This window comes from Neltuma alba, unplaced genomic scaffold, assembly GCF_004799145.2.
Source record: "Neltuma alba isolate B1F8T4 unplaced genomic scaffold, ASM479914v2 tig00003697_pilon, whole genome shotgun sequence".
Lineage (NCBI taxonomy): Eukaryota > Viridiplantae > Streptophyta > Magnoliopsida > Fabales > Fabaceae > Neltuma > Neltuma alba.
The window spans coordinates 187,385-259,473 of NW_021633393.1; the positions used below are offsets into that span (position 1 = coordinate 187,385).

The 72,089-nt window shown below is 31.7% G+C and overlaps 2 protein-coding genes and 1 long non-coding RNA gene across 4 annotated transcripts in view; 2 read left to right on the top strand and 1 right to left on the bottom strand.

Annotated features, from left to right (window-relative positions):
• Positions 1–35,715: 35,715 nt before the first annotated feature.
• LOC114742263 (disease resistance protein RPS2-like) lies at positions 35,716–39,588 on the top strand. The gene is made up of 3 exons (XM_028930537.1): positions 35,716–37,689; positions 37,949–38,195; positions 39,113–39,588. The coding sequence occupies exons 1-3, from the start codon at positions 35,716–35,718 to the stop codon at positions 39,586–39,588; spliced, it is 2,697 nt and encodes an 898-aa protein (XP_028786370.1).
• Positions 39,589–44,474: 4,886 nt separating this feature from the next.
• Positions 44,475–50,488, top strand: LOC114742249 (uncharacterized). Of its 2 annotated transcripts, none has more exons than XR_003739846.1 (4): positions 44,475–44,497; positions 49,272–49,364; positions 49,878–49,967; positions 50,452–50,488. It is a non-coding gene; the product is annotated as an uncharacterized LOC114742249 (long non-coding RNA). The 2 variants fall into 2 exon arrangements; XR_003739845.1 differs by lacking the exon at positions 44,475–44,497 and adding an exon at positions 47,154–47,177.
• A 17,038-nt stretch (positions 50,489–67,526) lies between these two features.
• LOC114742252 (chlorophyll synthase, chloroplastic) overlaps positions 67,527–72,089 on the bottom strand; it is a 5,579-nt gene continuing 1,016 nt past the window's right edge. Inside the window, exons 4-15 of the mRNA XM_028930527.1 lie at positions 71,238–71,325; positions 71,010–71,095; positions 70,830–70,916; positions 70,684–70,749; positions 70,508–70,591; positions 70,250–70,311; positions 69,780–69,855; positions 69,617–69,679; positions 69,433–69,514; positions 68,892–68,968; positions 68,528–68,575; positions 67,527–67,781 (exon numbers count right to left, since the gene is read on the bottom strand). Of these exons, the coding sequence (XP_028786360.1) occupies positions 67,719–67,781; positions 68,528–68,575; positions 68,892–68,968; positions 69,433–69,514; positions 69,617–69,679; positions 69,780–69,855; positions 70,250–70,311; positions 70,508–70,591; positions 70,684–70,749; positions 70,830–70,916; positions 71,010–71,095; positions 71,238–71,325 (882 nt within the window). The 3' untranslated portion in view covers positions 67,527–67,718. The remainder of the gene's footprint in view (positions 67,782–68,527; positions 68,576–68,891; positions 68,969–69,432; positions 69,515–69,616; positions 69,680–69,779; positions 69,856–70,249; positions 70,312–70,507; positions 70,592–70,683; positions 70,750–70,829; positions 70,917–71,009; positions 71,096–71,237; positions 71,326–72,089) is intronic.

A 72,089-nucleotide genomic window follows, 5' to 3' on the forward strand; every position in this document is an offset into this window, starting at 1 on the left:
CCAAAGTGATCCTCTCTTCTCTGATGATCCAAGCCGGAGACACCAGCAAAACACAGCAATAGCAGAAGATTTTAATTTGTATAATGCCGCGGAGAATTAAGAAAATAAACCAAACAGGGTTGATTGAAGAACAGAGAAGAACAGAGGAGTACTTAGGGAATGAGAAAATTGATATATTTGATTGATTTGGCGTGGAAGTTGAAGGAAAAGGAAGCAGTGAAGAAGATGAAAGAAGAGCAGCACACAAAGCCAAAACAATCTGATCAGGTCTGAAACACGCAATCCTAGCTATCTCATGACGCAAAGAAGGCCAATATATGTGTCTGTATGCATGCACAGAGTAATTAAAGGAAGCAGAATTGGTCTTTTCTTCTAAACATTAAACATTTATTTTGAGTTTTGTGGAGATTATAACAATCATATTTTTATAGTAAAAAAATATATTTTCAAAAAAAATTTATACTATTTTTATAAGGCTAGTTGTCTCAGCAGCTATGCCACTAGCCACCCTTAGATGAAATCCCAAGTTTAAAACAGTGGATTAAAACTCCCGGCCGGGTTAGCTTGGAACTCGGTGACCCAGTGATATGGCTGGTCCGGTCAAGCTTCTAACTCAGGATTTTTGTGACCCGGTGTGAATCGCCCTAGCTCGGGACAAATCGGGATTAATCCGCGTAGCCTTGTGGGTTGGGTGGCTTACCAGTTTACCTCCTTGCTGAAAAAAATTATCAGTCACCATGGCTGAAGCTTGAAGTCCAATACTTTCCTAGTGTCAAGTGTGGTAAAGAAGAGGGTTTGTTTTGCTAATAGAGGACAAGAGGGATGAGGGTGGTTATGTTAGCCTACCCTTGACAGCTCCGACGGCGACTGCCGTGAGATCTTTGGAGAGGGTGAGACGCGGGTGCATTCGGTCTTATCTTCTCTGAAGACGCAATCAGCACTATTATGGCTATGGATGAGCTGGTACTTAGCACGATAGCAGTCACAGACTCACAATAGTGATTGGAGAGCAAAATGGCAATACGCATACAAACTACGGAGCAAAATGGTCGCCATTGAAAATGCAGATCTGAATGCATACAATGCTACTCATGGAGTAAGTAAGAGTAGAAGCTACTAGCAAGTCTTGTCATCTGATCACTTATGCATGTTGAAGCGGGCTAAAGAGAGCATTCATGGGTTGGAGAGAGACATAAACAGAAGAGAGTAGGGATGGGAAAAGGTAAAAAAATAGAAACAGAGAATCCAGTGACGTGAGGAGAGAGGATTAAAAAAAAGAAAGAATAAAAAATAAAAGAAAGAAAAATTTCACATGGTATTTCAATAAAAATTAAATATTATTTTTGTTGCTAAAATATAAATATTTATACATTTTAGTTAAATTAAATTTATTTTAATTATTATCGGTCTGACTCCGAGTTAACCTCGGTCTAACTAAAGCTGGGAAAATGAGCTGACTCGACCTTTCAAGGCTAACGGGTTTAAAAAGGCCAGCCTTACAAAGTCAAAATTTCATAAATACTCCAATTTGCTAAACCTAGCCCTTAAGCAACTGAGTTTAGGGTGAGCCCGCGGGCTTTCAACCAGCTTAAAAAAATTATTTTTCATATTTTTATATTTTTTAAAAAATAAAAATAAATCAATGAAATGAATTATTAGTAAAAGATATAAATATGAATAAAACTAAGTTACAAATAAAAAATCATCATATCTAAATGACCATCAATATACAAAAAATCTAAAACATCCATTAGACATAACAAGTTAGTGATATTAACATCCAAAAATTCTATTAAAAGTAGACAAACATTTTCACTCAAAAAAAATGGACAAATACTCTCATCACTATCATTAATTGTAAAAATATTTGATTGTCCTTCACTAGTAATAAGCTCTTTTTAACTTCTAAAAATATCAATAATTTCTCATGTTTTAATTGTGAAAATCACTTTGCTACATAATTTCATAGGAAGTCTAAAATATCTTAATATTTTGGATTGATCCGTAATATACTTTTAATGAGCTAACTACATCATCTTCTTTTTTCTTTTGTTTAGGATGGTCTTCTTTGATTTTGTCTAGCTCACTTATCTAACTCTATTTAAATATACAATAAAAATTATGACATAGTCACTATAGAAAAAGTATTAACTTATTTATTGAAATTTTATAACATATATACAAATTGATATGTATCTATTGGTTCAATCATTAAAATTTTTGTTTTAATATGGAGAATACATTTTGTTTATTTTAATTTATAACTATTGGTTCAAATAAATACAAATTTAAAATTTGATTTAGGATATGGAGAATATATTTTTATTTATTTTAATATCATTAGAGATTAAGGTATGAGTTGAGAGTGAGTGAAAAATTGAAAATGAAACTTAGAGAGAGGGGTGTGTAAAATGTTAGAGACTTAGATTGAGGTCAAGAAAAAAAATATAAATTTAAAAAAAAAAACTATTGTTGCTAGGCTTAAACGGGTCAGTCGTTTTATTTTCCAACCTATAAGGCTAGCCCTTTTAAATCCAAATTTCATTTGAAGACCCCAAATTACAAGCCTAACCTTTAACTTAAATGGGTTTAAATGGGTTGACCCCACAGGCTCGACCCGTTTTTTTGACTCTAAATCTAACCTACTGACCCTAGATCCACTATTTCAATTAATTCATCAACCGGTTCAATTTTCAATATATTGGTTTAAACTTGACATTAATATGTTCGTGTGTGTGCATCTTTATAGATTGTATTGAACTAAAAAAAAATAATGACCATATTATCTTTTTTTTTTATCATCACAATATTACATATGTATAAGATGTGTGGTTTTATTTGAGTACTATCAGATCTAATCAAAGTTTATAGTATCTTCTTTATTGAAAAAATCCAAATTATATCTGTGAAACTCTTAATTCATTATTACTTTGCTAAAGTTCATTCAGTGTTACCTTGTGATTTTAGAGATGCAGTAGTAATTAGGAAATGATATACTTTGAGTGAGCATTATACATGCAAAAAAGTATTTTAGTTTTATCACTAATTTTACTTAAAATTTCATTTTGATCTCACAATAATTTTCAATTCAACCTATAATTAACAATTTTAAATATCTTTTAATTAATTCATTAAGAATACTATATGGTAAATAAATATCAGTGTGCAGCAAGACTATGCACGAATCAAACTTAACTCAACAATATATGTTTGCCCCCTTAATTAAATCCAAACTTTCACCAAATTATTGTCTTAATTTCTCTTCTTCTTTTTTTAATAAAATTTTCTCCTTTTCTGAGCCAGTATAACCTCCCCCTTTAGTACTAGCAGATTTATAGGGAAGAAAGAATCTCATAATAACTAAAAAATGTACAGAAGAAGAGGCCCCTGTTTACAAAAAAGGAATTCGATCTCTTTCAACTTGAACTTTGAATGATGAGCCTTCAGTAAGACTGCAAGAGAATTCTTGCTTGCTTAGCCTGTAGAGATTTCAAAGCAAAAATACCAAATTTCATTGCCAAGCAAACTAACGATGCTTTACTATTGCTTGGCACCAATTTTGCCCTCTCTCTTTTTTTTTCTTTCCCCTCTTTAACTTTAATTTCACTTTATTCTTAAACAACAGCTTTAATTTACTCTTCAGCCAAATCACTTCCCTTTTTTTTGTCTTACGCTCTGAACATGTCTATGCCCACAAATCCAACCACAGACATGCAAGAAGTGCTGCATCAACTCGAGATGTTTAGGAAGACGTTCGACGAAACCTTTGAAGATGTTTCATCAATCAAAAATGTCATCAAGACAGTGATCGACCGCACGATGAGTCAATTCCCACTTTCTAAACACGGGGAACTCAAACTGGGCAACCAATTCTCGAAGTTAGCTGATCGCGGCGCCAAAATTGAACCCTCTGGTTTCTGTTCTATCCTTGGCGAGCTTGCTCAATTAAACGAAAAACTGCACCAACTTGCCGCTTATGACGAGGCCGCTGAGCACTATTCCGCCCAAGCTTTATCTGAAGCGGAACTGGCAATTATAAACAGAGCAGACGAGGATCCACCCATTAAATGTCTTTGTGAGAGTTATGAATTCTTCCTCCGTCTTGATGAGTTTAAGCATAACCGGGGAATTTGCTTGTCTCTGGCAGTTTTCCTAATAATGCTGTTCTCAGGAAAAGGCTTCTTATTTATTGGTGGATTGGGAGGGGTTGGTCTGGTGGGAGGAAGAAGGCGAAAGAGTATTCCAAGAGCTTTTGGATTTAGAATTACTTATACCCCATGACAAGTGCCCAAGAGTGAGTAGATGTCAAATTTTCCCTTGGTTTCGTTACATGTTGATCTCAGTTGCCCTGAAAGAGAAACTTTTGAAATTAAAGCACGGGATATGAGATGTGGGCAAGATACCACGATTTGATCCTACCCAGTCTCAGCGTACTTGTTTGATCGATGATCACTTCAATTCGGAAATTGAAACAGAATCCACACCGTAGACTTTGAGGACCATTTTTAATGTAAACGAGAGAGATCTTCATTTTCAACACCAGTGGCTTGCTACACTGAAGACATTGGCGATGCTTCAACTGGGTCGTTGGCAGGTTTCTCCCACCTATCACATTCAAGTTCGAGATGAATCGTTCCTAAAAGGTTTGAAGACCCAGAAACTGCTCAAGTATCTCAGCTTGCGTGGGATTTCAAGAATAACTTCACTTCCTGATTCCATTAGAGAACTGGCCAGCCTCGAAATCCTAGACCTCAAGGCCTATCACGATCTAGAAACCTTGCCTGCTGCCATTGCATCACTGAAAAAGCTCACAAATTTAGATGTATCAGAATGTTACCTGCTGGAGAGCTTGCCAAAGGGTCTCGACAAGCTCACTTCGCTAAAAGTACCCAAGGGATTCATAATAGGCAGTTCACAGAAGACTCCCATCAGAATATGGCGTCTTCAGCCTGAAGAATCTCAAGTGATTGAGTATACCTATAAGGAGTGAGGCTACCATCCAGGGAGAGGAATTTGAGAAGTTGAAGGACTTAGAAAAGGTAAAGTGCCTGAAAATATCTTGGGGTAAAACAGATGTTAAAGAGTCTGTGTCTTCTCCACCAGGGCTACAAAAGCTGGATCTTGAAAGCATTCCTCACGACAGGAAGCTAGAATGGCTAAAGTCCAGCAAACTGATGATTCTGGAGACGCTACACATTAAGGGAGGAAGGCTCATGAATTTATTAGATGAGGAAGGGTGGTAGGAAGATGTGAAATATTTGGTGTTCGAGTATACTAACATGCCCCTAGTTAATCGGGAAACTCTAAGGTCAAAGTTTCCTTCACTCCAATACGTGAAGAAGGTTGAAGGGGGAGAGAATGTCGTGCAAGAAGTTGTTGAGCATGAATGGAACAAGGTTGGGGCTGTGACAGATTGAGTTTCAAATCAATTTCCACTTCCCAATTGTGAAATAAAAGAATATTTGTTGCAAATAATTGTTTCAAAACTTGAATATCATTTTCTCAGTAAGGATCCTTGGAGTGAATCCGGAAATAACATGCAAGACAAGGCTCCGCTCCTTTGTTTCTGGTTCATTTTGCTGTTTGCCTTTGCATTCTGTTGGGTGTTGCTGAAATGTTCTTCTGTTCACGAAATTTAATGAATTTCCCCTGCACACAATTCAGAAGGCTAATGGAAGAAAGTCAAGTCGCACATTTACATGAAAGCATGAAAGATGATTGCATAACCAAAAGAATTTATAAACTTGATGTCGTACAACTTTGGGTAAAAAAAAAAAATGTATCAAATATTATGGTTCTTAAAAAAATGTACTATCTTTTTTTTACAGGTACAGGTGGAGACAATCATGTTCAATACACTGTTAGATACTAAATATGACACTCATCCTAAAGAGGATTTAAACATTGGTTGATCATGTTGTCTACTAAACCAACCTCTATTCGTGATGTACTATTGAAGGGCCTAATTCTAAAATCTTGTATTGTTGCGCTTCATGATACAATGTTGTGAATGGGCTATATATCCACACCAGTGCTTTCTTAATTTTTGGGTGCATTAAGAAGGACCATGATAATTAGAGCACTCAGAAAAAGAAAAAAAAGAAACAAAAGAGACTTGGAAATGTATAAAAATATGATAGATAACGAGTAAGAATTAAAAATATAACAAGAAGAAGACTCTAGTTAAAATTCAATTTTGTTCCACTTACTTGGTTATTGCTACTCTACTCTCTATAGCCTGTGTCCTTTTTTTATTCTTGCGTCTAAAATAACTTGTGAGTTGATGGGCAATCATTTTAACATAGTGACTGACTAATTAATACTCCTCCGGTCCTTATTATAAGACTCCATTTGACTTTTTATTTGATCCTAATTATAAGACCTAATCCATTTTGTCTCTTATATTTATGCATTTTTTTAAGATAATCCTTCTAATAATGATGGTTTTAGCCAATATACTTAATTAGTAAGGATATTTTAGGAATGACAACACTTATTTATTATAAATAACCAACTTAACTTACTTCCTTAATCTCCTCAAATAAGTCGGAGGAGTAATTAATTGTCGCCGTCACTTAAGACTTTATATAGCATCTTAAAATTTGTGTCCGACTATATTTGTTATTGTAGCTTTTCTGTATATTCTGGCCTAATTAAACAAATATATCTAAATTTTGAAGATACTCGTAATTAATTCATTCATATTCAATTGTGGCAACTCGATCAAAAACCGTTTTTTCCCCCCACAACCTCAAAGGCAAAATTAAATGAACAAACTTCGGAGTTTATAAATATTACAGATGATGAAAGAAGCATTAAATTTCTGGAGTCTGTTCTCTTTGTATCACTTATTCTTAATGGATTCCAGGTTTTAATTGGAAAAAAAAATCATGCGTGGTGTAAAACATTTTAGAAAATGGAAAAAAGAGAGTGTAACTATCGAAGACATTGACTTTTCGAAATATGCGTCCAAATACATCTGTCATTTTAACTTCTTTTTTTCGGTTGCTATCAAGATTAATATAAATTTGATTATTTACAATTCATTCACTCATTGTAGCAAATCAAATACAATTTTTTTTTGTTGCAAAACCTCAGAGACAAAATTAAATTCAAGACCAAATTAGACAAAAGCAACTTGAAAATTCATAAAGATTCCACCCAACATATCAATCCCCATCAATGTATGTATTAAAAAAAAATTATAAAGATAGTAACGATAACGTGAAAAAAAAAATGGAACCAGAAGAAGACTTTAGTTACCATTCATTTTTTTTCCAGTCTAAATTAAGAATTGGTCATAAAATGGACTCTCAAAATCTGGCCAATGGACTCTCAAAATCTGGCCTTCCCCCCTCACAAAGAGCCATGATAAAAAGAAGATGATGATGATGATGAACGAAGGGAACACTGTCAATAAACAAGAGACTTCAGTTAATTTTATTTTTCTTTCCTCTCTAAACACCCCAGATTAATTAAATAAAAAATATTAAAAACTGTTAGACATGAATCATAACCTTAAACAGCCAAAATTTTGGAGTGGGGAAAGAGTGGTTTAAATTTTAAAACACTAAAAAAATATCACACTCACGCCCATTGTCTTAAGACTTTTGACATGATAGTACTTTGCGGCTCGCCACTAGTGCTGCTAGGGGTGTTCATGGGCAGGGCTGGGTAGGGCATGCCCCCAGCCCGATGCCCAGCCCGAAAAATGAGTGGGCTGCATTTTGCGGCCCGCTACCCTGCCCTGCCCATAGAAGCCCTAACCATTTTCAGGCTGGGCAATAACGGGCTGGGCAGGGCGGGCTTCCAAGCCCAAATAGTGATACCTTGGTGAAAATTTTTTTAGTTAAAGTAAAGGTATCTTATAACAACTATAAAGAAATAAATACTTGAATAAACAATAAATTCAACAAATCAATAACTTTGCTTTGTTTTAAATTGATATATCTTTTAATATAACACTAAAGTGAGCTTGCTTTTGCATTTTTGCAAGACAACCAACAATAAAAACAAACTAAAAGATACTAAACCAAATTAAAAAAAATTAAAAAGATATTAAGAAGGAAGAATTACGCATACCACTAAATATATCTATGGCAAATGAAAGAGGGGAGAATAATATATATTATTATATATATTATATATCATTTTAAGTATTTTTGGCAAAAAAAAGGAATTATAAATATATATATATCACGGGCAGGGCTAAATGGGCAGGGTAGCATACCATGCCCACAGCCCTGCCCTGCCCATAATATGCCCAGCTCAAAAATGCCCATTTTTCTTTGGGCTATTTTTTTTCCGGGCTGGGCAGGGCCATTTTCTTGCGGGTTTAGGCGGGCATACCGGGCTAACGGGTTTGATGAACACCCCTAAGTGCTGCTGTCAATCATGTGCGATTTGATGGCCAGTTAATTTAATATTATAATTAATTAATAATAAATTGTGGCACCCACTTAAGATTTTAACTTTTTAAAATGTGCGTCCAAACGTACTTGTCATTTCGTCTGTATTTTTAAAGAAGACCTCAGCACCTCACATTATTTTTTTTTCCCATGTTTAAATCATGGAGTGGATTATAAATTGGCTCTTAGATCCGGCATTTTCTTCCTAATTGGGCCACCATAATCTAGGAAGATGATGAAAGAACAGGGACACAGATGAAAGAACGGCGATGTAGACTCTGCACATTTTATAATAAGTCATATTTTAGAACTATCACATGCTCCCTGCCGTCCTGTGTGCAAACCTTACTTTGAGAGAGAAGTTTAGTCTAAAATATAAATTTTATTTTTCAGTTTATTTAAGTATTTATTATTTTTTTCTTATTTTGTTCTTAGTTGACTATATTTAGTGTTCTTTCTCATATTAATATTACCCTTATATATTCTTTTCCATCACTTTTTCATTTACTGTCTTTTTTATTTACTCTCTTAATAAATAAGGACAAATTTTAAAAATTTATATTTTTGACCTATTTATTATTTTTAACTAATTTTAATTATTAGTTTGTTAGATATGGTTTAGTTATTTGAAACTTGTATACAAGGCCTAAGTGAGTATCAATTATTACAAGCTTGCAACTCCATTGGTGAACTTGACGGCGTAAAAATCAACATGATAATTAGTTTAAGTACCTGTCCTGAGATAAAGAAATTAAGCGAAAGCAACTAGACAAAATTAATTAATTAATTAATTGTGGCTCCCAAAAAACGAAAATAGAGATACTTCGAGGGATCGCACCCACCGACCCTTTGACTTTTCTGAAAGGGTTTATTTGTATTTAAAATGATTGATTTTTTGAAAATAAGTTAGCCCACGTCAGACTTTAATTAAATAGGCTTCAGCTAGCAATGAGAGCCTAAATCCTAAACCTAAGCTAAGCTTTCTTACAAGCTTTTTTAAGTTCATGGGTATGAAATTTTTTTAAAGACGTACGTACAACATAGGTCAGTAATATGCAAAGTTTGATTCATATGATTACTGATTATGGCATATCAAAGGGGAGGGGGAATGAAAGCAACCTGCTAAAAACACATATATTAGGCGAGACATTTTAAAAAGGACACGTCAGTTAGCTTACATGTTTTTCCACCGCCTTAATTATAAATTGACTTTGAGAATCCGGACTTATCCTCTCAATCGGGCCACCATCGCCATATAAGGAGTGTTTAACAATCCCAAAAATACTTATAAAACGAAACAAACTTCTCCATATATTTATTTTGTAAACCATAAAAGTACTTTTAAAATTATGATTTGATTTCTATCCAAGCCGTAAAAATATTTTTAAAACCATAGTAAAAGAAGAAGACGAGCTAATAAGAGTTGTTGGCAAATAATCAGTTTATAACTCACGAGGTTATAAATTCTTATATCACTATTGATGTAAAAAATATTATTGATGAATAATTTGTAAATACCTTTGTAAATGTTTTATAAGTCCGGAGGTATATCATACTTCTAGTGGACTCTAATGACCTAATTTATCTAAACTTTTTTGGATTGAAAAAGAAGACGACTACAAAATTATGAATTATCATATATAAGAAATATGTAATGACTACTCTTAATTTAATTTTGGCCCCTTATGATCACATCTTACTAAGTCATGTTATTCTATTGCAAGTTTGTATCGTACACTCAGTAAGTTAATCTTGCATCATAGAGATTAACATGATGATCAATCGCTGGTAAAAAAATGATAATTAATTGTAGCGCCTGAAATTAAGACATTGAAGGAAAGAAACTTTACAATTAAAATTAATTAATCAATGAAGTATACTCCCTCCATCTCTTATTATAAGATCTTTTTTTTGAATAGGTTTGTTTCTTTTTATAAGATCCTTTTTGAGTTTGTCGGAATATTTAATGCATTATTACTTATTTTCCCCTTAGTTTAATGCATTTAATACATTCACTTCCTTTATTTATCTCACCATTACTCTCTCACATCTACCCATTTATATATAGGGATGTATTTAAAAAAAATTATATTTGCTACATATTAATTGCTTTTAACTAATTTTAACTATTTTCTTAAAATGTGCAATTTAATTAAAAGAATCTTATAATAAGAGGACAGAATAGTAGCTCCTAAAACACAAAATTAGAAAAAATGGACAAACCATCTTGCCTAATGAATTTTGACTTCCCAAAACATGTGTATTTATATATATCATGATACCACTCTATTCCTTATTATAAGTCACTCATATTCCAAGCGTGCAAATCGTGAATTTCATTAATTTGATAATTTTTTTTTACATTTGCCCTTATTAAATAAAGGCATTAAAAATATTTTTTATGTTTTCTCTCACTTGCTAATTAATTTTTTATTAAGCCAACAAAGATAAAATTAAAAATATATTATTAATTGCTCAATAAATAACTTATAGTTAAAAACAAACTTTTGAAGTATAAAGAACTCATAACAAAGAACAGAGTGCCAGCTTTTTTGGTTGGCCGCACAGGGCATCACGAGGAAGATATAAAGCTAGATTATCATGACAATTGATTGTGTCACCTCAAGAAAAAATTAAACAAAACCAAATTGACAATTGATAAATAAAACATGTATATAACGTGAGACATTAAAAAAAGATGACTTCAGTTGCATGTTTAATGTTTTCTGCGGACAAACTCATGAAATTGACCCTAAAAAAGTCCAGTGTTCCCCCTTAATTTGGGCTACCATATGATGAAAGAAGATGAAGAAGAAATGAGGGGACAGAGATGCATTATTATAATAAGTCGCTTTATAATACTCTCCCTTCTATTTTTCCAACTCGTCGGCCAGAAAATAAAAAAATTTATATTTTTCCAACTCTCGTGAAATTATTCTGACCGTTAACATTAGTAGAGCAGTACCCAAGAAAAAGGAGTTTTTTTTAATCAGGAACGGGAGAAAAATAAATTAATTAAATGAAAGCAACTTCATCTTCGTTTTTGAGCAACGTGCATCATGCTAATTGTTTAGAAAACGAGACACTGAAACTTGACCTTTCGAACGTCACTTCGCACCCTTCAGTCCTCAGTGCAGAACGTGTCCATATGTTTTACAATTATTTTAGAAAAAATTACTAACAGGTCTCACAGAAGGTAATTTATTCAGAAATTTTTTTTAAAAATCCTGAAACTCTTTCTGGGTTTTTAAAGACTTGCGGGTAATAAATTTTAAATGTGATATTACCTACTTATCCCGAATAATTTGAGTCTATATTTTCCTCGCTTCAAACCCTCAGCCGTTCTCTTTGCTTATTAGGATCATCTTCGTCTCCGCAACTGCCCCAAATCACTTTCAGTGTCATCAATGCCAAATCTCAATCCAATCCTCATGACCTTTATCTTATGTATGGATATGGTCTCTTGGGTGAAGCAAAGAACAATAACATAAAGAGAATAGTAGCGTTTCAAGAAAGGTATTATCTTTTGTTTCCTTTGAAATCTCCCAGACTACTTCTTTTTCGGTGATTGATGCTCTATTTTTCAATAATTGATGCTGTGCTTTTGATGAAAATGATACTGTAATACAATGGGTAAATGTATTGTTAATGGGTGCATCGAAAGTTGTTAATATAACTGTACGACTTGTTACTAACAAGTGATTGTGAGGGAGATAACTTTTTTTTGGGGTAAAGAAATGTAATATACTAATATTAGTTCATAAATTATAATATATATAATCCAGGCAGGACCAAATGGGCAGGACATGCGATGCCCAGCCTTGCCCATAAAATGTCAAGCCCAGAGATGCCCATTCTTTTTGGAGCTCTTTTTTTTTTGGGTTGGGTTGGACAATTTTTCTTCAGGTTCGGGCAGGCTCAAGAGGCATTTGGGCTTTATGCACACCCTTACTTATAATAAGAAACAGAGTAGTAGTCTCTAAAAGTATGATGATGCTAAAATCTTCTAAAATATCATAAATAATGTTAAAGTGTGATATGAACTCACTACATATAAACAACGTTAAAGTAATGATGTGAACTCAGAAAATGTATTATAGTTTTGAATCTTGTATAAATAACAAAAAATTAAAGTACTCAAAATATACTAGTAGTTGTTTAGTTCCTATTTTTCTTCCTCACTATTTATTGAGGAATTGTTTATTTTCTGAGAACTCATCTCTTTCCGTATAATCGTTTTATTATGCACACAAAATCTAATTATATGCCGTCCAATGAGTTTATATTACGACTTTGATAGTTTACGATATTTCAATTTCCTCGTCAGACGCCGAATTATGGCTGAAAGATTCACACGTTACGTTCGGTGGGATTCGAGGCTTATGATACTAACTGAGGTGGGAACAGTCAGGTTTGCGGGTCCCTCGTCTTCGTCCTCTTTTTGTTTTTTTGACCAACCTCGTCTTCGTCCTGAAGTTCTGATTAAAGTCTTGAAGATGTTTTGAACTTTTCAAAAAAGAAAGCGGCAATTAATGAGGGGCATCTCTGATAAAAATACATTCTGAAAAGTCGGTCATCGATTTTTCTTTTATTTTTTAACTTTTCATTTCATATTTGGAAAAGTATAACAAAATCTCAACAAAAAACTCAATTATTATTGAGACTCTTTAAATAGTTACTCCCTCCGTCTCGTATTATAAGTAATATTAAAACCCATCATGTAAATCAAAATATTAATTAAAATTAGTTAAAGATAATAAATATATAAAAATTAGAAACTCTTTCACTAAAATGCCTTTATTTATAAAAAAAAAAGAATATAAGAGAAAATAAGAAAATTATTATAATAAAAAGAATTATAAAAAAGAGAATGAGTGATGGAGAGATAATAGTTTGAAAAATGAGATAATAAATATATTGAGTATTAAAATAAGTAATTAATAAGAGTAAAATAAAAAATTTGCTTTGAAAATTTAAGACAACTTGTAAATATTGATTATATTTAGAATAAAAAAATAAAAGTTGTTGCTTATAAAATGAAGCAAACAGAGTATTTTTTTAGGATATTATTGTAATTTTTTCTTTGATATTTAACCTAATTAGCAATTGTTTTTGGAGGCTACAAATCCGACCATCGGGAATACTGCAGCACACACCGTTACTTGATACTACTCCATTTTTTATTATAAGATTTTTTTAATTAAATTATATGATTTAAAATAATTAATATGTAACAAATGTAGTTTTTTAAATATACCTTTATACATATATAGGTAAATATGAGAAAATAATAGTGAGATAAATAAAGACAAAAAATATATTAAATACATTAAATTAACAGTAAAATAAGTAATAATGTATTAAATATTCAGATAAATTCGAAAAACACCCTATAAAAAGAGACAGACTCACTCAAAAAATTAAATTAAAAAAAGCAGGAACACTGTTTATATGTATGTGTGAAGTTTATATTACCACTTTGATAGTGTACGATACTTCAATTTCCTCGTCAGCCGCTGAATTATGGCTGACAGATTCACGTGTTATGTTCGGCGGGGTTGGGAGCTTACGATAACAACTGAGGTGGAAAGAGTCAGGTTTGTGGGTCCCTCGTCTTCGTCCTGAAGTTCTGATTAAAGCCTTCAAGATGTTTTGAACTTTTTAAAAAAGAAAGCGGCAATTAATGAGGGGCATCTTGATACAAATACATTCTGAAAAGTCGGTCATCGTTTTTTTCTTTTATTTTTTTTACTTTTCATCTCATATTTAGAAAATTATGACAAAATCTCAACAAGAAAAAAATCTCAATTATTATGGAGACACTTTAATAGTTAAGTTTTTAGGATATTCTAGTTTTTTTTTATGTTTAACATAATTAACCATTTGGTGGTAAAAAAAAAAACCATAATTAACAATTTTTTTGGAGGCCACAAATCTGATCATCGGGAATATTGCAGCACACACCCTGACTGATAGTGTCTGTGTGTGTGTGTCGGGGGAAGTAATTTTGGTTTATAATAAATTTTCCCAAAAATATTTTGTTCTGCTTGTGAATTGTGATAATACGAGGAAAAGGATGACTAACTACTCATAGTTAATGGAAGTATTAAATACAATTAACTAGGAACAAAATAGGTAAAAAAATTAATAAATCCTTAAACTTAAAAATAAAATTTTTATTTTGGATCAGATTTTTTTTAAAATAAAGCTTGTATATAGAATTGGAGGGAGTATATTTGTACAAGTGCATATGCTAATTGTATAATATTTAAAAAAACATAGTAAAATAAAATAAATTGATATTTTTCCCATCGATCACGTTGATCAAAAAGTAATTGGCGGTGTGGATGCCACGTGAAATTTGGGGTAATATCTATTTCCATTTAATTTTTTTTTTTTACCAGGGGTCTATTTTCATTTAATTGAATCAATACCAGCTCTATTGAAGTCCGTGCAAGCCTCTTTCTTTGGATTGCTTTTGTGCAGAAGAGTCACGATCACGCGCCAAAATTTTTCCCTTCGTTTCCCTTTTTTGAAATATTTAAGTAGAAACTAAATCATAATTTTAATAGTTTATGATACTTGGCAAATTTTAATACTATTATATTTATAAAGACTAATATTTTAAAATAGAATAAACTTTAAGATCTAAAATCAGCTGTTTAAAATTTTAGAGATTAAATTAAAATCAGCTTAAATTTAAAAAGAAAATAAGTTATATTAACGCAGAAAACAACAAAATCCTTCCTCGTCAGACGCCGAATGATGACTAACAGATTCACATGTCATGTTCAGTGGGGTCGGAAGCTTACGATAACTACTGATGTGGAAAGGAAAGAATCAGGTTTGTGGGTCCCTTGTCTTTGTCCTGAAATTCTGATTAACGTCTTCAAGTTGCTGGTCAAGAAAAACAAAAAGATTAAAGGCTTCAAGTTGCTTTTAACTTTTCCAGAATTCCAGGGGTGTCAGAAAAGAAAGCGGCAATTAATGAGGGGCATCTCTGATAAAGATACATCTTGCAAAGTCGGTCACCGTTTTTTTTTTTTAAATTTTTTTAACTTTTTCATTTCATATTTAGAAAATTATAACAAATCTCAAAAAAAAAAACTCAATTATTATGGCGACTCTTTAATAGTTATTTTTTTTAGGATTTATAGTAATTTTGGTTTATAATAAATTTTCCCAAAAATATGTTGTACTGCTGGTGAATTGTGATGATACGAGGAAAAGTATGACTAACAACTCACAGTTAATGGTAAATTTAACGACAGGAAGATGTGATGTTGTTTGTCAGGGCATTGAGTTTTGTTGGGACGCCCTGCAGCAACACCACCCCCATATTTAATTTAAGGGGTGTTTGGATTGAAACCAAACTATGGTTTCAGAAGTGCTTTTACGGATTATAAAGTAAATATGTGGCGGATATTACCTCGTTTTGCGGAAAAGTGATTCTGAAACTTAGGTTTTGGTTTTGCCAAACACCCCCTTAGATGATAAGATAAAGTCCCAGATTTGATCCCGCGTTAATACTCGTGCAGTTATATATATAAGCTTTAAATAATTTAAAATTAATTAAAAATCATAAATAAATTAGAAATATTTTTTTAAAATCTGCCGTTATTTATTAAGGAAGTAAGTAAAAAACAATAAAAAATATAAGAATAATAATGACTAAAAGGAGTGAGTACTAAATACAATTGACTAGGAATAAAATAAAAATAATAACAAATATTTAAACTCAAAAATAGAATTTATATTTAAGATCAGGTTCTTTTTAAAAAAAATAAAGTTTATATATAGAATAGGAGGGAGTATATTCGTATAAGTCCATATGTTTATTTATTGTATAATATTAAAAATAATAATAGACAATAAGTTGACATATCAAAAGGTAATTGGCGGTTTTTCGGTAAAAAAAAAAAAAAAGATGATTGGGGGTTTCGATGCCACGTGAAAATTCGTGTAATGTCCATTTTCATTTAATTGAATCAATACTAATTTTATTGAAGTGCGTGCAAGCCTCTTGCCTGGATTCTTTTTTGACAGAAGAGTCACCACTCACGCGCCAAAATTGTTTAGTCCGGTATGGAGTATTAAAATTTTTTTTATATATAAATATATAATTTTGTCTATATAAAGTATAATATATATTGAATAGAGATACTCCTATGGTCCTATTTATAGGACAGAAAGAAGGTATTTTTTTGTTCTATTTATAAGACACTGAGAGAAATTTTTTACATGGATGTACAATTTTACCCTTCATTTATTATTGTGTTGATTTTGTTTATATGAGGTACAATATATATTAAATAGGGAAAAAGTTAGAAAGTCATTAAATTTTAAATGAGAGTTAATGAAGTTTAAGGTTTTTCTTAGTTTGTGTGAAATATGTCAGACGTGCCTTATAAATAGGATTAGAGGAGTAAATTAAAAATCTATTGAAACATAAATGTGAGTTAACAAAATTTATATTTTTTTATCTGCGTAAAATATGTTAAAAGTGATTTATAAATAAGTTAAGAAAAGTAATACTAAAAAACATAATAAAAAACAATAAATTGATAATTTTCGGGTTGATCGCACTGATCAAAAAGTAATGGGGGCTTGGATGGCGCGTCAAGTTTGTTGTGATGTCTATTTCTATTTAATTCAATCAATATCAACTTTATTCAAGTGCGGGCAAGCCTCTTGCTTGGATTCTTTTTTGGCAGAAGAGTCACGACTCGCGCCAAAATTGTTTAGTCCCCGCATGGAGTATTAAGAAATTTTTTTTATATACATATATAATTTTCTCTAATTTTGTTTATATAAAGTATAATGTATATTGAGGAGAGATAAATTAAAAATGTATTGAAACTTAAATGAGACTTAATAAAATTTGATATTTTTTTATATGTGTAAAATATATTAAAAGTGATTTATAAATAAGATCAGAAAAGTAATATTTAAAAAACATGATAAAAAACAATAAATTGATAATTTTCGCGTTGATGGCACTGATCAAAAAGTAATGGGGGTTTTAGATGGCGCGTGAACTTTGGTGTGATGTCTATTTCTACTAAATTAAATCAATACCAACTTTATTGCAGTGCGTGCAAGCCTCTTTCTTCTTGGATTCTTTTTTGACAAAAGAGTCACCACTCATGCGCCAAAATTTTTTAGTCCCGTATGGAGTGTTAAGAAATTTTTTTTTGTATAAATAATTAAATATAATTTTATCTAATTTTTTTATACAAAGTATAATGTATATTGAACAGAGATAAATTAAAAATGTATTGAGACTTAAATGAGAGTTAACAAAATTCGATATCTTTTTATCTATATAAAATATGTTGAAAGTGATTTATAAATAAGATAAGAAAAGTAATATTAAAAAAATGATAAAAAACAATAAATTGATAATTTTCGCGTTGATGGCACTGATCAAAAAGTAATGGGGGTTTGGATGGCGCGTGAAGTTTGGTGTGATGTCTATTTCCAGTTAATTGAATCAATAACAATTTTATTAAAGTGCGTGCAAGCCTCTTTCTTGGATTCCTTTTTGGCAGCAGAGTCACGACTCACGCGCCAAAATTGTTTACTCCCGCATGGAGTATTAAGAAATTTTTTTTTATATAAATATATAATTTTATCTAATTTTATTTATATAAAGTATAATGTATATTGAAGAGAGATAAATTAAAAATGTATTCAAACTTAAATGAGAGTTAACAAAATTTAATATATTTTTATCTGTGTAAAATATGTTGAAAGTGATTTATAAATAAGATCAGAAAAATAATAGTATAAAACATAATACAAAACGATAAATTGATAATTTTCGCGTTGATCACACGGATCAAAAGGTAATGTGGGTTTGGATGGCGCGTGAAGTTTGGTGTGATGTCTTGTTCTCTTTAATTAAATCAATACCAACTGTATTGAAGTGTGTGCAAGCCTCTTTCTTGGATTCTTTTTTGGCAGAAGAGTCACGACTCACGCGTCAAAATTGTTTAGTCCCGTATGGAGTATTAAGAAATTTTTTTTATATAAATATATAATTTTGTCTAATTTTGTTTATGTAAAGTATAATGTATATTGAATAGAGATACGAGTAAATTAAAAATCTTTTGAAACTTAAATGAGAGTGAACAAAATTTCATATTTTTTTATCTGTGTAAAATATGTTGAAAGTGATTTATAAATAAGATTAGAAAAGTAATACTAAAAAACATAATAAAAAACAATAAATTGATAATTTTCGGGTTGATCGCACTGATCAAAAAGTAATGGGGGCTTGGATGGCGCGTCAAGTTTCTTGTGATGTCTATTTCTATTTAATTCAATCAATATCAACTTTATTCAAGTGCGGGCAAGCCTCTTGCTTGGATTCTTTTTTGGTAGAAGAGTCACGACTCACGCGCCAAAATTGTTTAGTCCCGTATGGAGTATTAAGAAATTTTTTTTATATAAATATATAATTTTGTCTAATTTTGTTTATGTAAAGTATAATGTATATTGAATAGAGATACGAGTAAATTAAAAATCTTTTGAAACTTAAATGAGAGTGAACAAAATTTCATATTTTTTTATCTGTGTAAAATATGTTGAAAGTGATTTATAAATAAGATCAGAAAAGTAATACTAAAAAACATAATAAAAAACAATAAATTGATAATTTTCGGGTTGATCGCACTGATCAAAAAGTAATGGGGGCTTGGATGGCGCGTCAAGTTTGTTGTGATGTCTATTTCTATTTAATTCAATCAATATCAACTTTATTCAAGTGCGGGCAAGCCTCTTGCTTGGATTCTTTTTTGGCAGAAGAGTCACGACTCACGCGCCAAAATTGTTTTATATAATATATAATTTTGTCTAATTTTGTTTATGTAAAGTATAATGTATATTGAATAGAGATACGAGTAAATTAAAAATCTTTTGAAACTTAAATGAGAGTGAACAAAATTTCATATTTTTTTATCTGTGTAAAATATGTTGAAAGTGATTTATAAATAAGATCAGAAAAGTAATACTAAAAAACATAATAAAAAACAATAAATTGATAATTTTCGGGTTGATCGCACTGATCAAAAAGTAATGGGGGCTTGGATGGCGCGTCAAGTTTGTTGTGATGTCTATTTCTATTTAATTCAATCAATATCAACTTTATTCAAGTGCGGGCAAGCCTCTTGCTTGGATTCTTTTTTGGCAGAAGAGTCACGACTCACGCGCCAAAATTGTTTTATATAAATATATAATTTTGTCTAATTTTGTTTATGTAAAGTATAATGTATATTGAATAGAGATACGAGTAAATTAAAAATCTTTTGAAACTTAAATGAGAGTGAACAAAATTTCATATTTTTTTATCTGTGTAAAATATGTTGAAAGTGATTTATAAATAAGATCAGAAAAGTAATACTAAAAACATAATAAAAACAATAAATTGATAATTTTCGGGTTGATCGCACTGATCAAAAAGTAATGGGGGCTTGGATGGCGCGTCAAGTTTGTTGTGATGTCTATTTCTATTTAATTCAATCAATATCAACTTTATTCAAGTGCGGGCAAGCCTCTTGCTTGGATTCTTTTTTGGCAGAAGAGTCACGACTCACGCGCCAAAATTGTTTTATATAAATATATAATTTTGTCTAATTTTGTTTATGTAAAGTATAATGTATATTGAATAGAGATACGAGTAAATTAAAAATCTTTTGAAACTTAAATGAGAGTGAACAAAATTTCATATTTTTTTATCTGTGTAAAATATGTTGAAAGTGATTTATAAATAAGATCAGAAAAGTAATACTAAAAAACATAATAAAAAACAATAAATTGATAATTTTCGGGTTGATCGCACTGATCAAAAAGTAATGGGGGCTTGGATGGCGCGTCAAGTTTGTTGTGATGTCTATTTCTATTTAATTCAATCAATATCAACTTTATTCAAGTGCGGGCAAGCCTCTTGCTTGGATTCTTTTTTGGCAGAAGAGTCACGACTCACGCGCCAAAATTGTTTTATATAAATATATAATTTTGTCTAATTTTGTTTATGTAAAGTATAATGTATATTGAATAGAGATACGAGTAAATTAAAAATCTTTTGAAACTTAAATGAGAGTGAACAAAATTTCATATTTTTTTATCTGTGTAAAATATGTTGAAAGTGATTTATAAATAAGATCAGAAAAGTAATACTAAAAAACATAATAAAAAACAATAAATTGATAATTTTCGGGTTGATCGCACTGATCAAAAAGTAATGGGGGCTTGGATGGCGCGTCAAGTTTGTTGTGATGTCTATTTCTATTTAATTCAATCAATATCAACTTTATTCAAGTGCGGGCAAGCCTCTTGCTTGGATTCTTTTTTGGCAGAAGAGTCACGACTCACGCGCCAAAATTGTTTTATATAAATATATAATTTTGTCTAATTTGTTTATGTAAAGTATAATGTATATTGAATAGAGATACGAGTAAATTAAAAATCTTTTGAAACTTAAATGAGAGTGAACAAAATTTCATATTTTTTTATCTGTGTAAATATGTTGAAAGTGATTTATAAATAAGATCAGAAAAGTAATACTAAAAAACATAATAAAAAACAATAAATTGATAATTTTCGGGTTGATCGCACTGATCAAAAAGTAATGGGGGCTTGGATGGCGCGTCAAGTTTGTTGTGATGTCTATTTCTATTTAATTCAATCAATATCAACTTTATTCAAGTGCGGGCAAGCCTCTTGCTTGGATTCTTTTTTGGCAGAAGAGTCACGACTCACGCGCCAAAATTGTTTTATATAAATATATAATTTTGTCTAATTTTGTTTATGTAAAGTATAATGTATATTGAATAGAGATACGAGTAAATTAAAAATCTTTTGAAACTTAAATGAGAGTGAACAAAATTTCATATTTTTTTATCTGTGTAAAATATGTTGAAAGTGATTTATAAATAAGATCAGAAAAGTAATACTAAAAAACATAATAAAAAACAATAAATTGATAATTTTCGGGTTGATCGCACTGATCAAAAAGTAATGGGGGCTTGGATGGCGCGTCAAGTTTGTTGTGATGTCTATTTCTATTTAATTCAATCAATATCAACTTTATTCAAGTGCGGGCAAGCCTCTTGCTTGGATTCTTTTTTGGCAGAAGAGTCACGACTCACGCGCCAAAATTGTTTTATATAAATATATAATTTTGTCTAATTTTGTTTATGTAAGTATAATGTATATTGAATAGAGATACGAGTAAATTAAAAATCTTTTGAAACTTAAATGAGAGTGAACAAAATTTCATATTTTTTTATCTGTGTAAAATATGTTGAAAGTGATTTATAATAAGATCAGAAAAGTAATACTAAAAAACATAATAAAAAACAATAAATTGATAATTTTCGGGTTGATCGCACTGATCAAAAAGTAATGGGGGCTTGGATGGCGCGTCAAGTTTGTTGTGATGTCTATTTCTATTTAATTCAATCAATATCAACTTTATTCAAGTGCGGGCAAGCCTCTTGCTTGGATTCTTTTTTGGCAGAAGAGTCACGACTCACGCGCCAAAATTGTTTAGTCCCCGCATGGAGTATTAAGAAAATTTTTTTATATACATATATAATTTTCTCTAATTTTGTTTATATAAAGTATAATGTATATTGAGGAGAAATAAATTAAAAATGTATTGAAACTTAAATGAGACTTAATAAAATTTGATATTTTTTTATATGTGTAAAATATATTGAAAGTGATTTATAAATAAGATGAGAAAAGTAATGTTAAAAAAACATGATAAAAAACAATAAATTGATAATTTTCGCGTTGTTGGCACTGATGAAAAAGTAATGGGGGTTTGGATGCCACGTGAAGATTGGGGTAATGTCCATTTTCATTTAATTGAATCAATATTCAATACTAACTTTATTGAAGTGCGTGCAAGGCTCTTTCTTGGATTCTCTTTTTGCAGAAGAGTTACGACTCGCGCCAAAACTTTTTTTATCCTGTATAGAGTATTAAGAAGAATTTTTTATATAAATATATAATTTTATTTATATAAAGCATAGTATATAGAATAGAGATAAATTAAAAACTTATTAAGATTTAAATGAGTGTTAACAAAATTTAATATTATTTTATCTGTATAAAATATGTTGAAAATAATTTATAAATAGGATCAGAAGAATAATATTAAAAAAATAATAAAAAACAATAAATTGATTATTTTCCCGTTCATAGCACTGATCAAAAAGTAACGGGGGTTTGGATGCCACGTGAAGATTGGTGTGATGTCTATTTCCAGTTAATTGAATCAATAACAATTTTATTGAAGTGCGTGCAAGCCTCTTTCTTGGAATCTTCTTTTTGCAGAAGAGTCACGACTCGTGGGCCAAAATTGTTTACTCCCCTATGGAGCTTTCAGAAATTTTTTTTTATAAACATATAATTTTATCTAATTTTTTTATATAAAGTATAATGTATAGTGAACAGAGATAAATTAAAAATGTATTGAGACTTAAATGAGAGTTAGCAAAATTTGATATTTTTTTATTTATGTAAAATATGTTGAAAGTAATTTATAAATAAGATGAGAAAAGTAATGTTAAAAAAACATGATAAAAAACAATAAATTGATAATTTTCGCATTGATGGCACTGATCAAAAAGTAATGGGGGTTTTGGATGGCGCGTGAAGTTTGGTGTGATGTCTATTTCTAGTTAATTGAATCAAGACCAATTTTATTGAAGTGCGTGCAAGCCTCTTTCTTGGATTCCTTTTTGGCAACAGAGTCACGACTCACGCGCCAAAATTGTTTACTCCCGTATGGAGTATTAAGAAATTTTTTTTATATAAATATATAATTTTATCTAATTTTATTTATATAAAGTATAATGTATATTGAAGAGAGATAAATTTAAAATTTATTCAAACTTAAATGAGAGTTAACAAAATTTAATATGTTTTTATCTGTGTAAAATATGTTGAAAGTTATTTATAAATAAGATCAAAAAAATAATAGTAAAAAACATAATACAAAACGATAAATTGATAATTTTCGCGTTGATCGCACGGATCAAAAAGTAATATGGGTTTGGATGGCGCGTGAAGTTTGGTGTGATGTCTAGTTCTCTTTAACTGAATCAATACCAACTTTATTGAAGTGTGTGCAAGCCTCTTTCTTGGATTCTTTTTTGGCAGAAGAGTCACCACTCACGCGCCAAAATTGTTTAGTCCCGTATGGAGTATTAAGAAATTTTTTTTATATAAATATATAATTTTGTCTAATTTTGTTTATGTAAAGTATAATATATATTGAATAGAGATACTCCTCTGGTCCTATTTATAGGGCAGAGAGAGAATGTATTTTTTGATTCTATTTATAAGCCACTAAGAGAAATTTTTTACATGGATGTATAATTTTACCTTTCATTTATTATTGTGTTGACTTTGTTTATATGAAGTATAATATATATTAAATAGGGATAAAGTTGGAAAGTTATTAAATTTTAAATGAGAGTTAATAAAATTTAAGGTTTTTCTTGGTCCGTGTGGAACATGTTGGAAGTGCCTTATAAATAGGACCAGAGGAGTAAATTAAAAATCTTTTGAAAGTTAAATGAGAGTGAACAAAATTTCATATTTTTTTATCTGTGTAAAATATGTTGAAAGTGATTTATAAATAAGATCAGAAAAGCAATACTAAAAAACATAATAAAAAACAATAAATTGATAATTTTCACGTTGATCGCACTGATCAAAAAGTAACGGAGGCTTGGATGACGCGTGAAGTTTGGTGTGATGTCTATTTCTTTTTAATTGAATCAATACCAACTTTATTGAAGTCCGTGCAAGCCTCTTTCTTGGAATCTTCTTTTTGCAGAAGAGTCACGACTCGCGGGCCAAAATTTTTAGACTTGGATTCTCTCCACTATCTTTTCCATTCTCTTCCCCTCCACTATCCTTCTTTTCTCTTTACAACCATCGGATCAAAATTCCAATAGTCCAAATTTAATATCTTATAAAAATAAAGTTATTAAAAAAAATAAATTTAAATTGTTAAAATCTAATTTGAATAGTTTACAATTGTAATTAAAAAAATTTGCTCTATAATAATAGTCTGTAGTTATAAACTGTTCAGATTATATTTTAACAGTTTAAATTTATTTATCTATTTTTTTATCATAATATTTATTTTTATAAAATGTTATAACATATTAAATCTGGACCATTGGAGTTTTGATCAAAAGGTTGTGAAGAGAAAAGGAGGGTAGTGAAGGGGAAGAGGATGGGAAGATAGTGGAGAGAATCCAATTCCAAAATTTTTCCCTTCATTTCCCTCCTCTTAATTTCGCCCGTACGAAACAGAACTTTAAGGCACCGTGAAGCTTGCAGCCTTATTACAAAAGAACTGAAGAAAGGGCCCATCCCTTGATGAGTCTTCGAGGAAAACGAATTCAGGCATCACCGATCAGCTCTGCCACTCATTCATGCACGCTGCCATAAATGCCGGCCAGCAACTTTCAAGGGTTCCAACTGCCATTCCAAGGAAGGAAGAATTGTTCGGGACATCTCTTCCAATGCGTTGAGTGTTAGATGCAGGAAAAAACTTTTGCTCAAAACAAACAAAACAAAGATGCAGGAAAAAAAACCGTAGGCGGACAAAAAGATCAGAAGTTTCCATAATAATTATATTTCTAATTTTTTTAATTATGTAATTCTACTTATATTTTTTTTTGGGTACAATTTTACCGTGATCTTTAAAGGTAATTTTATTTTTGAGACGCAATTTTTCTTTTGAAAGATAAAATTGAAAAAATGAGACAAATATGATACTTAAACTTAGAAATGTTAAAATAGTCACTTGAATCTGTAAAATCTTAATTTAGTTAATAGTGACCGATTTAACATTTATAAATTTACTGAAATAATCATATTGACTTTCATTTTATTTAGTATTTTTTAAAAAATTCAAAAAACAGTATTTTTATAATTTTAATAGTACCGTTAACAATTTCAAAAACCTTTTCTTACTAGATTTAGAATCCCTAGATGTGAACTAAATTTCAAGGAGAAAAAAAAAGCTGGTTTGAAGATTTCTTTTCTCGCTACTATTCTTCTGCATCCACTGCTGCTTTTGTTGTGGGCGGAAAAAGTCGAAGAAGAAGTGTGCAATTTAGAACAAATTTTGGTGGCATCTTCATCCGTGGTTTATCAGGGACGCAAGAAAGTGGTGCTCATCATAGAGTGATACATTTAAGATATTTTGGACTTGAATTGTTCTGAACAAAATAATATGTTTCTTTTTTACTTACTTTTTCTCTCTCTGGTTTATGCAGAACTTCACTTATTTTCTATTTTCCTTCTACAAACTAGTTTTTAAACCTCCTAATGTGTTTAATTTTTCGTGTGTATATCTCTCTTGTTCATTTTCTTCTGCATCAACTGGTGGCATTCAATCATAAAAATATTTAAAAATTAGGGGGAAAAGTTAAAAAAATTTCTTGTGCTGTAAATCTTGCCAAAAAAAGTCTTTTTTTTTTTGGAAAGGTTTTGTACTGCCTGCATAAGTCTTTAGATCTGAACTAAATTTAAAAAAGAAACAAAAAGATGGTTTGAATATTCCTCCTCTAGCTACTATTCTTCTGCATGTACCGTTACTTTTGTGGAGAACAATCACATACGAAAATCTAAGAAGTGTGCACTTAAAAGTTTCAGATATATAACCAGTTTTTTTTTTTACACAAGCGATTTTCGTTATTCTCACTAATTTTATTTTCAATTTGTTCACGATAAGCAGGCACAAGGTTGACTTTTTATGGCGGAGAAAAAGGATGATTTTTTTGGGCAAAAGTCCATTAGGACACTAATTGTTCTGAATTTTTTTTTTGGGTATTGTCTCACGGCTTTTATCTGTTACATTGAAGGGAAGTTTTTCATGCTGACAATTTGTTCCAGCTTATTCTTTTTTTTTCGGTTACAGGGGAGGGGATCGAACCCCTACACACACACCCCACGCACACCCACCTACACCACTAAACCAAACGGTTCGGTTTGTTCCAGCTTATTCTGCTTCTTCACTCTAACTGTTTAAAATTTTTCTGCAACAATGAAAGATCCTTTTGTTTTCTGTTTACGTCCCTGAACTGTACCTATTTTGTTTAAATAAATAAACCTTTCCACTAAAAAAAAGATATTTTAATTTAAAAGTTCGTTCAAACAGAAAATAATAATCTTAATCTCAATCATACATAATATAAAAACATAGTATTAGGAAAAAAGATAATTTTACAATGCATTTTCGGTTTGGTGAGACAATACACGTGTATTATTTATAATTATAATTCTAAAATTTTAAAAGGTTATATGATATCCTACACATTGTATGAGTGTAAATGGACATAGGTGTTGGTGCCGTACCAATTGTTGTTCTTTATATTATCAGTTGATCTTATACTTTTGGATGAAACCAAACCGTGGTTTGGAAAAGTGATTCTGGAGAATAGATTCTGAGAAGAATAGATTCTGAAAAGAATAAATGTTATGAAAAAGTGATTTTGAGAAGTGAGAGTGTTTGGATAGTTGTTATCAGAAGCACTTTTTATATATACAAATTACTAAAAAAAAGACATAAGTTGATATGATAATTACAGAAAAAATAGATTTTATGATATATTTTAATTTGAAGGAATAAAATTGTTAATAATATTTTTTTATTAACATAATTAATAATACATAAGATAATATAATTAATAAATAATTAATATGTATATATATTTATAAAATATATGATTAAATATGTTTATAAAAAAAATAACAAGATACATATCATATAGGGTCTCACACTCTCCCTTTTTTCTCCAAAAACAAAATTTTTTTGCTTTTTCCAAAATCATGATTTTGACTCAAAACCACGGTTTGTGCAAATTGGGTGAGTGTTTGGGTGATTTATCACTCAAACCATAGTGTGGGGTGTCACCCAAACGGTGCCTTGAGTTGCTAGGCAGTTAAATCGGGAAACAAAAGTGGATATTGTCACAACCGTTGCTGGAAAATTTGTATCTGGTCTTAGGCCAAGGCTTGGCGTTTTGGATATTGTTGCTCTTTAGCTTAGCAGGCTAAGCATAGCCTTTTGGAAATCATATTAAATCCGTCAAGCATTACTTAGTTTGTTTATTTATCCTAATTTTAATTTTAATTTTATTTTCATATCTAGTTTTATTTCAAATTTTAATATATAATTATAATTTTTTTAATAATATTAACTGTAATTAAAATTTAAAATATTACTTATGACATTAAAATTTAAATAAAATATAATAATAAAAAATAATTATTATGCAGTATGAATATTTTATTTCTATATATTTTTAATTTAAATAAAATATAATAATAAAAAATAATTATTATGCAGTATGAATATTTTATTTCTATATATATTTTTATTATGTATTTTGAAAATTTAAAGTTATAATTTTTTTAACAGGCTTAGATGGGGTGGGGGAAAAAAAAAACTTATCACAGATCATAAACTAAGCTCAAACTGGCTTATTATTAAACAAGTTTATCAGGCCTGTTTCTAACCCCCACCTATACACCAAAATATGCGTCACATGGCATGATAATGACAGGACAAGAGCTTTTTTTTATAAGACCCATTTTTATTAACGCTGATAAATTAATTAATCAGCTCTCTTATCTTTAAAAAAAAAGAAAGGGGAACAGGACCCAATTTTCTTAATGCTGAATAACCAACTGCTGAGGACCCTCCTTGAAGGCTATTATATAGGGATTAGGGGTTTAAAGCGATCGTCTTTTTTTACCTTCTTCATCTTATTCTTCGCATTCCTCAGCTTACAACTCTCTCTTCTTCAAGCTGCGCTCCATTTCAATCCTCTCTCTTATCAACCTTATTTCGCTTCTTCTCTTCTTCTTCTTCTTGCTCATCGCATTAGTTTCATTGTGTTACTGATTCCTCTCAAACTCTTCATCACCCACTCTGTGCTCTTCCATTTTCTTTGCCAGTTTCCTTCAACTTGCTGACAATCAAGCTTCTCATTTTCTAAAGTGTTTCCAGTTTTTATGTTCACTCTGTTTGCTTCCTTGTTCTCAATTTTCTGATCGTGTTTGTTTTGGTTATTTCCAGTCATAAACCACATTTCCCAAAAAAAAAAAAAGTTGTTATTCTTCTTTTGCATTAAGTTTGTTTCCTTTTGGTAAAAAAGAAAAAAAAGTTCTCATTTTGTAAAGCGATTGCTGTTTTTATGTTTACTCTGTCTGTTTACTTGCTCTCAACTTTCTGATCAAGTTTGTTTTGGTGATTTCCAGATATCAGCTACATTTAAAAAAAAAATGTTATTCTTCTTTTGCATCAGCTTTGTCTCGTTCTTGTCGATCACATACCCATAATAATGTTTCAAAATTAGAAAAAAATTTCTTTAGCTCTATCAGTCTGTTTTTTGCATTGATTAAGTTGGCTACTTTCTTGTCAATCTATCCTTTCTTTAGGACGTTTCGTACTGCTTCCTTGCATTTAAGTCTTTAAATCTGAACTAAATTAAAAAAAAAAAAACTGGTTTGAAGATTTTTTTTTTCTTGCTCCTATACTCTTCCGCATCTACCGTTGTTTTTGTTGTGGGCAATAAAAAACTAAGTAGTCTGCAATTTAATCAGAACAAGTTTTTTGCTTCCTTCATCTGTGCTTTATCTGTCGCAAGAGTGGAGCTGATCGGATAAAGTGATAAAGGTAAAATCTTTGTCTTGATGGTTAAATATCTGGGATTTGAATTTGTATGAACAACATGTTTCTTGTTCACTTATTTTCTCTGGCTTTCAACTACAGAACTTTAGCTGTTGCCTTTCTCACATCTCAAGCTCAAGACGATTAACTTCTCATTCGCATCGGGCAAGGTATATCACAAAGAACCTAAACTTATCTGATCTAAATAATCTATATCTTATTTAGATAATCTAGATTTGATTTATTTTTTATTTATTTAAAATAATTATTTTAATATGTATAAAATCTAAAATATATGGATAGTCTTTTAACTATTATTTTTTTGAAAAAAATAGTATTTTTTATTTAAAAATTAATTAAATATTTTAAATCATCACATGAGATATTGACAGTCCAGATTTGATGAGTTAAAAGTGTTCTGAGTACAGAAACCAGCTCCCATAACTTTTAGACTTTTTTCTCAGACTACTGTTACGTTTACCGACCGATAAGAATCATCATTTTTTTAAAGTTGGCCATTAAGAGATTATTTTCATGTCTTGCATATTTTTAAAAATAAAATAATGATAATTTAATCTTTTGGTCTTTATAATCTTCACTTGTTTGTATCTTAATTTTTAAACTTTAATTTAGTGCAATTCAGCTCCTATTGTTTCAACTCAGTTGCACTTTGATTTGATGCAATATAATTTATCCATTTATAAATTAGTTCCTATATTTTAGAAAATGAAATCAGAGAAAATTAATTTTCTTTGCCAGATGGAGAAAATTAATATTCTAATATTTATAATTTCATTCATTTTTGTAATTAGGTCCCATAATATGCATCCTTTTAATTAACTTCCTGCACTTTCAGTCTGCGAATTGCCATCCTTCTCACCATTTATATCTCCCTACATATTAGTTCCATTGTCTTTGCTTTTTCTTTTTTTTTTGGGGGGGGGGGAGGTAGGCAAATAAGGATTCTTATCCTTTTGCTTGTTTCCATCATGCATGAACAAATATTGCCCTGTAGAAAGTGTGTTGTTTCGACATAGCTAAATACTCTGTCAATATGATTTCAATAAAAAGAAATGATAAGGTGAAGAGAAACCATTAAGAGTAGATGACATAAATGAAATAGAAGAGCAAGGAAATCATTATCAATGTCGAACCTTCAAGAGTATTGGCCCTGAAATTTTGCTATTCAAGGCCTAGCACTTTCAATAGGGCTCACGTTGTAGAAAGCAGCGATTATGGTAGACTGTAGCGAGAAGGAACACCATTCACATGAAAGTGTGGGAAGCTAATTAAAAGGATCTAAATTATGTGTGAGACCTAATAATTATAAATTGAATGGCATTATAAAAATTAAAATACTAGCTTTTCCTAATTTTATTTTCTAAAATATACAGGCTAATTTATAAATAGCCAATTATAGGGATTGGGTTATATCAAATTATAGGGATTGAGTTTTACCAAGTTAAAGTCTAAAAACTAGATTACAAATGAGTTAAAATTACAAGGATAAAAGATTAATTTCCCCTAAAACAATGACAATATGTTTACCGGGGGAAACATGACAATCTGAAATTCATAGTATCATTCAAATCAAATCACGTCTAATTTCTTCTTGGCGAAAAATACACCATCCCCATCCATTGTTTTGTCAAATGATAGAGAATCTTAGTAGATCCTTTTCAATTCTTTGTTATCTCTGTTTTTACTTTATAAATTACAGCAAATTTATCTCCTTCCCCCCCTCCCTGCGTATAGTGACGGATGCAGGTATAAATAATATAAAATGTTAAATTATAAAGAAATAATATATTTAAGCTTTGGTTTAGTATATGTAAAATTAAGATAGGAGCGGCAAATTCTCCAAAATTATACAACATTTGGTTATTAATATAATATTTAGATAATTAATTTGTAAATATTAAACAAAGTAGTTAAGTTAGTTATTTATAATAAATGGGTGTTATCTTTCTTAAAATATTATTATTTACATTAGAATGAAAATCTTTTAACATGTGCAGTCATGATAAAGACTATTTTGGGGGGAGAACAAATATGAAAAACAAAATGAATTGAGGTTTTATATGTTGAAATAAATTGGAGGTAGTAATCTCCGGATAAAAAAGGTTTGTCAGTTGCCTATACTATAAATGTGAAAAACATATTTACCAATTTGATCTTCGAAGAACTTGAGAGTTTCAATGTAACTAAAAGAGGAAAACGGGTAACAACGAAGGCGAGACCTCCGTATAGCCGCTTTAGGAAGCTCAAAGCTTTATAAAAACAAAATCAATATGCTAATCTTCATACTTAATATAAGAACTAAATGATTAATTTATGAATATAAAAAAGTTAGTTAAATTAATTATTTTTTTTTTAGCTGAAAGTTAAGTTAGTTATTAATTATCTATATAAGAATGGAAATCATTGAATCTGAGTATTTATATTTAAGATCAGATTGAGGTAGTACTTCTCTAATTTTAAGTATAAGACTTTTCATAGTGAAAATTATATTATAAAAAGGGTTTTATATTTAGGACTGGATAAATAATTAATATACACTCCTGTTTGATACATAACTAACAAGGCAATACGTTCCAAATAAAATTCCTTAAAACTAAGGACCAAACAAAAAATTATTAAAGATATTGGGGTCACAAAAATTTCGTAGAATTTAAGGGTCACAATATAATTTCACAAAATGTTAAATAATGAGTAAAAAATAAACGACAAAAAATATATAGGGGAAAATGTGCTTCCAAAACATGTACGGCCATAAATCAACATCAACAATCATGGAAAAGCTCTACCTTTTCATTGGCTACCCCTCTTCTACTTTAAATGCTGTTGTGATTGCCACAGGAAATTCATGGGGTGCCGAGTGTTTGTGTGCCTCAGACCACTTGGGAGATTATTATTTATTTATTTATTCACTCACTATCTAATAATTATTCTAATATCATTTTATACTAATTAAAATAATTAGATTTTGTAATTAAAAATAAAAAAAATTTAAGAAAAAATCAGTTCATTTATAGTTCCACTTGATTTTTGATTAGGTACTTATTTATATTAGGTCTTTATAGTTTTCTTATTTTTGGCCGTTAGTCCAAATACTCATTATCTGTTAATTAGAACTGACATGAATGGTAACTATAAGACATGTAAGTTTCCCAATAATACAAAATAAAAAAGTTCTAACGAAGAAGTAATAATTAAGTTGAAATTATAAATATCCATGTGAGCCCTCATTAATTAACAAAATTTAGTCTATGATTGAAAAAACTATAAAGATCTAATAAAAATGTAGGCGCTTGATTAAAAATCAAGTGGAACTATGAAGGCCGTCCCGATTAATTTCTTCTTAAATTTAGTTGTTTTTAGTTACAAAATGTAATTGTTTTAATTAGGGGTAATGTATTTAAATATTCTAAACATATCTATGAAAAAATACCCAGCACTTGAAAGGTTCATTTGACTGTTATATGTCTCGAAAATTTATTTTCGTGGCATGAGCTTTCAGGGCATAGAAGAGGGGAAAAAAAAACTTTCTGCTTTTGCAAGATACTATTGAGATATTTAAGTCTTTTATTCCTTTTAATTATTATAAAATGGGATTGGACTAATTATCGCATAGCAAATAAATAAATAATAGATATTAAATCATCCAGCACATGGCCTCAGAGTCTCAGACACACAAACACCTGGCGCTCCACGGGATTCCCTCGGGCTACGGGTGTGATGGAGGGAAATGTGCGTGATAACTGGTTAGTGATGTAACGTCAGCGTTTTAAGGTGGAGAAGGGATGGTCAATGGGAAGGTAGAGGAGCGGTTTCCAACAAATAAAAGCTTTTACGTCACCTTACACCAAGTAAGGGAAAAATTGAAATTAAAAAAACAGTGGATTTGACGTGGTAAGATGTTTTATGCTCTGCAAAAATTAGGAGGAAAGAAAATAGAGAGAAGAAAAAACTGGAAGAAAATGTTATCGCCTGGCTTGCTTAGATGGATGAGAGAAAATAAAGAGAAAACAAAATTGATAAATATTTAAATGATTAAAACAGTCTTATCAAAATATATCATATTTAAAATTAAATTAAATTAGATATGACACTAACATTAGTATTATCAAATAATTAAAATCAAGTTATTTGGTTGGTATATATTTTCAGATTGTTATATTTTAAAACCAAATTATTTAATAAAAATATTGTTTTAAGATAAAGAAATAAAAAGTGAATAATTTTTTAAATATAATAAAGAAAATAAATATCGAAAGAAAGAGAGAGAGGAGGAGTAGTTTTGGAAATCTTTTTTCTTCTCAAATCTCTCTATATATAGGGAGCAAATTTATATAGAGAGCAAATTTGGAAAGAAAATGAGGTGTGGGGTTCGTCGTTTTTTTCTTTTACTTTTCCTTCCTTCCACATCTTCTCTTCTATCCAAGCAAGAGAAAACTTGTTTCCTTTCATGCCTTTTTCTCTTATTTTCTCTCTTTCCTAATTTTTTCTCAATCCAAACAAGGGGTAAGGTGACATAAAAGCTTTTATTTGTTGGAAGCCGCTTCTCTACCTTTCCTTAAGCTCATCTAACATTCTAAAGTTTTTTTTTTTGCTATAATATTTTATAGTGTATTTAATATGTTGAAATATTAAGTGGCTCGTATTTTAAAATATTTTTTTGGTTGTATCTAATCCTTTAAAATATTTTTTAGATGCATCTAGTATTCTAAAAATATGTTTTTGGTTTTGGGGCATCTAGCACTAAGAAAAAAGAAAATGAAGTTATTTTTCGGGCACGTGTTTGTGTGTTCTGATCCAAATTTTCTCATAATAAAGGCAAAACTTTTTTTTTTCCCCGGTAACAATAATATGGCCAAACCTTAAGTGCGCACTATATACACAACAAAATAAGCAAAACTATATGCGAAGAAACATTGAATCCAATGTCACCATAAGTCAATGCAATTAGGGCCTGAGAGCGGGTATTTTGCATGCATAGAAACAGACTTATCAATGTGACTCGAGCCGAATGATAATGGAGATTGTAATATCGTGATGGATAATTACTACCAGTTGCAAGAGTAAGTACTAAAAGTTTACCATTAACGATCCATGTATGCCATGATAACATTTTTGAACATACAAGGAACTGGTTATTCTCGGAAACTGCATTAATTAATTTCCACTTGCACTGAAAGTAGTCGTAATAATAACGATGGAAATGCCTCAACCCTTATATATAACATTTGGGAGCACAAGTAGTAACGGACAGAAAAAAGTATCCAAACCCACAACTACAATATCATGATGCAGTAAAGAGGGAAGACATAGTTATTCATGGAAGCCCTACTGGCTGTTTTTTTATACTTAAAATAATTATTATTTACTGTCAAATTATCACTTGCCCTTCCAGCATTTAATATTCGATATTCTTACCTCAATGATACTCATGGTATTTGCATTTTACGCCATCAAATTGTATTGACTTTCCTGTGTTAGAATTAAGCTCTTCAATTAATTCCTTTTCGGCCAGTAAGTTATCTGCCTTTGGCTTGTTATATGCCCTATCGAATGGGCTTCTTTGTCTTGGGGTTCATCTACTTATTGGTTACAGAACCAATAATTCCATTTTTTTTTCTTGTCATTACAGATATTTCTTTCAACATTCGCTCAATCCCTTCGTTCTCATCCTTGCTTTGTTTATTCTTTTTTTTTTTTTGACCGGAACCTTGCTTTGTTTATTCAGTAATTAAACTTTCTTGTCATTTTATTCAGGAAGTAAGAATGGACATTCCCATTTCTGTTGGTGCAAAAATAGCAGAGCTTACTTTAAAACCCATTGGAAGGCAGGCGCGATATTTATCAAGCCATAGAAAGATTCTTAAGGAGCTAGAGGATCTAGTGGAGGAGCTGCGGACAACGAAAGAAGGCATCGACAATCGAGTTGACGCTAGAAGAAGAAATGGAAGGGAGATCAGAGGTGAGGTGCTCAGATGGCAAGAAGGTGTCACTAAGACTTTAGAAGAAGCACAGCAACTTTGTGAAGATGCACGTCATGCAAATGTTGGATGTTTCATATGGTCTTTTCCTAACTTGAAGTCCCGACATCAACATCGCAGAAAAGCAAAGCAAATGGCAAAAACAATTGTTGAAGTGAAGAAGGAGGGGAATTTTGACTATGTTGCGCATGTTCCACCTTTAGATACAAGAATCTTAGTCAAGAAGGACATTGTGTTGTCTCTGATGGACCCTAAGATGAGCAAAATTGGGGTTTATGGGATAAGCGGAGTGGGAAAGACTACTCTTGTGAAAGAAGTTGCCAAACAAGTGTGGGATGACAAATTGTTCGATGCAGTGGTTATGGTAACTATATCCCAAACAAATCTTGGAAGAATTCAAGATGAGATTGCAGAACAGTTAGGCCTTGATTTAGAAGGGATGACCTCATCAAGTGGAAGAGCCAACTGCCTGTGTGAGAGGATAAAAAAGGAGAAAACTGTCCTGATCATACTAGATGATTTATGGGAGAAAATTGATTTGGAGAAGTTAGGAATCCCTTCTCTAGATACACTTGGAAAAGTTAATCCAGAAAAGATGGCAGTTCCTCTAGTGGATGATTATAAGGGTTGCAAATTATTGTTGACTTCAAGGAGCCAAGATATCTTACAAAAGAATGACACTCACAAGAACTTCGCCCTTCAACTTTTGGATGGTGAAGAATCTTGGAGATTGTTTGAAGCCACGGTTGGTGAAGATAAAGATGATGAGGTCCGAACTATAGCAACCCAAGTGGCTCAAAAGTGTTTAGGCTTTCCTGTTTTGATAGTCACAATTGCAAAGTCATTAAAGGATAAAGGTCTTCATTATTGGAGAGATACCTTGAACAACCTAGAAAAGGTTGATAACAAAGACGTCCAAGAAACCCTTATTTTAGCTTTGAAATTCAATTTGAATCGGTTGGAAGATGAAGTAAAGAAAGTTTTCTTTCTTTGTGGTGTACATGGAACATTCATACCCATCAGTGACTTGTTGAAATATGCGATTGGCTTGGGTATATTCAAACATGTAGATACCATTGAGGGTGCCAGGAATAAGCTTCATAGAATAATTGATGACTTGAAGGCGTCTTGTTTGTTGGTTGATGATGATGCAAGATCGGGAGTGATCAAGATGCATAATAGTGTTCGTGAAGGAGCTGTCTTGATTGCCTCGAAATTTGTTTTTACTAAATGTAATTTGAAGCTGCAAGATTGGCCAAGAAAGGATATTCCAGAAAGATGTACCCATATTATCTTGAAACGTTGTTACATACAAAAGCTTCCTGAAAGGTTAGAGTTTCCCCATCTAACATTTCTCCACATAAATAGCATGGATAATCAGACTTTAGAAATTCCAGATATCTTTTTTGAGGGGGTACAAAACCTTGAGGCATTAGATTTAACAGGCATGATCATGTCTTTATTACCAACATCTCTCAGGCACTTGACCAAACTCAAAATGTTGTGTTTGGATTTTTGCTCTTTGAAAGATATGACTGGAATAGGTGCTTTGATAAATTTAGAAATTCTTACCTTAATCTATTCATCCATGGAAGAGTTCCCAAGTGAAATAGAGCAGTTGACCAGGCTTAGAATGTTGGACTTGAGTAATTCTAGTACTACGATTAAGACCACCCTACCCAACATTTTGTACAAGTTGACCAAAATAGAGGAATTGTATATGGGCAATGCCATAATTAAGTGGGAGGTAGAAAGTTCGTCTGAGCAAAAGACAAATGCAAGTCTTCCTAAGCTTAGCCATTTGATTTGCTTGACCACTCTAGAAATTCAAGTTAGTGAGGCTAGGCTTTTGCCCAAGGACATACCATTTGATAAGTTAGAAAGATACAAGATTGTTATCGGAGATAAATGGGAATGGTCAAACAACAAAGAGACCTTAAGGTTGCTAAAGGTGAACTTGGATACCAGCATTCGAGGGGAAGGAGGGATCAAAACATTGATTGAAAGAGCTGAAGATTTATACTTGGATAATATAAGTGGCATTTCAAATGTGCTTTTTGAATTGAATGGCGAAGGATTTCCATCGCTAAAGCATTTGCTTATCCAAAATAATGGTGAAGTTCAACATATTATCAACTCCATGAAGAGGAATCAAACTCAAGCTTTATTCCCAAAATTAGAGGCACTAATACTTCAGAATCTCAATAATTTGGTGAAGATATGTCATGGTCCGATTAGGAATGATTCTTTTGGCCAACTTAAGCTCGTCAAAGTCGAAAGTTGTGATCAATTAATATGTCTCTTCTCTGTTTCAGTGATTAAAGCTTTTTCTCATCTTGTTGAGATTGAAGTTTCAGAATGTAATTCCATGACGAAGATTGTGTCTCTAGAAAATGCAGAGAGCGGAAAAATTATTGATGACAATATTGAGTTTCTTTCATTGCGCTCTTTGACCCTACAACATTTGCCCGCCACCTACAATTTTTACTCTCACGAGTTGACGTCTCTTCCGAGAACTAAGCAGAGCTCGCTGCAGCCTGGTACTCTGACACCCTTTTTTAGTGCCAAGGTAATGGTATGTCCTTTAATTTTTTTTTTTGGGCACCCTTATATTGGTCAAGATGAGTAATATGCAACGATGAAACTTTTTTTTTTTAATTGAATAATACGATGAAACATTTTATCAGCATCATCTTAATTATACATGAATGACGTTAGGTTTTGGATATCCGAGGTCGTTCAAAATTGTCATTATTAACATTATGTCCATCCTATTTTGTTGTGTATTTCTTTTGTCAAAGTGAAACGAAAACCATTTTGTTCCACAGGTTAAATTTTCTAATCTGGAGACTTTGAAGTTGAGTTCGGTTAATTTGAAAACAATTTGGGATGACAAAACGCCATGCTTGATGGAGAATTTGGCCAACTTGACTGTAGAAGATTGCTGTGGCTTAAAGTATTTATTCTCGTCTTCTATAATTGGAAGACTATCAAATCTCAAGCAACTTGAAATAAGTAAATGTGATACGATGGAGAAGATAGTTGCTATAGACGAGAATTATGGCGGTGCAACAAGAGAGGTAAATTTAATTTGATCCAAAAAAAATTGCTTTTATTAATCATAGTTCGGTTTTATGAAGTTGAAATTGAATGTCAACCCCTCCCTCTATTTTCAATTTATAAACGATTCGGTCTTATATATACACATATATATTATCCCTGATCCTTAATATAAGGGTTGGCTTAACTTTTATTGTAGTCTTAAATATAAAATTCCAATCTATTTGTCTTTTATATTTATCTATTTTTTTCTAATGCAGTCTTTGTAATAATGGTAGTTGTACTCATTGCACTTGATTAATAAGGATATTTTAGAAAAGACAACACTTATTTATTATAAATAACTAATTAGTTTTTTTAAGTTAAATTAGTCAACTAGCTCATATATAGAGGACCGGAAATGGTATTATAGACAGAAAATATAAAATAGCTGCGTGGATTCCGTTTAGATGGTTGTTTATTAAATAATACATAAATGAGAGGATATTGTCACCAAGCATATAATAGTATTCTCTATTCTCTCATTAAGTAATAACTAGGCTAGCTTCATTATTAAATTCTTGTTTTAATTTTTTAATCATTAATTTACACAATTATTTACTTTGCAATTGGCAATTTGAATAACATTCTTTTTTTATTTTATTTTTTTAGACAATTATTGGAATTTTAAAAAATAAACTTTGAACAGTGAGGGCATGTCTTATATTTTAAATTAATTGAATTCGTTTTCCAATTAAAAGAGTGCATGCAGAGGCGGCAATCTATGGGACCATCTGATCCCTTATTCCTTAATTTCTTTTAAAGTTATCCCTTAATCTGAACATCATTAATATTATTTTATTCTCAATTTTCATGTTCTCATTTTGGGGGTCTATTTTAGGTTTTGCATTGGCCAGTTCAATAACAGGAGCTCTAACCTTGCAAATAAATATCACAGGTGCTTTTCCCCAAATTGGAAGCAATAATAATAAAAGACATGCAGAATTTAAAGATGATATGGCAACCCATTCTGGCTTCAAATTCTTTGGCCTGCTTTAAAACATTGGAAGTCAAGAATTGTGAAAAAATTGAGAAGATATTTCCCAACTATATGAATGGAGCACTTGCAAATCTAGAAACATTGAAGGTTGAAGGCTGTATGTCGGTGGAAGAGATATTCCAGTTGGATGTCGATGCAGGTAATACAACGCGGCTCAAGGACATCACGCTACTCCAATTGCCACAACTGAAACAAATTTGGAGCAAAGGTTCTCAGTCAAGTCTTCACCTTGAGAACTTGCAAGTTGTGCGTGTTGAAGACTGCGGTGATTTGGAGTACCTTTTCCCATTCTCCATACCCATGAACTTGCCTCTACTTGAACAAATTACAATAAAGCGAGCTAAAAGGATGAAGGAGATTGTTTCTTAGAGAGAAGAAACCTTAGATGATCTTGTCGGATTGAGTTGAATCAACTAACCTCCGTGGTGTTTTGGAGTTTACAAAATTTACAGGGATTTTGTGCTGGAAATTATAGTTTATCTTGTCTATCATTGAAAGAATTAAGTGTCTATAGCCAAGGAAGACTTCTTCATGACAGTCTCCATGTCTCCATGAAACAATCTCTTTTCATGCTTGATGAGGTATGGCTCGTCTTTTAAGAAAAATAATCATACTTTTTGTGTGTGCGTGTTTGCCATGATGTGTTTAGGAATTCCTGGATTAATCAACACTCAGGTCCATATTACTTATTAATATTTATATTACTTTTCTAGTTTTTTGTTTTATTTGCAAAATCACTTATTGAAAGTTTTGTAGTTAAGTAAATCTCACATTTTAATTTCAAATTGATAATATTTTTAATCCATTCCATATATCTCATAATGTAGTTGATTTTAAATATGATATATCTTTCTTTTGTTAAAACTTCTCTCAATACGCTCAGTTCAAAAAATATATCCAGACTACCGGCATCAAAATATGGGTTGAAACTTTAAAAAAAAAAAAAGATTAATACAATTTTCCAAATGTTTTAATTTTTTAATAAACTTTTATTTATTTATTTATTTCACTTTTATATTTGTTGATGCCTCTTACATTGACCTTACTCTAACACAGCTTTAATTGGGGTCTGCTAAGTAAAAATATTAATACTCTTCTACTTACAGTGGATTCCATTCTTATCACACACATGCCCACACACATACTAGAGGCCTTGTACAGTATGGGGCCCTAGTCAGCCGCCTATTGGCTAGGCCTTACACTCCCTCCGGTCTTAGTTTTTCTTGTTTTTTATTAATAACTCAGACATGTTTAATCAAATAGTGGACCGGTTCTTGGTGTTCTAGAATGCCTACATGTGACAGAATGTTCCAATTTGAAGCACTTGGTGCCTTCCTAAGTAACTTTTAATCACCTAACGTATTTAGAGGTGGAAAATTGCAGTAGATTAATGTATTTAATTACCTCTTCAACAGCAAGAAGTATGATTCAGTTAACAACATTAAAGATAAGAGAGTGTGATTCAGTTGAGCAAATTGTGGCGGAAGAGGGAGGGGAGAGCATAAATGGAATTGTTTTCAACAGTCTAATAGTTCCGGAAATTGATAGTTTGCCCGAGCTCCAAATGTTTTGTTCTAGTAGTAACTGCTGCTTCAAGTTTCCAGTGCTGGAGACACTTGTAACAAGGCAATGTGTGAGAATGGTTTCTCTGCGACTGACACAATCGCACCATTGCTTCCGAAGATACTAACACATGAACAAAATGTACAATGGCTTTGTGAATGTGATCTAAACAGTACAGTTAACAAGATGTTCCAGGACAACGTATGCTTTTATTCTAAGCAACTGTGGATCTCATGACATATGAAGTTAGGGAATACTTTTTCTGCGTAATCTCAATTAGCCAAATTTTATTGTTTAATGTGTTTTGAATGTGTAGGGATATGTTTGAGTTTAACAAAAACACCCTTTACAAACATGGAGAAACAGATAATCATTCTTTATGTTCTCCTGACCCTATGCACACCAACAATTGCAGGTGGCATTCCGTAGTTTCGAGTGTCTGGAGCTATCTCGATATCCTGAGTTAGGAGATGTCTAGCTCTGGTACAGTGATTTAAGCATGAAATGTTTGGTAATTTAGTAAGTTTAATAGTACACAAATGTGACTTTTTATCAAAAGTCCTTTTGCCTTTAAATTTGTTGAAAGCGCTGCCCAACTTGGAAGAGCTTGGAGTGAGTAAATGTGATTCACTGAAAGCTCTGATTGAATTACCAAATATGAATGAAGGAAGAATATTAATGGAAAAGGAGACCATTCATTTGAAAAGAATATATCTCTCTTGCCTTCCTGAGCTCAAGCACGTCTGGAAACGAAACTCTCAAGAAGTTGTCTATTTTGAAAATTTTGAGGAGATTTCATTTGATAAAAGTCTGGAGCTGCATACGTCAAAAATCCAAGGATTCAGGGAAACAACAGAAAAAGGTGACTGCTATTATCAGCAACCCGCGTGTTCCATTGGACAGGTATGGAACTTTCCTTCCTTGTTCAAATTATATATACCTAATATACATGAACATAGCGTTATCCGTACCAAGTAATTTACGCATGTAATGAAATACACACACACACAAACTTTGATAAATAAAAATATGTAATATATATGTACTTCTAAATTATAAATAGTGTGACTTGTTAAGAGTTTTAATAGGTCATATATATTATAATTTATAACTAATAATTGTATGTTGACGTTGCCTTCACGGCCTAGTTTCGAAGCCATGATGCCCATTGCATAGCATTGCTCTTCTTACCGTTTTGAACTGTGCTTCACATGATTTATGAAATATTTTGGATAACCTTATTGGGGTTTCTTTTATGCATTATTGAAGTACTTAGAAATATATTTATAAAATGATTATAATTCGTGTGAGATAATTGGAAAAAAAAAAGTATAAACATGATTTAAATATTTTATGAGACATATAAATTAGATATTTCTTTTAATTTAATAGGTTATACATAAGTTTTAATATTTTGAAATTTCGAATAATCGTTAAACAAAGAGGTTCATGTTGTGTTTGCTATCGGTGAGAAGACATGAGGCTAAGTCCGAATAATAAAATGAAGATGAGCTGGTTGTGTTTGTGTCTGTAGTAAAGTTTTCTCGCAAGAATTTCGTAATTTTTTTTCTCAATGTAAGAGTCAGTTAATAACTTAAATAGTAGTATTAGTGTTTAGAGTATTTTTTAAAAAAATCGGAGGAGGAAATTCAACAGAATGAAATGAAATATCATTACTATCAATCAATCAATTTCTATTATAAAAACATGACAACTATACATGTTTCTCTGATAACAACTACTCTTCCGGTCCTAATTATAAGACCCAATTGACTTATTTGAGGAGATTAAGGAAGTAAGTTAAGTTGGTTATTTGTAATAAATAAGTGTTGTCATTCCTAAAATATCTTTGCTAATTAAGTATATTGGCTAAAACTATCATTATTAGAAGGATTATCTTGGAAAAAAATGCATAAATATAAGAGACAAAATAGATTGGGGTCTTATAATTAGGACCAAATAAAAAGTCAAATGGGGTCTTATAATAAGGACCGGAGGAGTATATATTATTGGTTTGCCATGTACATATTATGTTTTTGTCGAACATTTTGATAAGGATGTAAGTGATTGGATACAATGAAGTGATATAAACAGTCAAAATTTAATTATTTTTAATGTGACAAATCATCCAGTATCATGCCATATGCGGTAAGAATATTAAGCCCCTTGTCATTCTTTCCTGGCTAAATGGACTTATGGACTGCACAAAGCCACTTAACACGGACTCACGAACGCGGATGTGAAAAATTGCAGGTATTTGCATTTGAACATTCTAATTCCCAGCAGCTTAGATGGGGTGGCATTGATTTGCAAATTAAACAAGCTTTGTTTTATGTTGAAAAGGTATGCATTCTTTTTATGTTTATTCTATCTATCTATCTTTAGTTTCACTCTTTCTACACAAAAAGATGCATGGTTAAGGAAAAATATAATTACACATATATCTTGTAAAACTGTATAAACAAAATGTTTATGTTAACTAGTTAATTATATGATGAAACAAATTGCATATTGTCTTTTTAGGTGTCCCAAAATTTGGAGGGGTTGCTATTAAATGAAAAGGACATTATGAGGATGTTAAATGGCAACAATGAGAAGAATCTATTTCAAAGCATAAAAAGGCTTCATCTGCAATACTTTCAAGAAACTCCAATAAAGTTTTTAAATGATTTGATCCGAAAATTTCCCGCTATAACTGTACTTCAAGCACGTTGCAGTTCTTTTAAAACATTCTTTCCTTCAAAAGAAATTGGTTGTTTCAGTATTTATAGTCCCATCCGAATTAAAACATTGTGGCTATTTCAATTGGAGCAGCTTGAGCATATATGGAATGATGACGACTCAGCATCTCATCCCGTAGTTCAAAACCTTGAATATCTATATGTAGAGGAATGTTCAAAGATAATAAGATTTGCAACATCTTCTGCATCTTTCAAAAATTTAACTTCCTTGAAAGTGAAAGATTGCAATGGGCTTATGTACTTCATGACAACTTGCACTGCTAAAAGTCTCGTCCACCTCACAAGCTTAGAGGTTAGCAATTGTGGGATGTTAGAGGAAGTTGTGATGACGGATGATGAAGGAGAATCAGAAGAAGAGGTCACATTTGAAAGCTTGGAGTGTTTGAAACTGACTTGTTTGACAGGCCTCAAAAGCTTTTGCTGTGAAAATCACACCTTCATATTCCCATCTTTGGTGACACTTAAAGTGATAGGATGCCACAAAATGCAAAATTTTTCATCTGCATTCCGCATTGCCCCATTTGTGAAATCTGTGGAAGTGGAAGATGGAAAGAAACGTTGGAAAGGCGACCTTAACTCCACCATTAAACAGTTATTCATAGACAAGGTATGTACGTCAAAAAAGTGAATTCCAAAAATTTTTATGCACTTCTTAGCTGCTGCTGCTGCTTCTTCTTCTTCTTCTTCTTGTCCCCCAAGAGCGCTAAACTCTACTTGTCTGTCTTTGGCCTCTATTGGAAAAGCTATATAACAATGCTAAGTGTCATAATATGATATTTCCTTGCCTGACTCAATTAGGCAATCGGAGACGGAATTGAAGATGACCACAAAGAATCTTCAAGTAGCCAGACACAGGAAAAGAGTGTAGGCAAAAGCAGAGCATTAAGCATTGAGGAGCATGGAGCAAAGTCAAATGCTGATGAGATTGTTGATTTAGGGAAGCAAGAAATCCAGACTTCCTATTCCACATACAGGTATACTAACTATGATTGTCTTCTATTCATCGTTTGTTCATAAATAATCATTCTACAACTCAAATATTGGCCTTAATTTCTTTCTTCATAGATTCTAGTGGCTTTCTATATTACTTTTCTTAAGTTAACCTTATTTTATTATTACTACAACCTCATGTCACATTCTATATTTATTTATTTTATTTATTTAGGTATTGACACTCAAAAGATAAGTGAAATCGTTGAGACGCCCTTGGATCAAGCTAGTCAAAACACATTGAGTCTTACACAAGCTGATGCAGGTGCTGATCCAGTTATGCAATACTATTTTTTATTTACTTGGAAAGAAGTGATTTATTAGCATTTTACAAAAAATATATATACTGTTTTTTTTAATTAAAAAAAAACTTATTTGTTTAGTTGTTGAGATTCGGGAGATGCATGAAACTTCTGAGGGAGATGTTGCTTAGGATGCTGAAAATACACTGAGCATTACCATTGTTCAAGGTGCAGGTACTGTTCATGTTTGCTTTGTTTGAGTATTCTATAGATATTTTAAAACTATATTCTACACTAGGAGCTCAAGAACAGCAAAACCTCTTTAGCCCCTACCTGCAAAACCTTCTGGCTTTATAATCAACAGTGTAATCATCCTCCAAACGATCTGAACATAACTTTTGACCATCAAATTTTGTTGCTAATCCCTTAGAGGCAACAATAGTAACCTCTAGTTAAATTTCCAACTTCCAAGACTCAATTCTTCACTCTCCGTCCACGCATAACTATATATGAATATTATCTTAGGCATCCTAGCCCTTGCCTTTCCATATAAACCATGGGGCCATATCTAACAGTCCGGAAATTTTCCAGCTTTGGAATATTATCTTAGCCTCTAAAATAACATTTTTAATCATAATTTTAAGCATCCTTAATCATACTTTTAGTACTTTGAGTTACTTGTTTAACACTTAGGAAACCTCAAAACAGCAAATTATAGTTAGTTTCAAGATTCAACAATTCAGTTCAGCAAGCATCGCCCTCATGCACCCCCACAGACATGCATAAACTTGTTTCTCATCTTTAATAAGTAGGCTTCTTCCTCAATAGAAGTAGATTTCAATCGGCCCCATCATTCTTAAAACCAGTGTTGTGTGTGGGTACCGTGCTCTCCTCTTCCCTCTCCGTCTTCCCCAATGTCGTCTGCTTCTTTTCTCTCACTCTGTTCTGTTGCACAAATATGAGTGAAGTGAGGACTGTGCGTGTGGCTGACAACTTAAATCTTAAGTTTTTGGACCAATGGTGCCTTTTGTTAAAACACAACATTCTTTTTTTTTTTTTTAAACAAACAATTTTGTTCGGTCTAATTGGTCTTTATCATTATATTCTTTTGATTAACTAATAATCTATTTTTCTTTTATGTTAACTATAATCTACTAAAAAAGTTACATTCAGATGGTGTTAGGAATCAAGAGATGTACAAGATCTTAGACAATGCCTTAGTTCCGGTTGCTCAAAATGTACTAAGCTCTTCTGTGGTTTACAATACAGGTACTAATTTTGTTCTACAGTCTTTAAGTATATGATTTGTAAGAAAAAAGCAGAGCAATAATTTTTTTAAAAAAAAATCTCTTTAGACGAGTGACAATTTTTCTCCTAAAATATGAATCATACCTTCTTCTTTTTTTAACTGAATTCCGTTTGACTTCACAAGCTTCGGAAGCCGTGATCCAAGATGAAGGTGCTGAACTTGTTTTTGGTTTACAGTTTCCATAAATGATCTAAAATTTTTTCGATATGACATTTGGGTTCAATACTCTCTGGCTATATTGTTGAAAGTAAGTTTTTGGATCAATAGAAAAAGAACTGCTAAAATTGTTGACAATAAAAAAAAAAAAGTAACGCATTTTTTCGTTTTTGTTAGATAGAACTAATTTGCTGTTATTTTTGAAATATCGTATCATTTCATTTACTGAGTTAAGAAAATAATTGTGTACATCTTCAAAATCAATAGATGTATGATATCAGTGTTGAAAGGCCCATTAGTTCGATCAACCAAAATTGCTTTGAGCACCACTACAATTTGTGATGCAAGTAATGACGTGGATTGTTTTGTAGACTATATAATATGCATGAAATGATCTAAAATTGCTCTGTAATATGTAATGACTCCATCATAGTACTTCCTGATTTACTACTTTCTATTGTGAATTGGAATGCACTAGATGGATGACAGGATTTACAGCTTCATGCAAGTGAAAATTTACTGGTCCAGACCACAAGATCTATTCTGAATGATTGCGAAGAAAGTAATATTGCGTTTCGATTAATTTTGTTCATCTTTTTTGGCAAAATTTGTTGCATTCTATTTTGTTGTTTCTTCTCTAAAAAATGAACATGGTTGTTTAGATACAGAGATTAAAGAGATGCATAAAACCATTCAAAGACCGTTGGATCAAAATGCTGAAGACATGTTCATCCCTGCCTCAGTTCAAGATAGGTATATTGATCAGTGCATTTTATACATTCTGGAAGGAAAAAACATGTATCTTGCCAAAATCTTCTCATTCTATTTTTTTTCCTTTTTGGTTTGTTTTACTTATTTTTATAGCTACTGGGACTCGTGTGACACATGAAAGCATTCATAAACCCTTTGTTCAAGTCATACAGAATGCATGGAACATTACCATAGTACAAAATAAAGGTTTAATTCAATAAATGTGGCTTTGTTGTCTCCAAATTTGCCATGTCTATTCTCTAACTTCTATGTTATACTAAAAGATAGAAGTCTTTGGATTAATTAATGATCCTAACTTTTTATTGTATTAATTGAAATCAAAGAGAAGAATCACATGACTTAGATATTCACCTCGGTAAAAATTTGTTCGACCAGACCACAATTTCTATGGTTGCAAACTACAAAGAAAGTAATGCATTTTTTACTTGTTGAAGGGGAAAGTTATTTCAATTTTTGCCAAAATCTTGTGTCATTCTATTTTCTAATTTTTCTTAGAACAGGGACACAAGAAACCTATGAATGCAAGAGAAGTTTCTCAGTTCATGATGCTCAAAATGTATTGAGTCCTACCGTGGTTTATGATACAGGTATTGACATCATATTATTTTACAGTCTCCAAGCTGCCATAAAGGATCAAATACTTGTAGAAGTTTTTCACTTAATTTGTTGTGTTTTAACTTTTTGAAAGTATTTTATAAGTTTTTCCATTATCTTGTGTCATTTTTTTTCCTAGGCATCCTATCTTTAAAGTCTAAACTTATTGTTTGCCTATTTTGACTCCAGAGACAACTAAGGCTATTGAGAATTCCTTAATCCAAACAACTCAAGGAGCAGAGAACCCTACTGCAATACAAGACATAGGTTCTAATCTTGTTTTGATAGATCTTTGATTTAATCAACTAATGATTATATTATCTCTGATCTTGAGTATAAGAGCTAGTTAACTAATTTGAGTAAATTAAAAAAATTAGTTAAATAAGTTATTTGTAATAGATATGTTATTTTTCTTAAAATATCTTTGCTAATCAAGTGTATTAGTTAGAACTACTATTATTACAAGGATTATAATAACAACAAGCCTTATCCCACTAGGTGGGGTCGGCTACATGAATCGTACAATGCCAATGTGCTCTATCAATAACCAAGTTTTTAGGCCCAGATAAAGGGAGGGTTGTGTTAGGCCCTCGACAGTCAACGTAGAAACCCTGTCGAATTTTATGATCATTATTACAAAGATTACTTTAAAAAAAAGAAGATAAATATTAGAAATAAAATGGATTGGGGTCTTATATTTAGAATCAAAATAAAAATCAAACAAGCTTTTATATTAAGAACTGAAGGTAGTGGTTTTTGTTATGTTAAGTAAAATTTGTCAGAAGAATCACATGACTCAAAAGCTTGTTCTAGTGAAAATTTGTTCAACCAACCCATACCTTTCTAATTGCCAAGAAGAAACAAAGTGATAAATTTTTTTACTTCTTGAAAGAAAATACTTTAGTTTTATAATTTTTAAAAAAGTCTTGTCTCATACAGTTTTTTTTTTTTTAGCTACCGGAACACAAGAAATACATGACACCTTCCAAGCTAACCAAGATACAGAGAGAATACAGGTTCTTATCTTGTGCTTTATTTTCCTTTTTTTTTTTAAAAAACTATTCGTTAGTTACGGGATTCAATTACATTTCTACTATGGTGTTTATTAAAATCTACCAAAAGAATCACATGATTCATCTATTGACTACTCTAGTTTTGTTATTAACTATTTTTGTTTCAAAAATTAAAAAAATATATTAAGTTTTGTTGGAGATCTAGTGACTATTGTTTAGTTATTTACTACTTTTATGTAATTAATAGCTATATAAAAGTAATCACTGAAACTTTGAGGACAAAAGTAGTCCATAGTTAAACTAGGATAGTCAATAGTTATATGAAAGTAATCACCGAGAGTAAGGACGGTGTTGTCATTTCACAATATTTTGAAATTCCAAAATAGTACCAGGAGTTTGATTTGGGATTTTGCAATTTACCTACTCATATTTATCTTTTAGTATTTTTGAGGGTATTTTAGTGTTTTTCCCCCTAAAATCTATTAGATGAATAATAAGACTTAAAAAATCCCTTGTAATTTGAAATGGATACATTGGTTATGACTGATGATGACGATGGATAGTAATTTTTTTTTCTTTTTACTTTTTACTTTGTCGAAGAAGAAAAATTTTTCATTTTAATTTGCCAAATCTTGTAGCATTTATTTATTTTTGCCAAAAGTTGTCTGTTCAGCCATTAGGACTGAAGAGATGAATGAGACCATTCAAATACCATTAGCTGAGGCTGGTGAAAGCACATTAACTCAGACCTCAGTTCAAGAAATAGGTATAGTAATCTTATTCTGTGGTTCCTGTTTGCCATAAATCACACTAATGAAGTGCTTTATCATACTGTGTGCCGTGACTCTTTTCTATAGCACTTTTTGACATATTTATGACATGAACTTTTTGCTGTGTGGATGGAACATAGTAAAAAGCAGTTTAGTCTTTTGGAAGAAAAAACATTTACTTTTAATTTTCCTTTTGCCCCTACAATCTTGAGTGATTTTGTGTTCAATTAATTTTCTTTTTGTTTTTTTTTTCCCCTTCTTACTGGTTTAGCTCTTCAAATTCAAGATGAAACTATTGAGAGGCCTTGGTTCACGGTACAGGTCAAGGCACGTTAATTCCTGGCATAGTTCAGAACACAGGTTCTAATCTTATGTTTTCTATTGAAGTACAATATTATTATGTTTACAAACAATTTTGTTCAGTTTAATTGGTCTTGGTTATTGTAATCTTTTGATTAACTAATAATTTATTTTTATTTTAACTAATCTACTAAAAAAATTACATTCAGATGGTATTAGGAATCAGGAGATGAACTTAGAGAACGCCTTAGTTCCTATTGCTCAAAATACACTAAGCTCTTCCGTCATTAACAATATGGGTACTGATTTTTGTTTTACAATCTTCAAATTACGATTTTTTTGCCTTAATATGTCTTCTTATATTTCAAATGCTAATTGCTCCCAAGCTTCAACTCTATTATTTTAGTTTGATTTGCCACCTTATTTAGTGATGTTTAATAACTCGTTAATGGAATGACTTTGAATGCTCACCAAGAGTAATGAACATCCAAACTCAACTTATCAAATCTGAACTAATTAGATCTTGTGTATTTCTTATCAATTGTTAAGCCATGCTATTACTCATTAATTGATACTTCAAGCTCTATACCATGTAAATCAAAATACAATTAAAAAAATTACATACTTCTAACAAGAATTTGACCAATCAAACTATAAACTCGTGTAGTAGCTAAAAGTAGCGCAAGTAACTCTTTTTCCCCGTCTATTTCTAGGATGACGAATTTCTCCCGGAAAAATATAAATCGTCCTTTTTTCTAAATTTTATTTGACTCGTTTATGTAGCTATTGGTCCACCTTCACAAGCTTTTGAAGCCGTGACCTCATCAATCGGAAATGAAGGTATTGATGTTTCTTTTCAGTTAATTCTTGTTTCATGACATTTTTGGGTTCAATATAGTCTCTGGCTTAATTGTTGAATATAAGGTTTTTGTATTATGAGTGAGCTAAAATCCAATAGAAAAAGAAGACACAAATATCTAAGTGGTAATCTATTTAACCAAGCCACGACAACTTCTAAAATTATTGGCAGCAAAAAAGTAATGAATTTTTCCTTTTTGTCATTAGATAGAACTAATTTACTTTTACCTTTGCAAACTAGTGTCATTTTGTTTACGGAGTTTTATAATTGTGTAGCTCTTCAAAATCAAGAGATGTATGATGAGATATGCATCAAATGATGTAAAATTCCTGTAGTACGTAATGACCCCATTATCGTACTTAATCGTTTATTAATTTCTTTTATGAACTGGAATGCACTAGATGAATCACAGGGTTTAAAACTTCTTCCAAATGAAAATTTGCTCGTCCAGGACACAACATCGATTGTGAATTATGACAAAGAAAGTAATATTGCTTTTCTGAAGAATTAATTTTAGGGAGAATTACAATAAGGTCCAAAGCAAGGAAAATAATTAAAAAACAAGTCTCAGAGGTTGTTATTCTCACTATAGAACTTGTTATTATAGGCTGTTGAAATTGTTATTAGATCTTTTGATAATTATTTCTTTTTTGTGGAACTTGATTGTAATTCCCTCTTAATTTTATTTATCTTTTTGCAGCATGTGTTAATATATTTTTTTCTTTCAAAAATAATTTTGGTTGTTTCGATAATGGGACTGTAGATGCATGAAACCATTCAAAGACTATCGGTTCAAAATACTGAACACCTGTTAATCCCTGTCTCAGTTCAGAACATAGGTATGATTAGTGCATTTTATCCATTTTGAAGGGAAAAAATTTGTATTTTGCCAAAATCTTATTAGTTATTTTTCTTTTTGGTTTGTTTTACTCATTTGTGTAGCTACTAGGACTCATGTGACACTTGAGAGTATTGATAAATCTTTCGTTCAGGCTATACAAAATGCATGGGATATTACCATAATACAGGATAGAGATTTGATTTAACAAGTCTAGTTTTGTTGTCTCCAAATTTGCCACAAAACCTTGAGTCACTCTATTTGCTGATTTTAATTCCCTTTTAATTACTTATTTAACCAGATATAATTGATCCAACTCCTTCCCAAGCTTCAAAAGCTCCGTCTTCATCAACAACACCATTAGCAGATTTTTGCAGTGGCTTTAAGGAGTTGGACATTTCCGCAGAGTTGCTGCCTTATTTGGAGGCTGGGGTGAAGCGCCATCCTCAATTCTTAACTGGCTCAACCAAAGCAACCAAGAGTGTTTGCTTCCTCCTCCTTTTCCTTATTCGCTGAGGTGACTCGTATTCTAAGGACCACTCGGAGAGGCAAATTGACAGAAGAAGATCGAAACAACATTCGAAAGTGTTGCACCGTCTTAGAAGCGGCTGGCTTTGATGCTTCATGGCTGAGTTACGTAAATAAATGCATTGGGGAATGCAGCGATGGAGCAGATATGAAGAGGAAGGTTGAGGAGACTAAAGGCCAAGCTTCAAATCTCGAAGCTCAGCCTGAGTCCATCGAGAAGGAGTTAGCTTCTGTAAAAGAGTCCTTAGTGTTGTTGCTTGATGAGGCTGATGGGCTGGACGACTTCATTGAATCCTGAAGTTTGTGTCCACTCTCTTAGAGCTACCTGCCTAGACTATGTATTTAATTTTTGCATGCTGCTTTTGTGGTCTGTCTACTGCATAATGTTTTCGGCAATGCTATAATATATTGCAGCAGACATTGGCTATGCTATATCCGTCTCAGGGTAGTGTTTTAATTATATGGCTTTGGATTGCAGTATGGGAGACTAATTCTTAGTCATTTTAAAGGGAAAGAACATATTGAGCATTTATTTTTTTTTATTTTTATTTTGATTCTAAATATGAGATCCCAATTTATTATGTTTCACATATTTATTATTTTTTCTAAGGTATTATTGTAATAATAGTAGTTCTAGTCAGTATATTTTATTAATAAGAATATTTTAGAAAAAATAATACTTATTTATTATAAATAACTAATTTAACTAGTTTTCTTAATATACTTAAATTAGTCAATTAGCTTTTATATCAACGATATAATATAACCTTTATTGTTCTTTAGCTTAAAAGAATTTGGCTTGGTTCCTCATACAATCAGGGTTCAATTCCTCATTTATCAAGATAGAAACTACCTCATAAAATGAACTTGGATTTTCTTCTGCCTTGATTGATTCTTTTAATTGAAATTCGGAGGTACTGTTCGAAAACAGCAACTTAATCATTGAACGAGAAATACAAATTAAGGTTTTGACACGTGTTAATTGTCGAAAGAAAATTTGTAATATAGAGAAGGGGCGGTGTTAGCAGCTAGCTTAGGCGCTCCACCTGTTAGATCCCACTTTGTGATTTTATACTATTTAAGTGAATTAATTCTTAATTATAACTTTTTAATTAGCATGTTAACCCAATTTATTTCTCATGACATAAGAAACTCTTCCTTGAAATTCAATTCAGCAAATCACAACATCTATACAACAGAAAAATGGATGTTTTACGTTTCAGTTAGAAGTAATTCATCTTTGGTATACTGAAATCTTGTGTCGTAATTTTAAATTAACTTCTGTTTCCTTTTTTTTTTTTTTTGGGTTTAACTTACTGTAGCTTTCCGAGCTCGAGGTGTGTAAAACACATTAACGCCAGACATAATTTTTCCGCAGTCTCTATTTCAGCATATTTGACTTCGAACAACTTTGTTATGTTCAATCAATTTTTGTCATATAATAGTCATTGCATTAACCAACAAATTCTAAATTTCTGTTGCATCCCTTGAAATTCTAATTATAAGACCTTGTTGGGTCTTATAATTATGATCCAAGGTAATACTTGGTTGAGATATATTTGTACTAAAAAAGTGCCCTTAATTCACACTCCTCAAAATGTGGTCATCTACGTACCCTGTCCTGTTTCGTGATATAGGTGTTAGTTTTATTTCATCATAAATTAATGCCCAACTACTTGTATATTTTTCTTTAACTTGTTTTTTGAGTTCTAATGATTCCAGTATTGCCCAACAATTTCAATTTTATTTTAGTTCATTTTGTTTTATTTAGTAATATTTAATAAATCAATAGTTGTTACGGCACCCTGCTTCTTAATAAGTGATATTTCTAGTTTTCTGTTTTGTTGGCGATGCATAGTTACATCTTATTTCTTTTAATATGAAAATTAAATAAAATACCATTAGTATGGAAATTGATATTTCTAACTCTGATTAACGCAATCCTATTCAAGTTAAGGCTTGAGCATTAAATGTGAACCCGTTTTCTAATAGATCCGTCATAGCCATACCTTCCAACCCCACCAATTTCACAAAATCCTCTTGTAGGGCCACTCCCTACCCTGTTTTTTTGCATTCAAAACAGAGTAATAATTTGTGTGGCGTATTTGTTCCATGGGAGAAGAAAGGGAGTTCCCGAGAGTACCAGATAATTTGTGGAGTAATAATTTAAAAACAAAAAAAACAAAAAGGAACGACACATGAATGCGCATGCTTCGCATTTGTCTAGTCCTCCACAAAATTTGAGGGACAAACTTCTAACAATTTTCAAGACATTATATATATGTGTACATATAGAGCTATTCACGGGATAGGACGGAACCGAAACAAAAATTAAATTTTTGTGTTATTGAAACTTTTTAGTAATTAAATTTCTTATTTAGGACTTCTTAGTAATTCTTTCATGTATAATACTACCTCATGTCCTTAATAACAAGAATAATTTGATTTTTATTTTAATTATAAATATAAAACTATAATCCATTTTGTTTATCATATTTACCTTTTTTTTAAATAGTCATTACAATAATAATATTTAACTAATATACTTAACTGGTAAGAATATTTTAAGAAAGATAATACTTATTTATTACAAATAATAAACTTAACAAATAGTAATGGTATTATTATACATAGAAGTGGGGCGAAAGGGATTTCCGTCTCATGTCCTGTCCTGTTCTGTCCCAGGACCAAGATGGGATGGAACCTGTTTCTCTTTTTTTTTAAAAAAAAAAACACTATAATCTTTTGTATAAATTTTTTATGTTATAATGTTTGTTTTTCATTGGGTTTCTAAGGATAAAAATATTGTGAAAAAAATATTATGTGGAAAGCTCTATTATATTATATAAAAAGTTGTAAAAACAATATTGTATAAAGAAACACTATATAATGGCTTTGAGAATATTTTATTAAAAAGAAGATTTTGTTGAGATAACACTGCAACTTAAAAGTTAAAAATCACTATGAAAATTATTATTATTATTAAGTGAATTGAATAATTTAATAATAATTATTAATAAATAATTTTTAAAAAAATACTCTAGGACAAGACAAGATGACCACGTCTTGTGTCATGTTCCGTCTGTTGGAAATTGTGCTCTAGGGGCCAATTATTATGTTATGAACATTGTTGATTTATGAATTATTAAATTATGTTTATATTATTTGTATGTTTACTGTGATGACTATCCTTGGATAACTCATGATTTATCCTAAATGTCCCTGGTCGGTCATCTATGTGGGAGTAGAGATGAAATAAGACCAGTATGACTTTGAAGATATATAGAGATATAAATTAAAGTCATAGGCACATGTAAGAATACAAGGTGTTGGACCGACCCGCTATGAGAGAGTTGCATGGGTTAAGTCATAAGCCTCTCTCATATACAAACCATGTCACTGTGCCCTTTGACCTGAGATCATTATGAATTCCTACATGAGAAACGCTCAGCTTTGACCTAGTCAAAAGTCACTTTTGACCGAGTGATCATAAAGACTATGTTCAGGCTTAGTGTTTTTTTTTTTTCATGCGGAGGAATGTGAATGGTCAAGATGGAATTTGTCCCTCACATTCGTAGAGAGATATTACTGGGCCCCTCGATGAGTGAGTCTGAGAAATGTATGGCCATACTATAATGGAAAGGTAGTTCCGTTTCTATACTCAGACTACTCAGGGATCGAGAAAGTAACGGTCATAAATAGGAGGATGACGTTCTCCATGCCTCATCCATGACCAAAATGTCGTGTGACAAAAGGGAAGTGATATGGTTGTATGAAAGGTTACATCGTTCAACGATCCTCATATGTTTTGGGTAGTCATGATGTCTTGTTAGAGACCGCTTACGACTTGTGAGTCATTATAGTTAATGGCCCACTGCCAATTTCATATGGGCCTACAGGGTCGCACACAAAATAGCTTAACGCGAGTTATGATGTCCAAATTCATTGAATCTAAGATATGTCCAGATTCAATGAATAATATAGGGTGGACGTGTATATATATATAAATTCGTATATATATATTATATAAATATAAGAGATATTAATTGTTAGATTTAATTTATAAGGATAAATTAGATCTATATAAATTAATTTCGTCATATCTTTATTTAATTGTTCTCTTATCTGATTAGGCAATATTTGATATTGTATTAATTTCGGAATTAATTTAGGATTAATTTCGAAATTAAATATCATTCATAATACCTATAGCATCCTATATATTTGATATTAGGAGCTAGGGTTTTGGGTGTGTGAGTGAAAGCACTTGCAGATAAGAGACGGCCAAAAATAGAGAAGGGAGGACGAATTCTTCGAAAAACCCTAGACGGAAAAAGGCGCTAGCACGTCGTTCGTGGTTGGAAAGTTGTTCGTGTGGATACTGGTAGAGGAAGCCGACCAGAGTTGTCGACTTTGAGCAATAAAAGAGGCGAGCAGAGGCATCCTGAACGGCGGAATCCCCGAGCCGCCAAGAAACCGAACATCAAAGGTAATGCTTCTTACTACTTGACTTAAACACAATCGGTAGATCCAGGCAAGAGATTGAAAATTTTAAAATTTATCTTCCGTTGCGCGTCTTTCAATTCCCTTCACCGTCCTAGTTACTATTAACAATTTTAAGGTAAAAAGATTGAAAATATTTTTTTTAAAATTAAAAGACAAAATTGAAGCTTTATATAAAATTAAAAGATTAAATGTATACTTTAATGTGAAAAAAAGTCTTATATGACATTAATAAGAATTGGATTTGTTTTAATTAGTTTTTTATTTCGTACTGATTGATTCTTAAATTTTATAGGAAGTTTATGATTTTTCTCATCAACGACATCAATGACGGAATCTATCTAACTGGCGAGTGATCTTAGATTATTCTGTTTTCACCAACAAATTACTGAATTAGAGTATTCTAGTTATTAATATTAGGAATTCTAGAGTTTACAATTACACATCTTCGCAGCACAGCAAATGCGAAATGGTTATTTAATATTCGGTATGTTTATTATTACGCATGGTATATACACAAGTGGTATATTCGTGTTTTGAGCCTTTAATCTGTTGGAATGACCTCTGACTTTTGTCATTTGGGTATTCTTGCACTTGGCCGATCTCACGTAAAGCGACACGATTGCTCTCCATGTTCACGTCAAAATGCAAGTGTTGAACTGAATGGATGTTTAATACTTGGTCCGCAAAAAAAGTTCTTAAAAAAAAAATTCTTCTGTTATATTCCCTCCGGTTCAAATATAAGCAAATATTGGTTAAGGGGTTTGGTTTTTTTTTATAAGATAACATTTTAAATTTGTCTAACCATTTAATGAGTATTTATCAATTTTACCCCTAACATATGTTTTTAATTTTTTTGGTTATTGATGGTATCAATTATAAAAAGTGACTGGTTTACGAGGTATAGAAAAAGAAAAAAGTGTTTTAAATAAAATGAATAAAAGAGAAAAGCTTCAATAAACAATGACATATTTGGAAAAATATATATATGCCTTGCATATTTATTATTTTAAATTGCTTTTATTTAATTTTTGATAAACATAAACGAGCTAGTCTTAGCTTGTATTTTGAACCGGAGGAGTATCACTGTAAACTTTCTTTTGATTAGTTAATTGCAGAATTATATATATATATATATATATATATATATATATATATTCGCACCTCGTGGGGTTGAAACTTGAAAGGCCCTTGGCAATGAATTAAATAAAGTGGGGGCATCAATAAATTTATATTTCCCAAACGATAAGAATCACCCCCTCTCTGCCCTTACTTCAACGAGATAATAATAAATTTGCTTGCCGTGATGGTTGTAACTTCGAATTGCCCCTCTCCGTTTCTACGTAACCTTCTTCAATCAGTGAGTGAATCATGACGGTGAGGGACTTCAATTTTCTCCTCGCTCCCTTTCCCACTATTGACGTGGACATGTAATACAGAACTCCTTTCCCTACTCCGGCCTCAGTCGAAGCGCATCCCAATAATTTCCTGTATCAATTAAATTGAGGAAAGACACCCTGTTCCAGACTTCCAATCAGGGGGTATATGTTCATTATATTGATGTTTCTGTAAAATAAATAGAGAACCTCAAATCACACCGCTTGTAAGTTACGAGTAATATCTCTATTCTTACTAAATTAACATGCTCATATTCAGTACACTATAATTATTACGTTTAAACTTTACGGGTGAAAGATCCAATAAAATACTTGTAAGAAAAAAAATTGTTGCCATGTAATGCAACGATTGGTGCGAAAGGCTAACATATAAGATAAAAACTTAAAAAGTTGGGGCCGAGAACTCGCCATCCACTATGTCCAAAATGAGCCAGTAGCGGTGATCCAAATCTTCCGCGTTTCGATTGTTGAAGGCTTCTAGAAAGTTAAGGGCCGCCAGGGATCAGTCAAAAGAGCACAACAATGGACCATAAATGAAAATTATCAGCTAATCGATCAAGTTGCATGGCCCATTATTTTATTTCTTACTTTTTCTGTCCATTAGTTGAAATATTATTAGGGCACTATTCTAATCTAGCTAGACAGAATATGCCTCATTAAAATGAACTTCGAATGAGAACTGCTCCTCCTAATTTTATCATGTGAGGAAAGGATGATAATTGTTGTACACTTATCGTATCATAAAAAATCTCTCCCCTCCCTTCTTTTCTGTTAATCCAAATAAGATAATATTAAAATCTCTCTTCTCTCTTTTCCTTCCATCCATTAAAATCTATCTCCTCCCCTCTCCTCATTTGAGCCAAACACATCCTTATATGCAATTTATCTTTTTCTTTGCGTCATCTTGTCTTTGTGTAACGAAATGTGCTAGGGATAAGTCCTAGTAAATCAAGCGTTAGGTGTCCTGTCCTTAAATTATGGGTGAGTCGAACCCTTTTCCTGAAATTTCTTTATCAAAAAAAAAATCCATCTTCCCTTTATGTAACTCAACTTTTCTTACATACAATTTATCTTTCTTTGTACAACTCATCATTATATAGACCATTTTTTAATTAATTTCTTAATGAGAGATTTATCACCAATTTTTTTCTAAAAAGATAAAGCTTTGTTTAACCAAAAAAAAAAAGTGAACGTCTTTCTATTTACAAAGGTTGGAGATCTCTGAAGCGTGAAGCGAGGTGGCGTCTTCACATAATTTGTTTTGCTAGAATGTTTCATCTATGATTGCCTTTTTTCTGTTCTCTTTTTGTTTTTCGTTTCTTTTCGTCCTTTTTTAACACAACAAATCAACGTACATCTTCGTGCCTCCATCTTTCTTGGCCCCCGCAGCATACTTATACATTTTTCTGATTTCTTGTTTCATTTTCTTCCTTCCTTCTTTCTTTTTTTTTTTTATAGAAAAAATGACTGTTGAAATTTGAAATGGCCAAATAGGCATAAGGTATCAATCTGAAATTTTGACAATTCGGTAGAAAGAGTAAAATGTCCTTAACACATATTTGGAACCACTTTCACTACTCCGGTAATAATAATGACAATATTTGTAATGTGAATTATAATTTTCGTAATAAGAGTTACCATCTCGCTATTGCCATTTGTAACTCGTTTCTTTCAAACCCAAACAACATATATTTGGAACCAATTTCACTACCCCGGTAATGATAATGACAACATTTATAATGTGAATTATAACTTTTTTAATGAAAGTTGTTATCTCGCTATTGCCATTTGCAACTTGTTTATTTCAAATCCAAATAACATGCATTTGGAGCTAATTTCACTACCCCGATAATGATAATAACAATATTTGTAATGTAAATTACAATTTCATAATGAGAGTTACCATTTCGCTATTGTCATTTACAACTCGTTTCTTTCAAAACCCAATTAACATGCATTTGGAGTCAATTTGACTACCCTGGTAATAATAATAACAATATTTATAATGTGAATTACAACTTTCGTATTGAGAGTTGCTACCTGTTTATGTTTTCAGAGAGGTTCAGGGGCATTTTAGTCTTTCGACCGAATTGTCAAAATTCCAGAGTAATACCTCATATCCATTTAGTCATTTCATATATTCGCATGCCCATTTTGTCATTTCAAATTTCAACAGTTATTTTTTGATCATTTTCCCTTTTTTTAATAGCTTTTCCTGTCTACAATATTAAAAAAAAAATCACAATATGAGTAGATTTCGTAATTGAGTCTCTTTTGGTCATATAATTAATTGTAGAAAGAAATTAATAGTATATAAAATAAAAAATATAATTATAAAATATTTATCAATTTAACTTAATATGTCCAAACATCTACAACTATGTAATTATAAAATACACATTTATCATGTAGACAAATGTTTTTTTACATTACTTATGTAAATATATATATTTCAATTAGCCACATGTGGTTAGCTCTAGTGATAAGAGTTTAACGTAAGTCAAAAGCTCAACCCTTCCTAATTTAATTAATATGTGTGTGTGTGTGTAATTGGATCCGAGAGCATTTTAGTTAGAAAAACTACAATTAATTAAAGTTTATATTTTGAAATTTAAAATATATATATAATTTCAACAAAGTTGAAAAGCCAAGTGGCATAGTAATTTTTTATATACTAATTTTTAAAGGATGAGTATTTTTAAAATATTGAAATTAAATTATTCCAGAATAATATGAAGGATTAACTGGTAATTGAAGTATTAAATTTTCAGAGACCCCAAAACCACGTTTTCTTTTGTGGTTGATTATTTCTAAGCTCCTTCTCTAAATTTCTGCTTTGGGATTTGACGTTTAATACACTCTCTTTCACATTCACCCTTTGTTGTGTTGAAATGGTTGGAAAGCTTAATTATGACGTTATAGTGCCATTTACTCAGCATGGATAATTTGGAAACATGTCAGGCACAAATAAATTCTAGAGAGCTATTTTGTCCTCATTCAGCTAATTATAATTTTTCACACACCAATTGAATTCATTTGAGCGAGCTGCGAATAATAAAAATGACTTTAACCTTGGAAATAGTCCTGCTCTATTACTAAGTTGTTATCTCTGATTTTTAATATAAGAACAAATTAGGGGTTAGATTTGTTTTAAATATGAGATCTTAATCCATTTTGTCTCCCTTCGTTTCTCAAAATATCTCTATTAATTGTAAAAAATTTCTACTAAAGGATAATTCTAATTATCTAATGCATATAATTAAAGATGATAGTTTAGACAGATTATCATATATTTGTCATAATTCTTTGTTTTCTATTTATAAATTAGTAGAAGTTATCCCCTCCTTCACTCCCATGTTTATAAAGAGAGGCTAGTAAATCATGATTCATACAATTAGAACAGTTGGACCATTTGGGCGAACCAGTAAACTCAATAAATATTTGAAACAATTTTTTTGTTAAGACATAGGTATTCTCCTATTGTAAATAATCTTATTCGAGGCATTGTCAGGTACTAAATATGAGTATCTCTCCCAGCGGGGATTATGCAATTTTTTATTTAAAATGATTGACAATTCTTTTTGGTTACACAAGCAAAAGTTATTTTGGTTTATACAGTTTTTTTTATTTGAATCTTTTTTAAATTTTCTTAAAAGTTAATCTTTTCATCATTCAATATTCATGCAAAAAAAAATCATTTAATATTTAGTTTAGTATACCTGTCCCATTTTTTAAAATCGGCTTCAATTCGTTGGGATGACCTTTGGGCTAAGTTAGGATATCTCCCAGGAGCATCAGGAGGCAGCGTGACAAGTCGAATGGCGTTTAAAATAGAACTACATTTGAGAGCTTACGTCACGAAGTATTCTTCTGGTCATAAATATAAGATTCTTTTTGTAGTGTAAATTACACTACAAAAAGAGTCTTATATCTAGAATCGGAGGAGTATTATGTTGGTCATCATTTTAATTCTTTTATTACATAATACATAATTAAAAGCGTTATAATTTATTTTTGAATTGTTATTCATTTGATATTTTCAAATTTTCAATTCAACTTTTAAAGAAATCATAATTAAATCTAGAAAAATCATATGTAACCTCTCAACCATCATTCACATTATCACCCCTTCATCAACTGAATTGCCCTCCATGTTCACATCAAAAATGAAAGGCCCAGTTCTAAAGAAACAATGGAGACGTTGGACATTAGGCAATTTCCAGGAAGCTTCCCGGGGGCATCAAGCCTTGACGCGGGACCAAGTCAAGCTGATAACCATCCAATACTGCAGGCTAATCACACTACTGATGACTGATGGGCAGGTTAGGTTCTTGTTTATTCCCATAATCCTTACAAATTACAAATATCATTCTAGTTTTACGAAGTATGTCACTGTTTGATTTGAAAGTTGAAACAGAAAAATGATGATGAGTACATAAGGGAAGAAAGAAAGCAATTAGAGATGCACATGAGTAGGACTGGGCAGGACAGAACCCCTGCCTGATGCCCAGTCCAAAATATATGTGGGTTGCATGCCCCAACCCTGCTCATAGAAGCCCCGACTATTTTGGGCTAGGCATGGGCAGGACGGGTTTTCATTGTCCAAAAACTGATACCCTGCATATCATTAAAAAAAATTCCATCCATACCTGAAAATCACCTTTAATAATTTTATATTTTAACACATTAAAATCATCCAAAAATAATCCAAAACAAATCTTAACAAAAATCCAATTAAATGACATTAATAATCCATTTAAAGCAAGATCTAATATTGTAATTGGAGCCTTGAAATTTGAACAGTTTGTACTTTGCATCAGTTTCCATAATTTCCAGAAAAGGATGAAACACCTGAAAAATACAAAAAAAAATAAAATAACAAGTTTAATATACTAGAAAGTAAACAAATAATATACAATTACTTTCACAGTTGAATCAGTATGTAATACAATAATACTAATACAAAATACAATTCATAATAGACGATTTACTTCCATACGCCAATGTCGAACAGCATTCAATACAAAGAATTCAATTCCATGCGCCAATGTATTATATACCATGATTAATTGGATTATCTCATATTTCAAGTAAAGCAAGGTGCATTATCTAATCTAATTAAGTGAATATTAAAATTGAACTACCATTAAAAAATCAAAATATCAAGATTCAAGCCTCCATACGTTCCCAATGAAGTAGCAACACTCACGTGCTATGTAAATAGTAAAGAAAAACCCAATAAAATAAAAGCCTTATCCAATTTCTTTTTCAATAACACAACAAGTATCTTGACCCATGCTCACAGATTACTAACCTTTACTTAACTTGCCCATTATTTCAACATCTCTCAAAATATTTTATTGTGAAGTTAATAACTTAACAATAATATACACTAATACACCAACAGACTAACGTCTCTCTCTTCCTCCTCTTTCTTAGGTCCACTTTAAGACTATACTTGGCACATTGCGCCAAATCAATGACTCAATGCATTTTTATAAAATCGTACCCGAACGAAGAAGCCAGACAAAGACGTTCATCTAACAGACATTATGAAACTATATATTACAATTCAAGAACACATATGCCTATTGCTTACATAACTTATCATAAACATCTTATTGTCCAATATGGTTTGCAACAATGAACAGAAAGTTTGAACAAAAAAATCAATGTGAATTTTTTGAATTTACCCTCATTAAAGTTCTCTACCTATAATTACAAATCATTTATAGAGGAGAAAATAGATCAGCTTCAAAGCTCCTCCTAAAGTATAGAAATGAATTCCTTGCCTCTTCCTCATAACATATAACTCTTTCTCCCTTTTGAATGATTATTAAATAAGGATAAAATTAAAAAATAATCATTTAAAACCTTACAAGTAATTTATATTTAGAACAAAAAATTTTCTCTAAATTAGAGAGGTAATAAACGGGATCTAAACCAATGGTGATAATATATTATTAGAGATGGACGTATCTTCACTGGAATCTGGGGACGTTAGGCAAATTCCGGGAAATACTATGAGTCTACGTGGTCTTGACCCTATCATGCTGATATTCAATATTGTCAGGTCTGTTGCCAGTCCACCATTTATTATACCCATCGGGTAATTTACGCTATACAAAATGAACATTGCATTTACATTTATGATCATAATTTACCGTGTTACTTTCCTTTTTGACGATTTTTTTTTTAAAAAAGCATTCCTGATTGACCTATTATATTCTTGATCTAAAATAAATGCACAATTTTTTTGGTCTTCTTCTTTTCTTCTGGCAAATTTGGGTTTAGGTGTTTTCTTGTAGTGTATAGTAATTCTCCCTTTTACCTTCCAGAATCTGGAGGGGTAGAAAGCGCGTTGGGAGACAGTGGAATGGTGTAAATAGTAAAATTGTGTGAACACGTTGTGAATGGTAAGGTTGACGACAACTCTGAAATCTGAAGAGTCTTTGGGTCCATCCATAAAGTCCTTGCCATGGCTACGGTTAAAGCTATCGTCTTTCTTCACCTTCTTGTTGGTCTTCGCATTCCTCAGCTTACAACTCTCTCTTCTTCAAGTTGCACACCATTTCAATCCCCAGTCTTATCAATTAACCTTATTTCTCTGTTTCTTCTTCTTCTTGCTCATCGCATTAGTTTCATTGTTATCGATTCCTCTCAAACTCTTCATCACCCACTCTGTGTTCTTCCATTTTCTTTGGCAGTTTCCTTCAACTTGCTGACAGCCAAGCTTTTCATTTTCTAAAGTGTTTATAGTTTTTATGTTCACTGTGTTTGTTTCCTTGTTCTCAATTTTCTGATCGTGTTTAATTTGTTTTGGTTATTTCCAGACATAAGCTGCATTTCACCTTAAAAAAAAAAAAAAAAACCTCTTCTTTAAAAGGTTTTGTACTGCTTCCTATATTAATATTATTTTATCTGAAGATACCCAAAAATAATCTTACTGGCTATGTAGATAAAGTATTTTCATTTTATCCTTATGTTGAGAGATCACAATATGATCTACACGTGCCTAAACTATAAAAAGACTATTTGTCTCATGATTTTCAGAAGATTATGAAATTAATATTTGACATTTTTATCTCACCACAATATTTGGAAGGATTTTTTGTCATATTAGACCTTGTAGCTCAAAAATGTCAACCGATATTGTCGAGAGGGGGAGTTGATACATGCAGTACTCTTTTTTTCTTGTCTATAGTTTTGTCCATTAGGTTTTTCTAGCAAGATTTTTAATGAGATAACATTGCGCAGTATATCAATGAATAATGTACTTTTTTTTCACTAGGTTTTTGTTTCACAAGGCTTTTCCTAGTTGAAGTTTTTTAATGAAGTACGTTTATATATAATGGATATTATTGACATATTGATGTATTAGGCCGAGGGCCCATTTAGGATTCTTTTCTGTTAGCTTCAAGGTTCTGTTAGTATTGTTGGTTTTGGACCCAATGTAAGTAGGTGGGTCATTCTCTGTTCAATGTGTACTGGACGATTCTCTTGCGGTTCAATAATACAAATTTCCATTCTTTGGGCCTGTTTCATATCTGCTATCATGGTATCCAAAGCCGAGGTTCTGGAGGTCCATTACCACTTGAAGGAGATGACATCGTTTCGTCTATATTGATCAATCGATTAGAGAGGATGAATTGAATCTTCGTGTTCGTGCCCTAGTCTGGTTCTCTGCGTTGCATCGAAGCGAGGAGACGAAGTTGCCGTTTGCCACCATGGGAGATTCGAAGAACTCAGGTGATTCTGCAAGCAAAAATCTCAGCTTCAACCACCCGTTATACCTCCACTATCCCATTTTATTCAGGTGTATAGGGACAGCTTGTTTCATGAATAATTCCTCCGATACGCAAGGAGCCACTATTGTGTCGCAGATGCTCATCGGTGCCGAGAATTACAATGTGTGGAGTCGGGCCATGAGAATAGCTCTGCGTGGAAAGCACAAATTGGGCTTTGTTGATGGTTCTTGCATGAAAGAAATGCAAGAAGACAATCAGAAGGATCAGTGGGAGCGTTGCAATGTTGTCGTGTTATCGTGGATTTTGAATTCCATCTCAACGGGGCTTGCGAATGGTGTCGTTTTCTTCCAAGATGCTCGGTTAGTGTGGCTTGACCTGCAAGAACGTTTCGACAAGGCAACAAGTTCAAGAATATTTTTCATTGTTGGCAAAAAAAACTTTGATGCGAGTTGAAATTTTGTCAATAGCAAGCATTTCAATTATCAAATTTAGGAGGTGTTTGGCAAATACTAAAAATACTTTTAAAAAGCATTTTTTTGTAAAAAGAGACAAACTCTTCTACATATTTATTTTGTATACTATAAAAGCATTTTTAAAACCATGATTTGCTTTCCATCCAAACATCCTCTTAGATCATTTTATTTTGATATGAATATGTTATCTTGATCTTTAATTTAATAAATGTTTTAAAGATATTTACAATTAAATAATTATTTTAAAAAAAATTGCTACGGACATGAAGCAATTCCAAAATCAAGATAGACCTTAGAGTTCGTTCAAAGAATTTAGTCACCCCCCACTCCGAAATTTACTAGTCAAAATAATGTATGGGGATCTCAAATTTCACATTTGTTCAAAAGAATTTAGGAGCACTCACAAGTCACAACATGCATATCTAACTTTCATTGCCAAATTTATTACTCAGAATCATAATCTGTCACTCCCAAATTTTATGACCCCTGTTTGTATTTAAAATTGTTGCATGATTTGCTACTATCATTTTATTTTATTGTTATTTTGTATTTCGGTATACGTAAAATATATAATTAAAACATTATTTAGATAATTTAAATTTTAGAATAAAATATTATTATAATTTCAGCCACTAGAAAATTACAATTTGAGGGTGAGGTAAGTGGGAAAAGACCGGGTAGGATTGGATAAAGATAAAAGAAAATAGTAGAATTAAATAATTTGCTGAAGTGGAAGATAACCAACACCTTCCAATCAACAACAATGGTGGATGCTAATGCATTCGATCTAGTGAAACGATAACGTAACAAATTAAAATTTCAATTTGAATTCCTACTAAGAGAAATACCTATATTTAGTAACCAACAATATCTCACACGGAATTATACTATTCTCAACATATAAAGAGATATTAATATGCTTCTCGTAATCTTTAATAAAAGTCTCAATTTTTTTTTAAAAAAAAAAAATCACTGCTTACCACAAAGTACCACCATCAATATGGTATGTAAATGAGTGTTTTTTTTTTAATTTCTATTCTTACCCACAATTAAATACCCATGAGCTAATTTCAGGTGAGAATTCCTTGATCGTTCGTTGGAATAAATTGCTTACATGACTTAGGCATGTTAATGTTAATCTCAAAATCGTTTTGAAAAACATGGTTTTTTTTTTTTTCTGATTAAATAGTGAGTTTGTAAGATCGCTTCATTTACCATAAGTCCACAACATCCCTAAATATGGAAATCAGAGTATAATTTAAAATAACTTTTTAGGTTGAGAGCTCAACAATATACGATTAGTAAAGGAAGTCAGGTACATCATTGAGTCAATAAAGACTTGTTTAAAATAACCTACTAGATGACGGCTTGGCTGAATTCGAATCACAATATTTCTGTAAATTTCCCTTAGAAAGATGCGTGCATACATTACAAGTTGCAGCGGACAGCATTTTGTATCCAATGGATTTCTCGTCCACAGCTTTATGTAAACATTCTCAACCTGAACTCCCGGGATCCAAAATTTCCGAAACTACTCTAAGCACAAGAGAACAAGCCTTGATCAAACTCAACTTTAGCAGGCAGGTAAAGGCAATCTAATATTTGTGAATTCCCTTCTTCCCAGTGTGTATGCTTCACTTCCCTTTCATGTTTATTTTCTCCATACGTACTTTTCAGGATACTTGCATATTGATTCACTGAAGACTAATGGCTGGTAGCTAGAGCGGTAACCAGGAGACCAAGGATAAGGAATGGCTGTGCGCTGGCCTGAAAAAGTAATTGAAACCACTTCAATCATGTGCGCGTTAAATATAGAGCCAATTGAGAGAGAGAGAGAGAGGAAAAATGGAAGAACAGAACACGAAAAGAGAGAATGAAATGAATTATATCTAATACTTCTCCGGTATGAAGACCTATTTAACTAATTTGATTAGATTAAAGAAATTAGATAAATTAGTTAATTATAATAAATATGACCTGTTTTTCTTAAAATACCATAATCATCTTTCTTAGTATCTTTTCCCCCTCACTTATTTGATTATGGTTGAAGGAGTATCTATGAAGATAATTTAGAAAAAATTAATAAATATAAGAAATAAGTCTTCTATTTAGAACCAAAATTATAAGGACCAGAGGAGTTTCTCAAGGAAGTATTATACACACGAATATATATGCACGTACGCTTGCCTGGAAAAAGAGGAAACTGGAAAAGAAAGCATCTCAAGAACATCAATATTAAGATCTTTTTTTCTTTTTTTCTTTTTTTTTTCACCAGACAATATAAAGATCTTATGGTTATTAATTCATTATTATTATTTAACCAAAAATGGAATGGAAATTGGAAGGGTCGGCAAATCTGAAGAAGAATAAGAGTGGCTTCAGGTTCCACAGTTCGTTTCCTCTGCAATAAAGTCGAAAGGAAACCCTCCACTATTTTGTTTATTGAAAGAACACCACATTCTACAGCTGAAACAGCAAATTTAGTTCTTAGAAGTCCAATAGTGAATATGTACCTGATATTTAACATCATACTTTACAGGGTCTTTGAGGAAGTACTGAAACTGCAAGATATAAGAGCCAGTAAGATTCCAACATAAATTTGGCTGAATAGGACAACATAAGAGTGCATTTTTCAGCTATTTTACGTTATTACAGACAATCTTCTTTTATCAATCCGTACCTCCGTAGTGGATATTTAAAATATAAGTGATGAAAGGAAAAACCTTTTAATGAAACTTTCATGAATTTAATGTTTTATTGTGTAGTAAAAAAAAAAATCTCATAAACAAGTCGGTCTCCAAGTACTCAGCAAACTGGCCACATGTACCAAACACCACCTAAGCAAAGAAAAAAGTTTTCATTTTGATTGTGTCCTACCTGAAAAAAGACTTGTGGAACTATCAAGGCAACTAAAGCCAATGCGTAGTATGGTTTTCCTGCTCCAAGAAGATATCCTGAAAAAATATATGCAAATAAACTCCTTGCATAAAAACCAAGTCAGTCTTTCTATTCCGGTTCATCAGTCTTGATCAACTTGAAAATGACTGATTTACCAAAATCTAAATCAGTTTATCATATTTGGCCATTTAAAAAAAAAATTCAGCAAATCATCTCAACCGCAAACTGAGACAGAGCAAAGGTGTGCGTGTGCATGTGCATGACTGACTATTTAGCTGTCCTCTTGTCACCATTTCAAGAAAACACTCCAATCTTGTAACAAAATTTCGGAAGAGGATGAACCTCGCGTGGGGGAGGGGGCCACCCATATATTTATGAAGTTAATGCAGTAACAACCTTGAATCAAGTCACCAATGTTCATATTAAGCTAACCAGTACATGGCATAAATTAACAGTATAGTTATTTTGAAGAAAAGATGAGAACAAACCATAAAACTATATTTAGTGGATTAAAATGTACCAGCAACAGATATCTGTGTAATGTCAATGGCACCAACACATATCCATTTAGCAGCTTCAGTACCAAACGCAACTGGAAGTGACTGTTGGGAAAATAGAAATGTCAGGTGGCAGCAGTTATCAGAAATTCTAGAACCACAAAGATTAGCAATTAGAAAAATCAAAAGATAGGACAATAGAACAACCTGAAGTCCTAGAGCTCTATCCCCTTCAACACTTTTGAAGTCATTGACAATGGCAATTCCCAACTGACATGTACACGGTAACAACATTACAGACCTTTTCAAAAAACTTAACATGAGATAGATATCAACTATAACAAGCTTTTGAATTACGGCTACTACATACTCCAGCGATGCTGTACAGCAGTGTGAGAACAACGATATCAGGTGTCAGAGTTCCAAACAAAGCCTGACCAGCCCACCTATCATTAGGAACGTGGTTACAAAACTTTAGAAGCAAGGTACAAGTCCAGACAGCAGACTTTGGGTTTAAATTAAACTAACAGATCAGGTTCCCCATTATTTTGGGTCAATAAAATGTCCCTCAGCTTTACCCAGTTTATTCCTTGCAATGAACGCAAGCAAGAATCTTAAAAAACTTCAGTTTTTTAAGCAAATATTAAGTACAGATGCAAGAATCCCCTTTATAGCCTAGTATGCATCATACGGATGGAAGTTAACTACTATGCATAAGGAGCAACTTCCTGACTGAGAAAATGGTTGAATATCAAAGGCATAAGTGATGAATCCATTTAGAAATGCATGTTGATAAGCAGCAGAGTGCTTAAAATATGTTACTGCAAAAGAATATAGCACCATGGTAAACTGATGTAACTTGCTCCAAGAGCAAAGTTTCCAATCCATCCATTTTGCTTTAGCTGCATGCAGAGAAAAGGAAATTTTCGTCAAATGTTTTTTTAAAAAAAAAAAAAATGGTATTCCCTGCAACAGTGGGAAGTAGGAGGGTTTACATCAAGAAACAAACTTACTTTTTTGACTTGGAGAAACAAACCCCGAAAGAAACAATATTGGAAAAAAAATAATGAAAATGTTTGAAATGTAGAAATGAAGTACCTTCAAAGGAGGAGCAGAGTAAATATATGACAGCAATGATCCACCAAGAGCAAGGTAAAAAACTACAGGGAAATCATGCCCTGCCTATAAGAACAAGCATTGAAAAACCAAGATTCATTGTAATTTACACTTTAAAGCAAATAAATAAAAAAGGAACTGAAGTGTAGAATACAAACCCATATGTCCAACAAGCCAGCCAAGCTAAGGCCCCCTAACAACAGTACCCATATTTGTGTGATGACCTGAAGAATTTTAGGCAATGAATATTTGAAAAATTACAACGGGAAAGCATGCATGAATACCAGATAGATAATCAACATACCTCATTCTCGGATATTGCCCCTGATGGAATTGGTCGATAAGGTTCATTGATTGCATCAATTTCTCGATCATACCAATCATTCAGAGTCTAACAAATTAAAAAAGAAGAAAATCAAGCTCATGTTAGTTTGGCACTCATCCAACAAGGATCAGCAAAACTTATCTTTCTCTGGAATAGAACCTGTGTATATCCCGTAAGGAAGGGTCCAGACATCATCATGCACACAATTGATTTTGCAATATCCTCAAAATTCCAGTGGAAATTTCCTGTCATGTGAACAGATTGCTTCAGAACACTGACTACTTAAAGTTTATGCAGATGCACAATGCATCTGTGAAGTCAGCGACTAAAACACAAAATTGAGAACATTAAATAAAACCAAGGATCACAAAGAACTAAAAGAAATACCAGAAGCAGCAGCACCACAAACTACACCCCAAACCAATGGAGGCCAAGTGACAGGCTTTGTAAGTTGAAGACGAATCTTCCATTTATTCTGTGAACACATATTACATAATAAATTGTAAGCAGACATGTTCTGGATGGTGCAAAATCATCTGTTTTAATACATTATTTACTCTGTAACAAATCAAAAGACTAGAGATGCCAGGAGGTGACAGAGAACTCAGTAACTAGAAGCAAAGATCGTACTTAATTTGTTTGTCTCAGAATGTTAAATTGCATTAATAACAAAAGTGCTTAAAATAACATTGCCCAAAATGTTCTGCATTTCAAAATAAAAGCATACTTCGGATCAACAGATGTCAGCCACATAATCTAGCCAAAGCGTTTAAAGTCTTATCTCCAGATTGAAAAAACAAAAAAGAAAAGAAAGAAAAGAAAAGAAAAAATGCACCAATAACAGCATGGGAGGTATATGAGCTAGCATATGTCCATAAAACATCCAGATCAATCTTATGCAAAGAGACACTCATTTTGCCATATTAAACCAGTAAAGTAGCACCACAGAGCAATTCTTCAGTCAGCCTTATTTGTCCTCATATAATCTAGCTTACAGTATAAAATGCAGAGGTAAGCGATATTTGGGGATGGATTTAATTTCAACGGGAAGTAGTCAAGTAGCAAATCTCGGTCTCCGAGGGAGATGCACTGGTATAGCAGTTTTTTTTCCTAATTCAATAATAAGCTCAAGGCTCAGCGTCAGTGCAAATTTCTCCTCAGTCACACAAACAAGTGGAATGAAAATGAAGTGAAAATTCTAAAATTACATATTATTTCTTATCTGATTTAAGGGTAATT

Coding starts and splice junctions, on each gene's coding strand:
- LOC114742263 (XM_028930537.1), top strand. CDS start 35,716: ATGGCAGTTCCTCTAGTGGATGATTATAAGGGTTGCAAATTATTGTTG. Junction 37,690..37,948: donor CACCCTTTTTTAGTGCCAAG/GTAATGGTATGT, acceptor TTTGTTCCACAG/GTTAAATTTTCTAATCTGGA. Junction 38,196..39,112: donor GAATTATGGCGGTGCAACAA/GAGAGGTAAATT, acceptor GCAAATAAATAT/CACAGGTGCTTTTCCCCAAA.